The following is a 72,089-nucleotide window of genomic DNA, read 5'->3' on the forward strand; positions in this document are numbered from 1 at the left end:
AATAACGAGAGTTTAACTTCTTTCTTTCCAATTCAAATCCCCTTGATCCCCTTATGTTGTCGTATTGCTATTGCTAGAACTTCAAGCACTATATTGAAGAGGTATGGGGAGAGTGGAAAGCCTTGTCGTGTTCCTGATTTCAATGGAATGACTTTGAGTTTCTCTCTGTTCAGTTTGATGTTAGCTGTCGGCTTGCTGTAAATAGCTTTTAATATATTTAGGTATGATCCTTGTATCCCCAATCTCTTCAACACCTTTATCATAAAGGGATGTTGGATTTTGACAAATGCTTTTTCAGCATCTAATGAAATGATCATATGGTTTTTTTCTTTCAGTTTATTTATATGATGGATTACATTGATAGATTTGCGTATGTTGAACCAGGCCTGCATCTCTGGAATGAAGCCTACTTGATCATAACGGATAGTTTTTCTAATGTGTTCTTGGATTCGGTTTGCCAGGATTTTGTTGAGAATTTTTGCGTCGATGTTCATGAGTGAGATTGGCCTGTAATCCTCTTTCTTGGTTGTGTCTTTATGTGGTTTTGGTGTCAGGGTAACTGTAGCTTCATAAAAAGAGTTTGGCAAAGACTCTTCTTTTTCTATATTGTGAAATACCTTAAGGAATATAGGTATCAGCTCTTCTTAGAAGTTCTGGTAGAATTCTGCATTGAAACCATCTGACCCTGGGTTTTTTTTGGTCGGGAGGTTTTTGATAACAGCTTGTACTTCTTCGCGACTAACTGGTCTATTTAGATTGTTCACCTGGTCTTGATTTAACTTTGGTAAATGGTATTTCTCTAAAAACCAAACCATTTCTTGTACATTTTCCAACTTTGTGGCATATAAACTTTCGTAGGAAGATCTAATGATTCTCTGAATTTCCTCTGTGTCTGTTGTTATGCCCCCCTTTTCATTTCTGATCTTATTAATTTGCATGTTCTCTCTCTGTCGTTTGATTATTTTGGCTAGGGGTTTGTCAATCTTGTTGATTTTCTCCAAGAACCGACTTTTTGTTTCGTTGATTCTTTGGATTGTTTTCTGTGTTTCTATTTTGTTGATTTCAGCCCTCAGTTTGATTATTTCCAGACTTCTACTCCTCCTGGGTGAGTTTGCTTCTTTTTTTTTTCAGAGCTTTCAGGTGTGCTGTTAAGTCTCCAATGTGTGTTTTCTCTGTTTTCTTTAATTGGGCACTTAGTGCTATGAACTTTCTTCTTAGCACTGCTTTCATTGTGTCCCATAGGTTTTAGAATGTTGTGCCTCTATTTTCATTAAATTCAAGGAAGACTTTAATTTCTTTCTTTATTTCTTCCTTGACCCAGGGATGATTCAGTAGTTGACTGTTCAACTTCCACGCGTTTGTAGGCTATCTGGTGTTTGAATTGTTTTTGAATTCTAAATTTATCCCATGGTGATCCGACAAGACACAGGTAGTTACTAATATTTTTTTGTATCTGTGGAAGTTTGCTTTGTTACCAAGTATGTGGTCAATTTTCGAGAAGGTTCCATGAGCTGCAGAGAAGAAGGTATATTCTTTCCTATTTGGGTGGAATGTTCTATAGATATCTGTTAAGTCCATTTGATTCATTACCTCTAGTAATTCTCTTATTTCTCTGTTGAGTTTCTTTGTGATTGACCTGTCCATTGGTGAGAGAGGTATGTTGAAGTCTCCTACTATTAGTGTGTGTGGTTTGATGACTGCCTTGAGTTCTAAAAGTTTTTCTTTTACATAAGTGGGTGCTTTTTTATTAGGGGCAAAGATATTCAGGATTGAGACTTCCTCCTGATGAATTGTTCCTGTTATGAGTATGAAATGTCCATCTCTATCTATTCTGATTGATTTTAGTTTGAAGTCAATTATGTTAGATATTAGAATGGCCACACCCACTTGTTTCTTTGGTCCGTTTGCTTGGAAAACCTTCTCCCAACCCTTTACTCTGAGTAGATGTCTATCTTTGTGGTTGAGGTGTGTTTCTTGTAAACAGCAGAATGTTGGATCCTGTTTTCATATCCAATCTCTTAGTCTGTGCCTTTTTATAGGTGAGTTGAGTTCATTAATATTAAGTGATATTAATGACCAGTGGTTGTTGATTCCGGTTATTATTTTTTGTGTGTGTGTGTGTGTAGTAGAGTTTGTGTGTTTCTCTTCTTTGAGTTGTGGTTGTGAAGGGTCGCTAGATGTCTGGGTTATTGTAGGCAGTGATGGCAATGTTGGATTCCTTGGGTTGCGATTTTCCTTCTATTACTTTCTGTAAGGCTGGATTTGTGGCTATGAATTGTTTAAATTTATTTTTATCCTGGAATATTTTGTTTTCTCCATTGATAGTGAATGATATCTTGGCTGGGTATAGTATTCTGGGTTTGCATCCATGGTCTCTTAGTTTCTGCATTACCTTTATCCAGGACTTTCTGGTTTTCATGGTTTCCATAGAGAAGTCTGGTGTAAGTCTGATAGGTTTGCCTTTATAAGTTACTTGACCTTTTTCCTTTGCAGCTCTTAATATTCCTTCTTTAATCTGTATGATTTGTGCTTTGATTATTATATGGCAAGGGAATGTTTTTTTTTGATCCAGTCTATTCAGTGTTCTGTATGCTTCTTGAACCTTCATAGGAATATCATTCTTTAGGTTGGGAAAGTTTTCTTCTATAATTTTGTTGAATATATTTTCTGGGCCTTTGAACTGCAATTCTTCTCCTTCTCCAATCCCTATTATTCTTAGATTTGGTTTTTTTATTGTGTCCCAGATATCTTGAATGTTTTGTGAAGAGAATTTGTTGGATTTGCCGTTTTCTTTGATCAGAGCGTTTATTTTCTCTATGGTATCTTCAGAATCTAAGATTCGTTCTTCTATCTCTTGTTTTCTGTTGGTTATGCTTGATTCTGTAGTCTCCGTTCATTTACCTAGGTTTTCCATATCCAGCTGGTTCTCGATTTGTGTTATCTTCATTGCCTCCATTTCAGTTTTCAATTCTTGAACTGTTTCCTTTACCTGTTTGAGTGTTTTTTCTTGGTTTGTCGGGGTATCATTCACGGATTTACTTATTTCTTCAAATTTTTTGTTATACTTCTCATTCATTTCTTTACTCATTTCTTCAAACTTTTTGTTATACTTCTCCTCCAATTCTTTACGGGAGTTATTCATATCCTGTTTAAGGGACTCTATTGATTTCATAATGGCACTTTTTTCTACTTCTTCTGGATTAAGGTGTTCAAGTCCTTCTATTGTAGGGTCGTTGGGATCTGGTGTTTTCATGTTGTTTTTCAGATTGTTGGCCGAGGTCTTGCCTTGTCATCTGCCCATCTCTTCCTTCAAATGCTCTCTATTGGATCTTCTGGTACTGGGTCAGGTTCCCTTGTTGGGCAGGGACTTCACTGACAGAAGGCCTACCTTTCCTCAGGCAGGCTATTGAAACACAGGCACTCTCTCCTTCTGGGTTGCACCTATAGCCCAGGCCCAGTATGCAAGGCAGCTGAGCTGGGGAAAATTTATGGCCCCATGGGAAGGATAAATATAGGAAGGTGTACCTGAATGGATGCTGGGAGGTTAGTACTTTTTTAATCTAATAAGTAAAAAGAAAGAATAAAGAAAAACCAGCAGTTTTCACAGACTGTTGGGCTGCAGCTACACAGGTGAAAACAGAGTGGAGTTCCAAGGAAGGAAAAAATCACATTATCTCCGTAGAGAAAGACTTTCTCCTGCCACTTCTTTACTATGGCTTTAGCTGGATCAAACTTACTAAAAGGTGGTCTCTTGGCCAAATGAGTGCAGGCCCAGCAGGATACTCTCTTATGACAGGGCAAAATGGTTGTCATGTTTAACTAGGACAAGAAGCAGATTCTGTTCATGTGAGAAGATGAAATAGAACTAATTATTTAAATTATTGGCTTGCCATGAGAAATTCATACAGTGAATATTATTTCTGCTAGGAAGATCTAGGATTCCATTTTTAAAGCTGCTCAGCAGACACGCTAGTGTCAGTTACAGCCTTATTGACAGCTTCCGGACAGGGAGCTCACTTTGAAAAAAGGAAACAGAGATTTAGTCATTTCTGATCTCTGTACTGGAGAGAATCAAAGACATTTCCTGTTTCAAAGAGAACTACTGGAACTGCTCACCATTGGGACCTCTGCTTCTAAATCTGTTTGGTCCATTTCTGTCTCCTCTCCTGAGCTAATCAGCTAATCATTCAATCTTTTATCAGTTTCCTATGTGTAAACTGAGATTCTGTTATCTTGGAGTTTTGAAAATATGAACAGAATGTGATGGTTAGAGTCACCTGGGGTTTTTTTTGAAAGTAATTTTATTAAATTATAAAAGTTTCCATTTTCGCCCCTCTTCCCAACCCCCTCCCACTCCCCCCACTCCCTCTCCTCCTCCCTCTTCATCCCTTAGGGCAGTCAGGGTTTCCTGCCCTGTGGGAAGTTCAAGTTCCTCCCCCCTCCCTCCAGGTCCAGGAAGGTGAGTATCCAAACAGACTGGATCCCCAAAATCCAGTATATGCAGAGGAAACAAGTCCCAGTGTCATAGTCAATGGCTTTTCAGAAAGACTTCGGGCCAGCCACATTCAGAGAATCCGGCCAAATTCAGAGAATCTGGTTAGATCATGTCCTCATTCAATCCCAGTCCAGCTGGCCTTGGTAAGCTCTCATTAGATCCGTCCCCTTGTATCAGTGGGTGATAGCATCCTTCGCAGTCCTTATTTCCTTTTTCATTTTCTTCGTCCTTCTGCTCCTCATTTGAACCTTGGGGGGCTCAGTCCGGTGCTCCAATGTGGGTCTCCTTCTGTATCGCCATCCTTTGCCAGATGAAGGATCTATGGTGATAAGATAAAATATTCATCAGTATGGTTATGGGCCAAGGCCAGTTCAGGCACCCTCTCCTCTGTCCAGAGAACAATCTGGGGATCTCTCCTTGGACCTGGGATCCCATATATAATCAAGTCTCCTGTAAACCCTAAAATGACTCCTTTAGCTGAAATATATTCTTCCCTGATACCATATTCATCCTTCCTCCCTCCCCCCCATCCCGGTCCACCGAGCTTTCCCCATTCCTCCCCTTCTCTCTAACCCTCTCCCCTTCCAACAATCCTCCCCCCCCACATGCACCCGAGGTTACCTGGGACTCTTGTCTCTTTCCTACCTCCTGGCGGATAGCTAAATAATCTTCATCAGGTTCATCTTCTTATTTAGCTTCTCTAGGATCACGAATAATAGGCTCAAAGACCTTTAATTATGGTTAGAATCCATTTATGAGTGAATACATACCGTGTTCCTCTTTTTGGGTATGGCTTACCTCACTCAGTAAAGCGTTTTCTATACAAAGAACTCAAGAAACTAGACACTAAAACTCTAATTAACCCAATTAAAAAATGGGGTACTGATCTGAACAGAGAATTCTCAACAGATGAACTTCGAATGGCCAGAAGACACTTAAGGTCATGCTCAACCTCCTTAGCGATCAGAGAAATGCAAATCAAAACCACTTTGAGATACCATCTTACACCTGTCAGAATAGCTAAAGTCAAAAACACCAATGATAGCCTATGCTGGAGAGGAAATGGAATGAGGGGAACACTCATCCATTGTTGGTGGGAATGCAAACTTGTGCAGCCACTGTGGAAATCAGTGTGGCGGTTTCTCAGGAAACTGGGAGTCAACCTCCCTCAGGACCCAGTAATTCCTCTCTTGGGAATATACCCTAGAGATTCCCGAACATACTACAAAAGCATTTGTTCAACTATGTTCATAGCAGCACTATTTGTAATAGCCAGAACCTGGAAACAGCCTAGGTGCCCCTCAATAAAAGAATGGTTAAAAAAGGTGTGGAACATATACACATTAGAGTTTTACTCAGCGGTAAAAAACAATGACATCTTGAATTTTGCATGCAAATGGATGGAAATAGAAAACGCTTTACTGAGTGAGGTACACCTGGGGGTTTTTGTTTGTTTGTTTCTTTATTTCTTCTTTGTTTTGTTCTGTTTCTCTGTTTAGTCCTGGACAACCTGGAACTCTCTTTATAAAGCATGCTGGCCTTGAACTCACAGAGATGCACCTGTCTCCCCAGTGCTGAATAACATAGGAAAAATTCTGTTTCCTTTTCTCCAAGTCTTCTGTAGGCAAGGACATCATTTATAAACCACAACCTTCTGTGAAGGACATTTGCAGTAGAAGAATACAAGTCAAATCTAAAGAGATGGTTCTAGGTGAATTTACCATTTCCCAAAAAGGTTCTTGAGATTGATGTTCTCATATTTATATTTTCAGATGAAGAGCTCCAAGAAAAATGTGTCAGAAATGCCTCCACCATGACTCTTGTTAAGTTTTGCTGCTGTGTGGTGATCATGGTTCTCACTGGAATTGCACTTTCTGTTGCTCTGACAGGTACGTGACTTACATTGTAGCACTCTGTCCACAGTCACATTGTCAGTTATACTTATTAGCTTATATTGTGAGGAAGGACTCACTCTAGCAAGGCATCCAGAGAAAACACACCAGAAATTCCTGTTCTCTGGGAACTTAGAGTCTAGCAGGAAGATGCACAGCACAGGCTGTGATGTGAACATGAGGCCAGGCTCAGCATTCCTGGGAAGATGATGTTCAGCAATTCTAAAACAGTGGTTTTAAATATTTCTAACATTGCAAACTATTGACTGATGTTTCTGTCCCACTTGGTCCCACAACGATCAGTCCCAAAGAAACACTCAGCAATCTACATTAATTATAAACTAGTTGACCTATTAAATCAGGCTTTTCTTATGACCTCTTATAACATATATTAGCCTATAATTCTTTTCTGTGTTTGCCATGTGGCTTGGTACCTTTTTCAGGGAGGCATTCACATCTTGCTTCCTCTCTGACTGGGTGATGACTGCAGACTATGCTTTCTTCTCCCAGAATTCTCCTATTCTTGTTGCCCCACCTCTACTTCCTGCCTGGTTTCCCCAGTTATACTTCTGCATGGCTACTGACCAATCAGCATTTTATTAACAAGTACAAGAAACAAATCCTTACAAGATAAAACTACTGCAAACCTTTAATATGAATATTCATGATTTGGTGATATCCAATCATAAAATTATTTTCATTACTACTTCATAACTGTAATTTTGCTACTGTAATGAATGATAGTGTAAATTTCAATACTTCCAATGGTTTCAACACATGTTCACATGCGATGCGGGAGAATTGTCTGTATTCTGTCAATCATATTTTAATAAAATGCTGATTGGCCAGGCAGGCAATATAGGCGGGAAAACCAGACAGGAAGTAGAGGTGATGCAATGAGAACAGGAGAATTCTGGGAAGCAGAAGCTCCTCAGCCACTCCTACGTAGACTACTGAAGAGGCAGCATGTAACTTGCCCGGCTGAGAAAGGTAGGGAGCCATTATGGCTAACATAGATGAGAATAATGGGTTAATATAAGTTATTAGAGTTAACAAGAAGCCTGACCTAATGGGCCAATTAGTTTATAACCTAATGTAGACTCTGTGTTATTTTCTTTGTTGCTTGCTGGCTGTTGGGGTACTGGGAGGGACAGAAACCCCAACAAGCTGACCCCCTCATGTTACATATGGTGCCCAGACGTGGATAACTAAATCCACAGAAAGCTTGAGAAAGCTTGGGAAAGAATAAAGCATGTTTTCTTGGTAGCAGCAATTTCTCGGGTCTGCTCTGCTTGCTAGAGGCAAGCAAATGCTCTTAGATGCTTCCTGACTCAGCTTTAGCTGCAAAACCTTGCAGCTCTTTTAAGAGGTCCTGCCGTGAAATACTTAAACTGTGTTGATGAAAAGCTGAATGCATGCTTTTCGGTTTTCAGCCGTAGCAGGAAAAAAGCTGCGCTGTTTTAAAATGCTGGCTTTCTGGGCTGTCCTGCCAGGGCAAACTCTGACTTTTTCAGGCAGGCAGTCCAACTGAGTGTGGTCTGTGAGTGGAATGCTGCTGCTTGCTTGTTGGCAGGGACCTTGAAACGCCAAAGAGTTGTGGCAATAAAACTGGCTGCAGCCGGTACCTCAGCCATGAGGCTGGAAAGCTAAGGAATGGACTAATTCCAGCCGTAAAAGCCACAGTTTTAGTCCTCTCCTTAAAGACTAATGCAGTCAAAAAAGAGAGAGAGATACTGTAAAGAGAGGTTCAAAGATGAAGAAAACTTCTAAAGAGTTTACACAGTGTGTTAAAAATATATGCAGGCTAAAGGTTAAAGTCATTAAAAATAAAAAAGAAAGAAAGGGAGAAATAGGGTGTGGTGGTACACACCTTTAATCCCAATGCCTGGGAGGCAGAGGCATATTGACCTCTGTGACTTCAAGGGGTAGAGGCAGATTGACCTCTGTGACCTCAAGGTGTGGTAGTACACGCCTTTAATCCCAATGCCTGGGAGTCAGAGACAGATCTCTGTGAGTTCAAGGTGTGGTAGCACATGCCATTAATCCCAGTCCTGGGGAGGCAGAGACAGAGGGATCTTTGTGAGTTCAAGGACAGCCTGGTCTACAGAGTTATTCCAGGACAAAGATATAAAGAGAACCTGTCTCAAAAAGTAAAAGTAAAAATATAAGAAATAGAGGTTAAAGTAAAGCCACATAAAGATGGAAAATACACAGAGAATCTTGATTCTGTATACTATTATGTTCTCTTTGAATTGTTTGAATGCTGAGGAAGGAGCAACAGCTGCTAAAAGATATTTGCTTATAAATGCTGCAGAATTAATCCAAGGTAGGTATTTTGAAAATACCTTGGCTTCAAAACTGAAGTCAAAAGGTATGTTACCTTGGAGAAGAGATTTTGCTTTTGTTTCCACAGAAAATGAGAGGCTGTGGATTCATTCTGAGTTAAGAAAAATCAGGTTTGATAAAGGAAGACCACCCGAGAAATCCCCGGTAGGAACAAATGGCCCAGATGTCTGAATTCTACATCCAGAACAGATTCAAGACTACTGCCTGAGATGATCAAGACTCACAGGATACTCCAGTCAGGACTTGATTATAACTCTAAATTTTCTTTAGGTCCCCATAAGATTATCAGCGCCCCCAACCAGCAGGAAGTAGCCTGAAATACTACGCCCACATTCCCAACAAATGGACTATGGGTATTTTCCTTTGTTTAAAAAAAAAAGAGGGAAATGATGCGGGAGAATTGTCTGTATTCTGTCAATCATATTTTAATAAAATGCTGATTGGCCAGGCAGGCAGGAAAACCAGACAGGAAGTAGAGGTGATGCAATGAGAACAGGAGAATTCTGGGAAGCAGAAGCTCCTCAGCCACTCCTGCGCAGACCACTGAAGAGGCAGCATGTATCTTGCCCAGCTGAGAAAGGTACAGAGCCATTATGGGGGATAACATGGGGGATCTATTCAAGGAAGAGAAGAAGGAGAGGAAAAGTGGAAGAGAAATTCACAAAAAGGTTGCTACAGCTAAAAGAAAGTGAGAACTGTGAAGAGTAATATCATTGGAGAAGATACAGGAAACCCCTCATCCATGACTCATGGTTTCAGTTAATGCCTTCAACCACAGTGTGAAGATATTAAATAGAAAGTCCCAAAATATGTGATTCTTAAGATTTTTAGCTGTAAATTGTTCTGAATAAGGTCATAAAATCTTGAACAATTTTGTTACCATAGCAAGAGAAATTTTTCATGATATTGTTCTATAAAATCATTTTGACCACATGAATGAAAAATACACTCATGTCTAGACAGGACAAACATTTGCCAACAAGTGTTGGTCAGTATAAAGCTAAGCTATTACATAGCTCAAAATATAGTCAAAAAAAATGAAGTGACGCCACTTTCACTGCCTGTTGCATTTGTTGTTTTCACTGAAGCCTTTTGGTACTGGATATCAGAACTGACAACAGCTACAAAAATTTACCATTCACTAATGTGTGGGTTGTCATTTCTGGTATTTAATATGTTCAATCAGTTCTCATGTTTCCTAGAGCTCATTAGACCTTTGAAAGAGCAGTGCATTTATTCATATATATTAAGGTAAAGAAAAGGCAAAGTTATAAAAGAAGAATATCTAATATTCTTCTAAGCTGCCTTCTGAACCTATGCAGCATTCACACCTTCTTACACATGCACTCAGACACACACACACACACACACACAGATTCATCCATATATATGTATGTATAATCATTTAATTATAATAGACTGAGATGAAAACATGACACAGTTCTATTAACATTGCCCCTCAAACACATGTCAAGTCCTAAACTCAGGTATCTCACCTATTTCCATGTAGTTAGGATACCACACTGAAGCTGTGGAGCGTCAGTGACAGTTTTAGACGTTATGTGTCAGTTAAATGAACTATGACACAGTTTAAACTACAAAACCGATACTTTAAAAACTTTTCATAACTTGTGTTCTCTTTATCTGCATCCTGTCATTCCTTGTCATCTTATGTCACTCTTTCTTTTTCTACTTTCTACATGTTACACCATCCCCACACTAACAGCAGTTCACACTATAGGCTGTGGTGCAGGACAATTGTATTCTGTCAGTTATGTTTTAAATAAATGCTAATTGGCCAGTAGCCAGGCAAGAAGGGACAACCTGGTGGTACAACCAGACAGGAGGTAAAGGTGGGCAATGAGAACAGGAAAAATCTGGGAAGAAGGAAGCTCCCACTGAAAGTAAAAAACCTTATGATCATTTCATTAGATGCTAATAAAGCATTTGACAAAATTCAACAGCACTTTGTGGTTAAGGTCTTTAAGGTAGGGGTACAAGGATCATATCTAAGTATAATAAAAGCAATATACAGCAAAGCAACAGGTAATATCAAATTAAATGGAGAGAAACTTAAAGCCATTCCACTAAAATCAGGCTGTCCACTCTCCCCATACCTCTTCAACATAGTGCTTGAAATTCTAGCAATAGCAATAAGACAACATAAGGAGATCAAGGGAATTTGAATTGGAAGGGAAGAAGTCAAACTTTCATTATTTGCAGATGATATGATTATGTACAACAGTGACCCCAAAAACTCTACCAAAGAACTCCTACAGCTGATAAACACCTTCAGTAATGTGGCAGGATACAAGATCAACTAAAAAAAATCAATAGCCCTTCTATACACAAAGGATAGAGAAGCAAAGAGGGAAATCAGAGAAACATCACCTTTCATGATAGTCACAAATAGCATAAAGTATCTTGCGGTTACACTAACTAAGGAAGTGAAAGATCTACTTGACAAGAACTTTAAGGTTTTGAAGAAAGAAATTGAAGAGGACACCAGAAAATGAAAGAATCTCCCATGCTCTTGGATGGGTAGGATCAACATAGTAAAAATGGCAGTACTACCAAAGGCAATCTATAAATCAATGCAATCCCTTTCAAAATCCCGATAAAATTCTTCACAAATCTTGAGAGAACAATAATCATCTTTATATGGAAAAACAAAAATCCCAGGATAGCTAAAGCAATGAAAGAACCTCTGGAGGCATTACCATCCCTGACTTCAAACTCTATTACATAGCTACAGTAATGAAAACAGCTTGGTATTGGCATAAAAACAGAGACATTGACCAATGGAATCGAATCAAAGACCTGGATATTAAACACAAACCTATGAACACCTGATTTTTGACAAGGGAGCTAAAAGTATACAATGGTAGATATAAAGCATCTTCATCAAATTGTGCTGGTATAACTGGATGCCAACATGTAGAATGAAAATAGATCCATATCTATCACCATGCACAAAACTCAAGTCCAAATGGATTAAAGAACTCAATATAAATCTGGCCACACTGAACCTGATAGAAGAAAAAGTGAGAAGTAGCCTGCAACACATGAGCACAAAAGACCACTTCCTACATATAACCCCAGTAGCACAGACAACAAGAGCAACAGTGAATAAAAGGAACCTCCTGAAACTGAGAAGCTTCTGTAAAGCAAAGGACACTGTCATTAGGACAAAAAGGCATCCTACTGAATGGGAGAAGATCTTCACTAACCCTGCATCAGACAAAGATCTGATCTCCAAAATATATTAAAAATAAAGAACTCAAGAAACTGAACATGAAAATTCTAAATAACCTAATTAAAAAATGGGGTACTGAACTGAAAAGAGAATTCTCAGCAGATAAAGTTCAAATGGCCAAAAGACACTTAAGGTCATGCTCAACCTCCTTAGCAATCAGGGAAATGCAAATCAAAACTACTTTGAGATTGATAAGGAAGTTCAGCCAATCACATTCTGTTTAGGGTGTGGCCCCCTGAGGCCAAGAAGAAAGGATAAAAGCATCCAGGTGCCTTTGCCCCTTTCTCTGTTTCTTTCCCTGTTCCTGGTGTTTGTGGGATCATTGGTAGTGTGAGTTTTCTCTGTTTTTCCTATTATTAAATATATTATTATTATCTTTGACCTGGTCTAGTTAATTCTAACTGTCAATGAACGACGCCCATCATTTTGGCACCCGGTTATGAGGCTTTTTAGAGCCCTTTAAGGCTCTGGCCAGTGGAGGCCAGGCTGCATTCATTTGGGCACAGACACAGCCCCTAAGCACGGCCAGCCGCTGAAGGCTGGTGACATCTGCCCTTCCTCAGGGCTCCCTGCTGGAGACTGCTGCCTGCCCTACTCGGTGCCCGTGCTTCACTGGCCATTGTCTCCCCTCCAGCTGGCCTGTGTGCCAGCTCCCAGCTCCCAGCTCCCCTCAGTAACAGCCTCGGGCAGAGCTGGGGCAAGGAGCCTCCTGCTGAAGATCAGATTTGCTCTGCACTGCCCGCGCCCCCAGCACCATTCCCAGCACCATGCCCGGCATGCCCAGTGTCGCTGCTTCCTGGCGCCAGCCTGCTCGGCTGTAGTTAAGTAACCCACACGCACACAGTCTGTGAACTTAACCTCTGAATTTGAGTATATATATATTTCAGAATTTTTTTTCCGGTTCTGACTTGCCTGCCACATGGATTCAGGTGCACTCCACCACCTACTGGCAGGCAACGGTCATTACAGGTAAGATTTCTTTCAGTTAAAAAATAAATAAATAAATAAATAAATACAAGTAAGATTTCTTTTGATTTAAAATGTTGGACAATATAATTTTCAAGGCTTTCACAGCCTTTTTAATTACACTATGGCTGAGATTTTCCAAGATGCTTATGATATTCCTCTTGTTTGGCTATTTCTGGGGCTCACTATTTTTTTTTGTTTGTTTGTTTTTGGTAGCCTCTGTATGATGCATTCTTTACAGACTGAATCCAGGATTCTTAGAAAAGACTTTGAAAATTTAAGGAAGGGCATGACCATTTTGGATGATAAGTTTCAGTCATTTGAGGTAATTTCAAAAACAATTCAGACTGACACCAACCCCCTCAAGAAAGATTTTGGAGTTCTCAAGAAGGAGACTAGATCTTTGTCTAATATGACTCGATCAACTGAGCAAAATTTTGAGAAGGTACAGTCTAATATTAATTCATTGAAAGAGAGCTTCGCTGCTCTGGAGGAGGAAACAGCTGATTTGGCTTGTAAAATCCAGTCCATGACTGTAAGCACCGAAACATTAGCTGAGAGGATTAAAACCACTGATTGTATTAATCAGACTTTATCAAAGGGGTATGATAGATTAATTGACAGAATTTCCATACAAGAAGACACAGTACATGCCATGAGGATTATGTCCAAGGATGAGATATTATCTCTAATGGACAGACTTCATATCTTCAATCCTCAATAAAGGCTTTGGAGCATAATACTGTACATGAGATTCAGGCCTTAAAGAAGGAAATGGTAAACAGATTTGAAAAGATTGAGAAAATTATACACTCTGATGAACAGGAGTAAAAGGTAGAAAGGCAAAATTTAACTCTGTCAGTAAGCAAAACTCTCTGGGATACTTTCCCCAGAGTTCTACCTGCCTTTCCAGTAATAACATCAGAAAAGGTAACCGGATCCAAAAACCCTAAGATCATTAAGGAACATACATGGGAGCCTGTACATATGAGTGATCTGAAAGGAATTAAACAAGTGATTGTGAATTACGGACTACATTTGTCGTTTGTTAGAGAGATGCTCAAAACCTGGGCTCTCAGTAACAAGGAAACATCTCACGACTGGACTCAACTAACATAAGCTGTCCTAGAAAGCGTCCCTCAATTGCACTTTAGATACCTTGTCAAAAATGAGGCCAGACTTTTACAACAACAGGAAAGTGTGAAAGGAACTGAGATTTCCCTAGATCAAATTCTAGTGGCTTCCTGGGCCATGCTGCCAGCATAAAATCTGACTTTTTCAGGAAGTCAAAAACTTGAATTAGGTTTGTGGACACCATGCTGCAAGTTACTTGGTGGCAGCATGGGCCAACTGGTTACCAGAGTTGAGGTGATGAGTGTGGCTCCCACCCAGCAGCCTCAGAGGCAATGAATGAACTGCCATGTTGAACTGGGCAGAGACAAAAGGCAAAGTAGCCTTAGTCCTAGTAATGCAGGTTAGCATTTTAAGAAGCACTCCTGTACAGAAAACAATTTCAGATACACAATAAGACAGGTTCATACACAAAAACCTCTAAACGAGACACAGTGTGTATTAAAAAATTTACTTAGGCTTGAGAGAGAGAAGAAAAAGAGAAAGGAGAGAGTAAATGTAATATAAACACTAAAACACCCATAGATTAAAGGAGTAAATATAATAAAATAAATATTAAACTTATAGAAAAAGTAATAGAGTAAGAAAAATAAGCCAAATAAAGATGGAATATACACAGAGAATCTGTATTATATGTATTATTATATTTTCTTTGTACTTTTTGACTGTGAAGGAGTGAAGTACAGGGAGACATTTCATTGTACAGGCTGCTTAGCTAAATGAACACTTATATTTTAAAGGTACCTTGACTTCAGAATTTGGGTCTAAGCATTTGATGCTTTGGAAGACAGGTTCTTCTTTTGTTTCCATAGAAGATGAGAACCTATGGATTTCTTCCAGACTAATGTGGTTTGATGGACCAAGAGTCCCTGGAAGATCACAGTAAACACCCCCCAAAATTACCACATCCAACGAAAAGCAGAAAGCAGTTTGGAGAGAATTATGCTCAAATTCCACAAATATTATAAATACATGTATTATATTTAAAGGGGGATATTATATAGAGATAGATAATTTAACTTGGTATGTATCTTGGGTTAATGATAAAAACTTAAAGGTCAATATTTTATACATATCAAGGTATTATATTTTTGCAGCTCATTTAAAATATAATATATAATTAAGAAATATAGGTTAATAAAGAGTCATCTATAATAGTCAAGCTTGTAGTCATGTTAGTTAGATTTTCTAGATACATAGAGATATATTTCAGTTAGATAGCAATTCTTCTAATCTTTCAGAGACCATCAGAATAAGGCATTTAAAATGTTTTAAGAAATTAGGACTTTTCATGACAATGAGATACATCTGTTCCTGGAAGTACCAATAACTTCAAGAGGAAGATAGGTACCAAAGAGGCTCCTTATATAGTTTGCTAGCCATTTGGGCAAGAAACTGCTCTTTCCTAGAGTGCTTCATGTTATGCTGTATGAACTGGACATGCAGGACCCCAAATAAATGACTGCTAAACTTGCCTAAAGATGATAACATCTTTTGGGGTTCCTGCTTCATGGAAAAGTCTGCTGGATACTATGAGTCTGTAGGCTGAAGATAGATGCTCAAATAAATGTCACAGAAGAACTTTGGGTGACTGTCCAGGCAGCAAGATGTCTCTGTCATTTCTGGGATTTTTGAAGTTTCTTACAAAGAACTTCCTATTAACTTAGGCAAAATTACATCCTTCTGTGGTCTTTGATGGAGTTGAAAAATAGATAGTTATAATTATAGTTTTCTTAATTATGATAAAAGATATTTAATGTAAATATTGCTGCTGTAAGTCTTGCTTGATACCTGTTTTGTTATATGTAATTTTACTATGCTAAAGTTAAAACCTTCCTTTTTTTTAGGCAGGAAAGGGGAAATGGTGTAAGAAGTCCTTCTGTATATGCATTTCTTTTATTGTTTAATGGAAGCTGCTTTGACCTGTGATAAGGCAGAATAAAGCTAGGTGGGAAAACTAAACTGACCACTGGGAGAAAGAAGGCAGACTCAGGGATATGCCTTGTAGCCACCAGAGGGGAAAGATACAAGCTGCCAACCAGAAATTTGCTAGTTAGTCACAGCTAAGTGGCGATACACAGATTAAAAACTTAAAAACAAATGAGTTAATTTAATGTATAAGAGTTAGCTGGAAATACACATAAGTTATTGGCTAAACAGTATTGCAAATATTATGGTTTCTGAGTGATTATTTCTGGTCTGGACAGCCAGTAGCAAGAGAGTGGCCTCCCCCAATGAAGGTGCAATTCATTGGCAGACAGTACACAGAGAGAGAAAAAACAGGTGCGAGAAACAAAGTAAATTCAATCTGATGAAAATTTTCTTCAGATGAAGAGCCTATGAAAGACTAAGAAAAGTGACTAATTTTCCATATGCACAAATCACAGAGAATGAACAATTTATGCTGATACAAAAAAACAGGAAAATATTATACAGCCGCCCCGCAAAGGGAAAAGAATACTAGTTAAACTAAAGAACCACAGATTGATAAAATGCTTATGACATAATTTGATTTTGGGGAGGGTATGTATATAGTATCTGTGTGTGCACACTGTGGTACATGTATGTGAATGTGGAGAGAAAAGTTTGATATCTAAGGCCCTCGTTTATCATGTTTTATTTCACTTACTAGGACAGGATCTTCAGTAAACCCAGAAATCATTGAGTCCATTAGTCTAATGAGTTAGCTTGCTCTAGAATTTGTGTCTCCACATCAAAAGTACTGGGGTTATAGATGGGCTACCATATCTACTTACAATGGTAAGGCACTTACAATGGTGCTAGGGATCTGATGTTTGATCCTACTGCTTACACAGAAGGTGGTTGACCTACTGAACCTTGGCTCCAGTTCCTGGACAAAGGATTTTTAAAACTTGTCATAAAGATGTTAGTGGACACCACAGAGAACAAATGTAGAAAATCAATGCATGAATAAAATATGCCAGTGAGGATGTAGAAACTAAATAAATCAAACAGAAATTCTGGAATAAAAATACAATAACTGATTTGAAAAATAATAAGTTAGTTTCAAGCAAGGAAGGGGGTGAGAGCTTAGGAAAGAGAAAAAGTATAATGTGTGTTAACCAAAAGAAAGAATGTATGAGAAAGCCTTATGGAAACTCAGTAACTTGTAAGCTATTTTGAAACTCTGATTATTAAAGGTGGTTGAACTGAGGAATCCTACAAGGGTGGACAATTCTTGGGTTATTAAATCAATATCTCAGTATCAAATATGAGATATCCTACAAGATACTTGTATGCGAAAGCCCAGTGGTCCACAAAATTACAAAAGCAATATCATTATTTTTTATAGATTGTCCACCATTACCGTATTGCAAGACCATATTAGTGAATATACCATACAGGTTCAGAACACAGAAACAGTCTGGAGTTGACCAGAAAACCTCCAAGCTACTGGTAAGCATTCATAATGCAGGAAGGCACTGTGTGGGCTGCTGAGAGAGAAGCCTTCAATGACCCTGCCCTGAAACACCAACCAATCCCACAAGATGACTGCTGGTGCAATACTGATATGAAGTTTATGGGGATAAAATACTAATTCTAATTAGATTTGAGGCCTCCTTCATCACAGAAGAGAATTCATGCCTGGTGTGCGACATGGGTTTTAACTCATAGCTATGAAGGTCATAGGCCCTAAGGAAGACCCACTCTTCTAGTTTCGGTAAATGTCCATGATATCGGACTACCTTCTACATATCTATGTTTGTAGCCATCTGTTTTCCACCTTGTTCAGAGAAGTCTTTTTTTTTTTTTTTTGGAGTGGGCCCAGGATGACCAGGGGTCTTATAAAGGCAAAACAGACAAATTCAGTATTTTCCTTGGGGTAGCTGAGTTAGCTGTTGGCAAGCATGGCAGGACACTAACTTTAAATGAGTTATGGCACAACTATGTCACCAAGTATTTTTATTTAATAGGAGATCAGAAAGCCTTGTGATTACAGAAGCAGAACAGCACAGATTAGAAAGAGTTCTTGTAAAATACTGACCTCCATTTTACCATAAAGTCAGGCCAGGATACCAGAAGATTTCAGTTGGGTTTGGGATGAAGAAGCCACATCCACTGGGCAAGGGCCATAGCAGCCAGACCCAGGCCCTTGCTGAGGCAGGAGTTGAAAGTGCTTCAGTCTGTCTTTCATGCTGACCACTAGCATTTCCATGTTGTCAGTGCCTGCCTGGACAATCTGAGTGGCAAGCTCCTGTCAGCCTGAAACAAAGGCAGAACCAGTGCAGCTCATGCCCTATAACTCCCTCATTGAATTTTATGCCTGAAGACCCATCCACATTACGGAAATATCATGGAATCATAGCGTGTTGTGCCCTCCATCTGGTCTGTAGAAGGAGCAGCAGGGCTGCGTTCCCGCCTGGCTCCCACATGGCTAGCTTTACACCCAGAAATAACAACTCACAAACTGTATTCACTTAAACACTGCCTGGTCCATTAGTTTCAGTCTTTTATTGGCTAATTTTCAAATCTGGCTTTAACCCATTTTTAGTAATCCATGTAGCACCATGAGATAGTGACTTACAGGGAAAAATCCTAACCTGTGTCTGTCTCGGAGAGGAGAGTCATGGCAACTACCTCATTGCCTTCTTCCAAGCATTCTGTTCTGTCTACTCCACCCACCTATGTTCTGACCTATCAGGACAAGCAGTTTCTTTATTAACCAATGAGAGTAACACATAGACAGATGATCCTCCTCCATCACTGGTCAGAGGCATCTGACGACCCTAACTTGGCTGCTATCTCAGAGATGCTTTTTTGGGTTATCATTTGGAAGCAGTTTGGCTGGGCTGCTAGGTGATATTTTAAATAGCAGGGTACAGATTGGGCTCAAAGCAATGCCTGATAATGCCTTACTTGGAAGTGGTACATTTACCTTCTGGGTCCCCCTCAGAATAGAGTGGTTAGGGGCAGGTCCTGGCTGAGATTCAAGTGAACAGCTTTTTTCTAGCATATCTCAGGTGCACTGCTCACAAACAAGTCAGTCAGGGTCCCTGTACCTGGGCAAGGACCTCCTTTGTAATCTGTATTGTAGGATGAAGTGTTCTCCCCCTATCTTCCACCTCTATTTTGTTTCTTGAGGGAGGAAAAACTGAGTCCCATGAGAATCAGCAGAGTCCCCAGGGACTGGAGGCAGAGAGGGATGACTAGACCCCTACAGACGTTCTCCTCATATTTCTTTATTACGCTCTATCACACTGTGACATGAGTGATGTATCCTTCTGAGAGTCGCTTATCAAGTGAGTCTGAAACCAGCCACAGCTCCACAGTGAGAGACTGCTTTCAAAATAAATATGTGAGCCCTTCCCAGAGCTAAAAACTTTACTTGTTGAGTGATGCAACAGTTTACCATTTTGATAATTTTGTTTGCGATAACTTTATTTCATGTCACAATCTCCTCTCCTAAAATCAACTTCTGTTTCTCCAAGAAGCAACTTTATGTGCTATGTTAGCAGGTGTTCTGCTAGAAGGGAAAGAGGTAATGAGGCACCTGATGAACATGATGGAGATAGCAATGGGCTTGTTTGGAACTGCGCAAGATTGAAAGCAGTAATTCTTCTGCTCTGATTTCAATTTCAGTCTTGCTGTAGCTGAGATTCGGCTCAGAGATGCCTGATGCAGTGGCTCAACGTGCTTCCATGTGTATGCTAGAGACAGAACCCACTAGCACAGATCTCCCACAGGAAGGAGTAATTGGTATGTATTTGATGCAATAAGAATCAAAATTAAAGATGATAGAGGAGCTTCACCAGGGTCTCACAGAGAAATAGAGCCTCCTGTCTGGTAGCCTGTCATGCTGGGTCTCTGGAGAAGTGGAGATGCTTAGAGGCCTCTTGCCTATTAGTTACTTTATCTGAGTATATAATACTCAAGTATTTCTGAGCAAGAGAAATGAACAAGGAATCAGTTTATAAGAGCCTAAATCATACTTTTTGTTCAGTTGGATTTTTAGGTTTTGTTTGGTTGTTTTCTTTGTTTTTGGTTTGTATGCATGTGTGCCTGTGTGTATTCCTGTGTGCATGCCCATATGTGTATACATGTCTGCCTGCCTGCATGCATGCATGCATGCATGTCTGAGTGCCTACCTACCTGTCCAGGTGCCCCTGTGTGCACGTGTGTGTGTGTGAGTGTGTGATTATCTTTAGCTTTCTGGTCCACTCTATCTGGTAATTTGAACTCTGGTGAGTTAAGAAAGTTGCTGTAGACCAGGCTCCTTAGGTCCCAGAGTGAAGAAAACTCTAACAGCACAGCTCTCAATGTGTACAGCTAAGGAAGTTCCCTGTGGGCTGGGGCCTGGGGTTTGCAGATCCAGTGCGATTTAAAGGAAAGCTGGGGGGCACAGCTGAGTTTGAACCCCTACTCAAGTCAATCTTCTGATAGTTCTGGTTCATGGAAAATTGTGGAAATGGAGAATCCTGTGAAATTTCTGTTAAACTGTCTTCTGTATTTGGAAACCAACTGTTTCATACTTTTATTTTTCGTCCTTTGTTCCCTTTTCCTTACATTAAATTTTGTTTGCTTACTTGTTTGTTTTAACGAAAGAATATGGACTTTCTGGAAAACAGTGTTCATAATTACCAAAAAAGAAATACTGAAGGTCATGAGGAATATAGCTGTTTTTCAGCTTAGTCAAATAGTCCCATGTCTGAAACCGTTTTCATTCTCCAAATAGAATCATATTCTTGCCCGTCTTTCTATGAGAAAAGGTAGCTAAGGCAGATAATTTGATGTTGGGAATGGTGGGGTTGGGAGTACATGTGACATTTTCTATAATAAGCATTAAGGATTTAGTTTCAGAAAAGAATAAGAAGTAAAGAAAAGAAACAATAACAGTCACTTATGCAAGTAAATAAATAAATATTTTTCAGAAGTGAAACATCCAAATGGATTTGGGGGGACCATTTTAAGGAAAAGTTGCATATTACCATATTGAAAAAGAAAGCCATTGTAGAGATCCTATTGCACTGAATTCAAGGGATATCCTTGTTTAATGTACAACTGGAAAGAAAAAAGGTTGAAGCATTTCTATGGAGGCAAAATCCAAAGGACATTGTATAAGCTGTCCCAGAGTCTTTGGAGAGACCAGCATTTAGCAAGGAGTTCTTTAGAAAAAGAGAGAAAAGGTCGCAGCTTTGGTGGACGTAAAGGTAGTAAATCAGAACACAGAGAAGCTCAGATCTGATTTAGAACTCAGAAATCCAGCGAGCTTCACGGACTGCTTGGTGCAATTTCACAGGTGACCATGCAGAGTGGAGTGCCAGTGAAGAAAAAACACATTATCTCAGTAAAGAAATACTTTTTCTGCCACCTCTTTTATATGGCTTTTGGTGAATCAGCCTTGCTGAGGGGTGATCTCAGCCATATGATTGACAGGCCTAGCAGGACTAACTAATATGACAGGACACAATGATGTGTCGTGTCTACCCAGGACAAGAAGTAGATTCTGTTCTTCTGAGAGGAGGAAACAGACTTAAGGGAGCACTGATATCTTCAATGGCCTCAAAGGCTACTGTAGCATTCCCTTCTCAAGATACCCCAAAAGTATTTACATTATGGGCTAACCCTGAGGGACTGATACAGTGTGTTTCTGCTAGGAAGATATAGGGGTCCGTTTCTAAAGCTGCTCAGCAGATGAGCTTAGTGTCAGTTACAGCCTCATGCACAGCCTCCTGGCAGGGAGCTCTCTTAGAAGAAAGGAGATAGAGACTCAGTCATTTCTGACCTCTGACTTCAAGATAGCCAAAAACGTTTCCTATTCCAAAGAGAATTGGAACTGCTCACCATATGGACCTCTGCTTCTAAATCCGTTTGGCCCATTTTTGTCTCCTATACTGAGCTAATCATTCAATCCTTTGTCAGTTTCTTAAGTGTACACTGAGACTCTGTTATCTTAGAGTTTTGAAAAAATGAACAAAATATGATGGTTAAAGTCAGCTGGGGGTTTTTGTTTGTTTATTTGTTTTGTATTGTATTGTTTCTCTATGTAGCCCTGGCTGTCATGGAATTCTTTTTGTAGACCATGCTGGCGTCACACTCACAGAGATCCAGATGTCTCTGACTCTCCAGTGCTGGGATCACATACGAAAAATTCTGTTTCCCCTTCATCCAAGTCTTCTGTAGACGAGGACATCATTTAGGAACCAAGACCTTCTGTGAAGTGCTATAGAAAATCCTACAGCCAATGACCCTTAAGTTACCCACCCAAGAGGCATGGCTTCTTTTACTATTTATGCCAATGTAAAGCATGCATCTGCTCTCTTTTTGGCTGCAGGATTGCGTTTCTGTTCTCTGTTCTAGAAGAGGATTCTGATTTGTGAGTCTACCCCTAAATAAATAACTGTCTATTATTCTCAATTCTGAGCTAGTGTGGGATTTTCTTTTAAGCTTCCTTCATCAGTGAAGGGCATTTGCAGTAGAGTCCAATCTATAGATAATTCTGAGGTAAATTTACCATTTTCCCTAAAATATTCTTGAGATTGATGGTCTCATATTTATATTTCGAGATAAAGAGCTCCAAGGAAAACGTCTCAGAATGGTCTCCTCCGTGACACCTGTAAAGCTATACGGCTGCTATGTAATGAACATGGGTCTCACTGCAGCTGTAATTACGCTTGTAGCTTTGTCAGGTAAGTCACTTATTCTGAAGCACTCTGTTCACATTTACATTGTCAGTTATAATTATAAGCTGATACTGTATTATGCTAATGACTCCACAGAAAGCATGCTAGAAATTCCTGTTCTTTGGGAACTTAGGGTCTAGCAGGAAGATGCCCAGCACAGGCTGTGGTGTGCACAGGAGGCCAAGCTCCGCATCCCTGGGATGTGGACATTCTGTAATTCTAGAGCAGTGGTTTTAAACCTTCCTATCACTGCAAACCTTTAATATAAATAGTCATTTTATGGTGACCCCATATTACAATATTATTTTCATTGTTACTTTATAACTGTAACTTTGCTACCACTGTAAACTTTAATGTAAACATCCAATATTTCCAAAGGTTTAGACACATGCCATGTGGGGTATCTATTCAAGGCAGAGAAGAAGGAGAGGAAAACTAAGCAGAGATTCACAAGGAAGCTGCTGCGGCTAAAAAGAAGTGAGAACAGTGAAGAGTACTATTGTTGGGGAAGGTTCAGGAAACCCCACCCCCATGACTCCTGGTTTCAGTTAATATCTTCCACCACAATCTGAAGATATTAAAAAGAAAATTCAAGAACATGTGATTCCTAAGCTTTTAGCTGTAGATTGTTCTGAATAATGTGATAAAAATCTTGAATAACTTTGCTGCCATAGCTAGAGAATCATTTTGACCACATCAATGAATAATACACACAAGTCTAGACAGGACAAACATTTGCCATCAAGTCTTGGTCAGTGTAGCGTAAACTATTACATAGCTCAGAAAATAGTCAAATAAAAAGAAGGGACAGTCATTCTCACTGCCTGTTGCATTGATCCTTTTCACTGAAGCCTTGTGGAACTTAAAACAGCTACAAAAATTCCCCATCACTAATGTGTGGGCAGTCATTTCTGGTATTTAATACGTCCTATCAGGTCACATATTTCCTGGAACTCACTAGACTTTTGAAAGAGGAATACATTCATTCTTACCTGTTAAAGTAAGGAAAAGGCAAAGTTATAAAAGAAGAATACCTATTATTCTTCTAAAATGCCCTCTGAATCCTTGCAGCATTCAGACCTTCTTATACATGCACACAGATACACAGACACACTCACATAGAGAGGGGGGAGGGAGCGAGAGTGGGAGAGAGGGAGAGAGAGATGACACATTTACATCCATGTATGTGTATGTATATAATAATTTTATTATAATAGACTCAGATTAAAACATCACACAGCTCCATCAACACAGGCCCTCAAATGCATGTCAAGTTTCAAACTCAGGTATCTCACCTAACTTCTACACAGTTAGGATAGTCACACTGGAGCTGTGGAGTTTCAGTTCTGGTTTTAGTCTTTATATGTCAGTTAAATGAAGAACAACAGAGTTTAAACTAGAAGACCAATTCTTTTCTGACATTGTTTCATAACTTGCTTGCTCTTTGCTGCATCCTTTCCTTGCTTGTCATGTTACATCACTCTTCTATGTTCTTTCTAAGTATTACACCGTGCCAACACTCACAGCTGTTCACACTGTGCATCTCAGACTGAGATTGCATAGGACAGAGAATATGGGTCTCGTTCTTTCTAAGTTTATGTGATTTCACTTAATATCATACTTTCCCACACACTTTCCTACAAATTTCATTTTTCTTTAAGACTGAAATATTATTCAATTTTGGATGTGTTCCACATTTTTATGTACTCATCAATAGATGGGCATCCAGGTCAGGTCCATTTTCTTCAGTTGTAAATAGAGCAGCAATAAACATGGAAGGCAAGACTCTCTGTGGAAGGATGTGTTTTCTCCATATATGACAAGGAGTGACATTGATAAGTCACATAGCAGGTCTATTTTCATTTTCAATGAGGAACCTCCAAATAGAATGTATCAGTTTGTATTCCCACCAGCAATGAATAAGTGTTCCCATTTCTGCTCATGGTTCTAACATCTGTTGTCACGTTTCTTCATGATGGTCATTCTGAGCTCCTCTAAGAAGAGCAACCAATGTGTGTGTGGAGGGGGGGAAGGGGAGTAGAGTTATATGAAGTGCTTGAACAAAGTTTTAGTATCAAAGACCTATTTTGACCAAATTTTTCAGGCTGGTGTTTTTAAATAGTAAATCCAGGCAAGTGAGAAGTTCTTTTTGTATTATCAAGAAAAAAAGGAGCAAGTGAAGAAGGGTTAAGGAAAAGAAAGATGTAGGATTCCAGGAATCAGGAACATCCTTAATTGACTGGTGGCATAGAAATTATTTCCTTTCATGATTTGGTGACTTTAATCCCAGCACTCAGTAGGCACAACAAGGAGGGTTAACTATATATTCTAGACAAGTGTAGTCTACAGAGGGATATCCAATTCTGGAAAGGGGTCATTGTGTGATTCTATATCAAAACGCAAAATATGAAAAAAATATCATTTCCCCAGAGCCCACTGGAAGTTTCTAAATTGGGGACCTTCCTTTTAGGAGGAGTCCCTCAGTGATCAGTTAGGAAAGCTACTGCCCAGCACACATCACACAACTTGTATAGCTAACTGATAGGGGAGTTCAGCCAATCACATTTTGTTTGTGGGGCAAGTTGCCCTTAGGCTAAAGCTTGCCTATAAACCTGGCAAGTGCATTTCCACTAGCTCTCTCTCTCTCTCGCCTGGCTCCTGCGTCCAGAAGGATCGTTTGGATTCTGGTTTAAGCTGGTGTAAGTCTTACTTCTGTTTATTAAAGCTGTATATTTTGTATTAAGATAGTCTGGGGACTTTTAATTACCGATTGCCCTGCGGCTTCAGCTAACCAAGACAGAAGACTTTGAAATGTTTATTATATTTCCTGAAATGTCTACATTTCAGTGAGAAAAGAAAAACTGGTCACTGAGTGCCCTGGACTTTGCTCTCCTACCTGCCCGAGAAACTGGATTGGATTTGGAAGTCAATGTTTTCATTTTTCTGAACACACAAATAACTGGACATCCAGCCAGAACTCCTGCATGGCACTAGCAGCTCATCTAGCTTTATTTGACAGCCTGGAGGAGTTGGTAAGAAAGGACCAGGAGTTGGTTTGTTGTTTGCTATGTTGAGTGTGTAATTCCTTGAAAGAGTGAGCTTAGTCTGAAACATGAGAAAAGATGCTACCCTAGACACTGAAGGACATAGGAACACATTGATGTGTGCCATTTGCTGATGTTATTGCTTCTGACTGAAACCCTGAGACATTCCAGAGATTTTTGATCACGTGGTGATCATCATCAACCTGTAATGTCAAACATACAAAGTACTGAGATACTTGGTGATCATAAAATCTTCATCGAAACTGTTAAGTATTGCACACTGAAGTTGACCACTGCTAATAATTGCCAGGAGAGGGTTAACAAGGGACTTTCCCAGCCACAGTGTGACAGGTATTCATTCATATACTTTGGATTAGAGATGAAAAGGCATCCACTACGAACTGAGGTCTATTATGGCTCCAAGGTTGGTGACCCTCTGTTACACCCTGTTCCCTTCCCAGAAGGAGACTGTAGGACAAAGACTCAAGGGTCATCTGAAACAGAGACACACATTTTTGTTTTGTTTTCTGTGTTTTGTGACAGAATTTCCTGAAGAGATACAATGGTGATTCTGACCACTGGATCGGCCTGCACAGAGATTCACAAGAGCACCCTTGGATGTGGACAAACAACACTGAATATAACAACTTGTATGTTTGTAAACCACTTTTCCTTCTCCTGTGACCATGTGTTGTGATTGTGTGAACTGTGACTTTAAGAGAGGAAACCCTGAGTCATGTGGAGCCAACTGTACAGAAACGTTAGAAAAATAAACCCTTAGGTTGAAGGAGTTTCACAGAGGTAGGGTGTGTGCTTATATGCAATAGATAATTCACAGGAAATTCCACATCCCACAAATTTAATTTTTTCTGTCTCTTCTGTTTAATAGCCATCATTTTGAAAGCATTTTCTTAGTGTGATGTCCGCTGAAATCCGTGGCTTGAGGATGGTACCTGGGGTAGATGCTGTCTGTTCTATCACCGACTGAAAACTTGATGATAAACACTCTTATTGGCTGTTTGCAGAACTACAGATGGGGACTCAGGACTCTGAAACCCCAGAAAACCACTGCAGAACTGCTGGGTAGGACATGTCTGATAGCTGTGTGCACAGCTACTCCTGTTCACAGAAACAGAGACTCCAGGGACATTGGGAGCCTCCTCTAAAGTCTCATCATCAAAGAGCACTAGGAAAATTCCTGGATGTAGACACAGCCATTTCAAATGGAGTCATTTAACTGAAAAAGGAAGACATAGACTTACTGACATATATCATTAAGACATGTCAGAAATTTACTAAGAATTGAATTTTCCTCATTTAATACATGTGTAAAATACTTCAAGACAGAATTGAAAAATCGCCCTTTTGAGTACAAACAAGGCAGCAGTTCATTTTAAAATGACATAAAGCACCAGTCAAATGCCTTCTACATACATTATAGGATCAATTTTTGAGGAATGATAAAGATGTAGTGTTCAAACTGAATGCCAAGAATATAAAGGATGCTAGGTCTAACTGGTAATGGTGGTTCTTCATGAATTCTGCCTTTCTTTGATTTTTATTACAGTTTAGCAGTGAAGATGGATGAGATTTTGTTTTTGGATTGAATCACTGTCAGTCTGTGCAGAAATTATGAATGTTTGTTTTTTTAGGTATCCTGTCCGTGGAGAAGAAGAATATGCCTACCTGAGTGACAGAGGAATCAGCAGTGGCAGGGGCTACATACATAGGAAATGGGTTTGTAGCAAGCCTAAAGCTACTCTTTACAGGAACCAATTATTTTAAATTCAGGGTAGGGAATATGCTGAAACATGCCTGATAAAGAAGTGCTCTGTGACCTCTTATCTACAGTTGCTACCCCACTCCTGATCTACTAAAATTATCAAAATCCCATGATAATATGCCTTGACAGAAAATATGAAATTTCACTGAGAGGATTATACATAAGGGTTCTTGGTAAATCATAGATGGTTATAAATTAAATAGGTATTTGAGTAAAACCTAAAGCACAGTAATATGTATATTAGTGAGCTCCAATTTTATGACCAGATATGAAACTTTTTCCTTTGGTCCTTGTTTTGAACACAGGGGACCTAAAAATGTGTGGAGACTAAATGCATAGAAGTGATTCAATATTTATAAGAATTGTGGTGCTTGGTCTGTGGACTCTAAGTATTTTTGTACACATGGTCAATATTATTTTATAAAATTCATTAACCAATATGATGTGATATCTACAAAGTATTAAAACCAATACTGTATACCTTGTTATTAACTCATCATGGACTTAGTCAAAATGTTTTAGACTTTACTCTTCTGTGTTCCTATTTAGTTACAGTGAACTAAGAACTTGATCCAAACAAATGCCCTTTAACGTTCTTAATTCAAATTTTTTGAGACTTTCCTACATGACTATGCTATTTAAAATTCATTCTTTATTAGTTTCAGTCTAAAACGAACCTAATAAAGCATAAGAAAATTAATTACTGAATATTTTAAAATGCATTTGGTGCCTATTTTGCAATCATTTACACACAGTTGAGTTTTAAGAACAAAATAACTTATTTTTTATAGTTATACTGTACTGATGAGTCCTTAAACAGACTAAATAGTAGATAAAAAGCTTGCTGTCAGTCAATTCCACCTTCTTACTTTATTCCTATATGGACTAAGCCTGGTGACCTGAGTTCGACCTGGACCCACATGGTAGAAGGAGAAAACCAACCCCAGCAAGATGTCCTGTGATGTCCACAGCTATGCTGTACCCATACACATATATACACACACAAAAATATTTTTTTAAGTTCAACTTTTATAGCAACTGTGCCTTTTACATTTGTTTCACTGCTGTTGTTATTGCTGTTGTTGTTGCTGCTGGTGCTATTATTTGCTTTTTGTTTTTGTTTTTTTGAAACAGGATCTTGCTATGTAGATCTGGCTATCCTGGCATGTACTATGTAGAACGGGCAGCCTCGAATTTACAGAGGTCTCCCTGCTTCTGCATCCCATATCTGGTAATGGTTATGCCTGTGTTTAGTCTGTATTTTTATCATTAAATAAATACAATCATATCCTATTTAGGAAAATACTTTTCTCAGTGTTCTTGTCCTAGTTCATTAGTTCTTTTTGCTTTGAGGTCCATTTTCTTTCAAATAAACTAATAGGAAACTTCAATGTGACTCAATTTTGTATACTCAGAGACCGGCACACTATGTCAAACACAGAAGTGTTCCAATTATGTGCATACGGAAGATAGGGTCTCAGGACTGTGGCTGTGAGATTCCTCTGTTGGATTATATTCAACTCAGTTCTTCTTGAAGAAACGTACTTTTCTACAAAAATAGATCAGAAAAACAAATGACCTTTTATCGTTAAACTGTATGTGGTTGTTGTGTGACAGACTGTCCTGGGGAGATGAAGAAACACATGCACTCATCTAAGACAGGCTAAAGTAGAGATATCATCAAACTCCAACTATGTGAACTTAGAGCTTTATAAGAATTATTTACAGGAATATGGGTGAGGGCTTTCATACAAGATCAGAATTTGCACAGAGATGCTGCATCACCAAAGTCCACTCCAACATGAGTGACCACTCACAAAACCTGGAAACCTGGAACATAAAGAACAAGTTTATGGCAGCCTAATGGCTAAGAGAGTGTCTGTCTTAGTTCCTTTTATTTTGCTGTGAAGAGACACCATGAACAAGGCAACTTATAGAAGTGAGTGTATTGCAAGCTTGACTAAAATTTCAGATGGTGGGGAGCAGGGCAGCAGGAAGGAAAGCTGAGAGCTCATGACTTGAGACAACAACCAAGAGGGTGATGGTGTAGCTTTTGGAAGACCAACCTCAGTGACCCAACTACTGAAATAAGTCTACACAACCTCCAACAAAGTCACTTCTCCAATAAGGCCTTATCTTTTAATCCACCCCAAACAGTTTCACCAATGGTAGACCAAGCATCCAAACACATGAGTCTATGGGAGCCATCCTAATTCACATTCCAAAAGTGTCCTTTCTAGGGGCTCAGTTGGTCTGTGCTTCTTCTAGACCATCCTGCTGGTCTCTAATTCTTCCAGGCCGTTGGACATGTCTGACAGTGACTCTCAGCAGTCACTTACTGCACATGTGCTCTTGGGGAGGTGGGGACCTAGAAAATCTGGATGGTTTTAGAAATGCTCTGAAGCTATTTTGAGTGGTTTAACTTTTTGTTTTCCTAACTTCCTATCAAGGTTGCAATGGTCTCAGAGGAAACTGCAACATTACAAAATTAACTCACAAAAGGAACTTGATTGACATTGTTACACTGACTTCTAAATCACATACCAATAAAATTATATTCTATTTATAATCCAGCATCTTGAGAAATTTTGTTGCCCCTAGTGCAGGGTTTTTGTCATAGAATAAAATGGGTCAAAGGAGGCAGCATTACAAGCTTATCCCTGAATTGTCTCACCAGACTCAGTAAATTTGTAAGGCCTAGGTCATTGCATGTCCTATTATGGAGCTGAAAATGAGAAGAGCACCAACAGTCTCCACTAGACTGTAGCCTCTGCGGGATGCTGCTTTTCCCCTACAGGTCACAGCTGTTCAAGCCATCTTCTCACAATCAGGGGAATTCACCACTAGACGAATGAAAAGATATTTTCCTGGCTGCTGATTAACAGTTTGTATGCTTCTGTCATGCAGGCAACAACAGTGAGCTACAGAACCCATACAGTCACATGTTCACAGTGTTCCCTGGGTCTAACATTGTTTAGATGCAGTTACTGAACACATTTCAGGAGATAGAAAATTTATATGTTTAGAAGTGCTATGAGCAGCAGGATTATGCAGCAATTCTTCATCCATCACTTCATAAGGTAAACCCAGCAGAATCGAGGATTCAGCTGGAGGATGTAAACTAGGGTGAGGTGGGTTATTGCCTTTGGATTGCACTGGCTGTAGATTTCTCCTGTAGCTTATTCCCAAGTGTTACAAATTTGGGATATATTAAGGTTCTCCTCCTCCCCCGCCACCATGTTTTCCTAGGGGCCACCATTAAACCTGGACATCTTTTAATTTGGTCTGATTAGGATTATTCTTCAGCAGAAAAGTTTGTCAGTCAGAAAATACTTAACATTTGGAGGTTCCCACGGGGCGGTGGCTGCTTTTCCAGCTGGCCCAGGGCTATGCGTTGGAAAATGCCCTTCTTGCTCTCCTCCAGGCCAAGATGGACTTCATCTTGGTGAGTTTCCCTTTTTTCAAGTACATGCCTGTAGAGTTCAGGGCCTGTTTACATTTATTTTTGTCATTTGATGATGCATCTGTAAAAGCCAGGGTACATGCCAGATGCCTGACTTCACAAGCAGCAAAGCAGTTCTCGCTGAGGTGGCGATGAGTGGATAGAGATATCTGCCCACTCATATCTCATGCCCCCTCTGTTTTTGACTCAAGGATTCTGATATTTGGCATAAACTTGTAAAATGGGATCTTGCAATTCAAAGCCAAATCCTCTATCACCCATGGGCTGCCTTCTACAAAATCTTTATAAATTGGGACTGTCTGATACAATCTGTCCCAATCAGCTATTTTCACTATGCAATAAGATCTGGCCTCAATGTGACCTTAACAAAAGAAACTCCTGAATTATCCATCTTCCCTGATCTTGAAAATTTTTGTTGTTGTGGGGTAAGTAGACAAAATTCTCATTTGCCCATGGTTTCTGAGCACTTTGCGTCCATCTCTCCCTCAGTCGCCAGTGTCTTACACCACCATTTTGGTCACCAGGGTGATAGCACCTCCAGATTCCCAACTATGTGGGAATTAGGACCCTGAAAGTTCCACCATGACCATGCTGACAGAGACAGTGGCCCCTCCTCCACCCCTCAAACCCTAACTACCCAACCCCCTCCTATGGAGCAATATTCTCCACATTCTTCACCCTACCTACTTTCTCCTCAGCTCAAAGAAATGTTGAAGGACAACTTCCTCCTCCTTACCCACCTTCCTCCACTTCTTCCTACTGCCTCTCCCTACCTTTCCCTGCCACAACCCACTTCTTGGACTCCTTCTACACACTGGACTAACCCCTTCCAATCCTCCCCTGTCTCCTGAGAGACAAGGCTGCAGCAGGAGGCAACACTCGAAGCCCAAGACCTAGCAGCCACCCTGAGGCCACCGAGACCCCCAGAAGGGGGACAAGGGAAGTCTACCAGAAAGCTCCATCCCTCAGGGGCTCAGCCTAAGTCAACCTTGCCAGGAGCCTGCTACAAATGTGGCCACAAGGCCATTTGGCACAATATTGCCCTGGGCTTCCACTGCCTATATGGCCATGCCCTATCTGCCAGCAGCCTGGACACTGGAAATTACAATACCCCTGTGCGGGCTCATCCTCTGTGCCATGTTACAGAGATCCAGCCTCACCAACATTAGCAAGTGAGACTGTGCCAGTGAGACTGTGCCAGCCTTAGAACTACTTGGTCTGGCAGAGGATTGATGTGGCCCAGACTTGGTGACATCATCATCCTCTCCAAGCCTAGGGTAACACTGCAGGTAGTGGGTAAGTCCATTTCTTATCTTTTGGACAGAAGAGCTGCCTACCCTGTTTTAACATCTCACTCAGATCTTACATTTCCCTCACCAAATTCAGTCATGGGGGTGGATGTCCATCCTGCCACCTCCTGCTTTACTACTCTGAACCTAAAAGATGCCTTTTTACTGTCCCTTTACACCCTGACTCATACTTCCTCTTTGCATTCACCTGGGAGACCCCTGACTCCTGGTCCTCCAGACAGCTTTCATGGACTATTCTCCCTCAGGGCTTTCAAGATAGGTCCCATTTCTTTGGTCAAGCTCTGGCTCAGGATCTCTCAAACTATGACCCTGATCCTAACAGGCTTCTCCTGTAGGTTGATGACCTCCTTCTCTACAGTCTTAATTTGCCTTTGTTCCAACAGGCCACCTCTGTGCTCCTGAACTTCTTTGGATCCATGGGCTATTGAGTCTCACCAGCTAAGGCTTGGCTGTGCTCTCCCACGTTGGTATATTTAGGTGTTCAACTCAGTCTGGGATCTAAGACACCTCTGACAAGGTCCAGGCCCTGAGGGATTTACAGCCCCCAACCACAGGGTTTCAGATTCTCTCATTTTTGGGCCTGCTAGGGTTCTTTCATCATTGGATCACTAACTGTGCCATTACATCCAAACCTCTGTACCAGTCCACCAGAGAGACCCCCATGGGGTTTCTCATCCACCCAGCCATCGTCTGCCACAACTTCTCTCTACTGCAAGATGCCCTTCTAACAGCCCCTGCTCTTGCTCTTCCAGACCCCACAAGACGTTACCACCTTTATACAAATGATAGATCAGGATTGGCCATGGGAGTTCTAACCCAACAGGTTGGGCCTTGAATTCAGGCTGTCACCTTTTTATCCTACTAACTAGACCTCACTAACTATAGATGGCAGCTATGCTTAAGAGCTCTGGCAGTAGTATCTGAACTCACTTGGGAGGCTCTCAAGATCACCCTGTCCAGGCCAACCACAGTATATTCTACCCACTTCCTCTTGGATCTTCTGAATCATTACTCTCTCTCTCTCTCCCTCTCTCTCTCTCTCTCTGTCTGTCTCTCTCTCTCTCTCTCTCTCTCTCTCTCTCTCCCTCCCTCCCTCTTTTTCTCCCTCTCTCTCTCCCTCTCCCTCCCTTCCTCCCTCCTTTCTTGGGCCTTTAGGAGTCCAGGTTTTTCACTTACTATTTCTAGAAAACCCCCAAATTACTTTGGCCTCCACTCTTGCCCTAATCCCCGTAACTCTTTTTCCTATTCCCTTTCCCTTTGGTACCTCCTCTCACTTTTACCCAGAGGCTGTAGAGGCCTTAAGCTCACCTCAGCCAGGTCTTCTAGATCAGCCACTTACAAATTCCCAACTTACCCTGTTTGTTCATGGAAGTTCCCTTACACACAAATCAGGAAACTGTCAAGAAGCATATGCAGTGGTCACTTCCAATAACACAGTGGAAGAGATCACCTACCTATGGGAACGTCCTCACAAAAGGCCAAATTAATTGCCTTAACTAGAGCAGTCCAGATAGCCAAGGGCCAACGGACTAATATTTATACTGACTCTAAATATGCCTTCATAATAGCCCATACCCATTTTGTACTCTAGAGAAAAAGGGCTTCCTTACTACCAAGGGCACTCCCATAGTTAACAGACCCCTTAGTGGCCAACCTTTCGGAGGCCCTCCTGCTCCCTGCAGAAGTAGTTATAATTCACTGTCAGGGACACCAATCCTTCAAGGACCCAGTGGCTGTAGGCAATACCAAGGCTGACTCAGTGACCTGAGGGCTGGCATTCAGCTCCTTTGATTACAAAGAACATATTTTGTTCTTGACTCTCTTCTATCAGCCCTGTTACTAACCAGAAGAGAGGGACAAGTTCATAAAAAAAATGGTGGGCACAAAAACAAAGGATGGATGGTTCTAATTAAATAACCATCTCATCCACAAGACTAGACATTGTCAATCATTTCGACCTGACAGCTTTGTTCGAGACCCCAAAGCTTTGTTCCATTTCTTAGAGGCCCTCTTTGACCCCACCCATCTCCAAGATCATATTTCACAGATTCACTCCTCCTGCCAGACTGGTGCCCAGGGCAATGCACAGGGGACTCTCCATATACAAGAGCCTCTGCATAGGCTGCATGGACATCGACCTGGTGAAGATTGGCAGGTTGATTTCACACATAAGGCTACTCATAAAAAACGTCGTTGTCTCCTAACATTTGTGGACACCTTTACACGGTGGATAGAAGTGTTTCTGGCATCCAGGGAAACAGAAGATATGGTGGTGACTCAGGGACTCCTGAACCACACCATTCCTCAGTTTGGCATCCCACTGACTATCCAACCAGGCAATGGGCCATCCTTCACTTCCAGGGTCATGGAGCTTATATCAGAAGGTCTCAACATCTCCTGGAAATTCCACAATCCCTACCACCCACAATCCTTTGGAAAGGTGAAGAAGGCCAATGGACTCATCAAACAACATCTAACCAAGCTCTTCATTGAACTCAGGTTCAATTGTCCTTACCCATCTCAGGGCTACTCCATGTTCCCCTGAGGGTCTGAGCCCTTCCCAGCTCCTTTATGGCAGACACTTTACCCTTAATCATCACCTTCGAGCAAAATTCCTCCACTGGTGGAGTAATTTACCCTACCTCTCTCTTCTGAGGCCTTTTTTCTATTCACATGCTGACAGCCTTCTCCTTGCCACTACACCAGTGGATTCAAATGCCCCTGAACCTGTCCCACTCTCCCCAGGGGACAGAGTACTCCTCAAATGGCTAGTTCCTAGGTCTCTTGAACCTCAATGAACAGGACCTCACATGGTAATCCTCACTACCCCCTTGGCTGCCAAGCTTCTGGGACAACCATGCTGGTACCATCTCTCCAGGCTAAAGAGGGCACCTACTCAGGATACTTGGTCTGTCCAGCAGTTAAGATCTTCCACCCTCCAGTTTTCCAAGATACCACAATGAAGGGTCTATCTGCTCCTCGTCCTGGCACACGAATCTTTGTCAGTACAAACAAGACGAGTAATAACAATATTTCCATTCCTAGCCTCCTGCCTTCTCATCTCCCTCAAGGAACAGATGCCTGACATCTCCAGGATGGCAGTAAACTGGATGCCTCTCCAGCCACATCCCTCATAGAGCATGGGCCCACCAACTCTCAGCTCTCCTCTCTCCCATGTTGCCTCATACCCTCAAGAAATAGCCAGATTTTAGCTGGTGCCCGTTTATCCAAAGAGAGTCTGGAATGTTTGGTTGGAAGCATCACCTCAGCTTCCTGGCACCCCTTTATACTAAGTGTCTGGTATATTTAGTTGGGGGCTTTACCCCAGCCCCTTGACATCCATTTTAATATGTTGGATGGAAAACTCCATTCCAAAGCTCCCTCCCCTGGGAGTTGCCTCAGTCTAAACACCATATACAAGAAAGCCCGCTAAATGGTGACCCCTCCCCAGGCAGAGTCAAGACTACTCCTACAGGCTATTTAAACTGCCCCCACCCCGAGAATACACATGTGGTCTTTCCTTTACTCTCTCTGGTTGTCATGCCTGTTCTCCTGTCCCAACCCCCACAACGTGTTTGACCAGGAGCCACCCAGGAATTCTGACATGCATTAAACCTAGACATCTTTTAATTTGATCTGATTTCTTCTGACTGGGATTATTGCTTTGGTGGAGAGGTTTGTCACTCAGAAAATAGGTAATAGTAACAACTAATGCCGTTCTCTCAGGCTTCATCCTGCAGAAGATCTGGGTAGAAACCTCCCAGATTATTGAAAGACAAACCTATCTGAGACATTCTCAGAGTCCCTGATGAAATGAAAAGGGGATCCTAGTTCTTTGCCCCGAATGTGAATGTGGAAAAGACCGTCTGGGGATGGGGACTGGCCTCAAAGGATTTTAAGTTTCATGTTCTGAGAACTGGAACTTTTCTCATAAACTGTAATTATCATACCCAAGGCCACTGTGTTCTTGTCACGTTCTTTAGATTCTCCATGTTCCCTTTGCGCATCACTGCTTGGTTAGCTTCCTGATGACTTCATCCCACTGTGTGGTAGATTTCTAATGACTCTGCCCATTTCTCCCCCGGAAACAGAGCATAAGATGATATACTTCTTAGTAAGCTCACTTGGCATGAGATGGTGCCTCTGCAAGTCTTCCCAAGCTCACCTATTTTCTCTTCTTTATCCCTGATCCAATGAACCTTACCTCTCCGGACTTTGTCACAGTAAAATGATCTGCTAGTCAGGATCATCACAGAGAGGCTCAATCTTTTCAATAAAACAAAACAATGGGAATTGAATGGAATGTTTAGTTTGTGTGGGGACACCTGAGAACTGTTTCTGTCTTGCCATACTTGGAATGTGGATGGGCATGTCTCCAGTTTGGTGTCCCCAGATAATAGAGGAAAGCAGCATGTCTGAGGTGCAGTTCATGGGCAGACAGTATAGAGAGAATGAGGAAAAGGATTTTAGAAACACAGTAAGTTCAATCTGATGAAAAAATCCTCCAATGAAGAGCCATAGAAGACTAAGACAAGTGACAAGATTTTAGGTTCCAAAATCACAAAGAAATGCTCAACTTATGCTGATACAAAGAAATAGCAAAAGTTTGCACCACCAAAGAAAGGAAAGAAATACTTTTTAAACTAAAGCATCATAGATTTTGATGCTGTTTGGGACATAATTTAATTTATTTCTGGATATGTATATGGTATGTATATATGTATATGTGTGTTCACATGTGTGTATGTGCACACTGCAGAGCATGTGTGTGCATGTGGAGATAAAAGTTTGTTATCAGGTGTCTTTGATCAAGCTTCACTTTATTTACTGAGGTAGGTCTGTTAATGAACCCACAACTTATTGAGTCCATGAGTCTAGTTAGCCAGATTGCTCTAGGGTCCCCTGTCTCCACCTTAGAAGCACTGAAGTTTTAGATGGGCTACCATATCTACCAGGTATTTATACAAGTACTGGGGACCTGAGTCAGATCTTACTGCTTACATGGAATGTGATTGACCTACTGAACTTTCTCTCCAGTTCCAGGACAAAGGAATTTAAAAACTTGTCATGAAGTTGGTCATGGACACCAGAAAGAAACAACTCTAAGAAATCAATACTTGGATAAATTACACCAGTGAAGATGTAGAAGATGTAAATAGAACCAAAAAGAAATTCTGGATTGAAAAATATAAAAACTGAACTGAAAAATATGTTAGTTTCCAATAAGGATGGGGGTGAGGAGTTAGGAGAGAGAAAAGAAAAAGAGTGAGTTAAGCAAAACTAAGAATGTATGAGAAAGCCTCCTGTAAACTTAATAACTTTTAAGCTAATTTAAAATGCATGTATTTAAAGCAGTTTAAACTTAGGAATCCTACATGAGTAGACAATGCTGCTCCCAGAAAATATGGGTTATAAAACCAATATCTCAGGTCCAGGTATGGCATATCCTACAAGATACTTGTATTGGAAAACCCGGAGGTTCCCCAAACTTCACAAGCTATTGTCATTGTTTTTTATTGATTGACCACCATTACTATGGGGCAAGAGCCTATTACTGAAGAAACCACATGGTTTCAGGATATTAAGAAAAAAATCTGTAATTGACCAGGAAACCTCCAAGCTCCTGACAAGCTTTCATAATACAGGAAGGCACTGTGCAGGCTGCTGAGGGAGAAGCCATCAATGGTCCTGTCCTACAATACCAATCAGTCCCATAATTGACCGCTGGTGCGATACAGGAATGGAGGTTATGAGAATAAATAACTGGTTTTCAATTGAATTGAGGCCTCTTATTCCACAGAAGAATTCATGCCTGGTGTTGGAAATGTGTTTTTACCCATGGCTATGGAGTTCATGGTAAATGACCATGCTGTCAGACCACCATCTCAATATCAATGTTTATACCCTTAGATCAATGCCGCTCTCCGCCTTGGTCAGAGAAGCTTCTTTTCTGCAGTGAACACACTGAAAAGCCCACAAATTCAGTACTATCTTGCTGTAGCTGCAGTGGCTGTTGACACACATGGTAGAATAATAACTTATTAGTATTTGGCACAGTTATATCATCATAATGTTTCTGTTTGATCTGAAGAAAGATCTTTTGATTAAAGAAGCAGAACAACACAGGTTAGCAAAAGTTCCTGTTAAATGTTGGCCTCAGTTTTAACCTACAGCTACGTCAAGATAGAGCAAAAGTTTTTCTTGCTTCAGTGTGATATAAGAGCTGAGAAGATGAAGAAGCCAAGGCCCCCGAGCAAGGGCCATAACAGTCAGTCTCAGGCCCTTGTTGTCAACGTCTAGTGCATTGGAGTCCCTGGGTAAGGATCTCGCGCAAATCAGGACACAGGGGAGGCAGAGTGTGAACAACTGCACAATAGGCTTTATTTTGTATGGCCTTTTATACAGACTAAAAAGCATTACCTCAACTCAGAACCCCCCTTTACTCATGTACATGATCATGAGAAACTCTTGTCTCTCCTTGCAAGAAACAATACCTCAATTAATAACAGTAATAAAAATGAAAAGAAGTACATAGAAAAAAGGCAAAAAGTATACAGAAACAAAGCACTCCTTTGTAACTGGTAGAGCGTGAAGAACTGAGTTCAAAGGCCACTTCCTTATCCAGGGTACAGATTCTGACAGAACGTTTGAGAAATGGGCAGAGAAAATTTGCTTTCATCTATGCTTGGTTTGCCAAGCAACCATTTCCCAACTTCATCTCATCTGTCCCAGGAGAAGCACTCTAAGCCAGTTCTGTGTCTCCACAGTTTCCTCCTTTTTTATTTTTATTTGAAGCCAAAAGGAGTTTTAACCATAAAGTATGTAAATTTTCCGTATTTGGTCGAATACAAAACTGATACATAATCAAGAATAAAAAAAGCATCAGAATGATTACAATAAGCATACCACCAGAGGTATGAAGAATACTTTGTAAGAATCCCTTAGGATCTAATACTATCAATTTTTCAGCAAAAATTTGTGCAACGGTAAAGGCATTCAAATCAGGAAATGATTTAGCAAAAGTCTTATATCATCATGTAAGTGATCAATGAGAGATCGAGCAGAGACATTGCCCAAAAGATAAGCTTGAATAATCTTCCATTCATGTAAGGAATCATTATAAGCCAAATCAGTAATGTAAAATGTGGTTGAATTCCAATCACAATGTAAGGTAATTTGTTCTTGCAAAGATAAATATTTTTTCCCAACCATCCCATAGTTTGTTTAAGTTCACCAATCTCTGTCTGAAGTCGAACATCTATTTGAGCTTGCCGAATCCAGAGTTCATGAGAATATTTATGTCATTGCTCTACAAAATGTTTTGTCTGCAAGGATGTATGTAAAGCAATACCAGCCACAGAAGCAGTAGCAACAACAGCAATAAGGTTGAGAATTATAGCTATTACTATGCCTAACATATGCTTTGTTCTTTTCAATATTTTATTGAAGAATTTTACAACACTATGATCTAGAGGATTTTGAGTCCAAGGATGACCTAAGTTTACAGGCAGCCAAATATGTGTACGCTGCTGAAATATCATAAGTGATTGATTATGAGGATTAAACTTAACAGAGGAATTAATACATGTATACAATTGACAATCATAAAAACTAATTCCAGTAGTGAAATTGATTCTTCCAACTAAAAGTACATATGGTAGTGGCACACAAGCAGTAACATTAGTACTTTTAAACAGGGTAAATTTATAAGTAGAAGCGGATACTGCTGTTCCAACAAACAATTCATTAAAAAGCTGACCAGGTTTTAAGGCAGCTACAATCTTCCAAATATGCATCTGTATTGCAGTAGGGGCTATGAGTAAGGCAATGCGATTATCACTGATTCTTCCATCTCCCCATGCCAGAAGACAGCTTCCAGTTATCATTTCATTCTCGGCACAATTCACCCTGGTAACATTAAGCAAATCACAAGTGGTAATATTTTTTTCATAGCAAGTGTTAAAAAATTGACCATATGGGCCCCAATTGATACATTTATTTTACCAAATTTGCCCAAACAAGTTTTCCAAATAAATAGCTGATATTTTAAACTATAATATGTAAAATCTGGGCATACAGGATATGCTAATTTATAATTTTTAATAATATTGTCCCGGGTCTAATTAATAGACCATGTTGAGTGTCTTTGAAGACAAGTATGAGATCTGCTGATTTTAATGCCAGGTTGTAACCAATGCTGAAATCCCATTGAAAAACAAGGACCATTTCCAAAGCATATCGGCTCCCTTTTATCCACATAAGTAAAATTATACGGAGTCCCATCAAAATTATTCAGATAAGTCAAATTATTCCGAGGAAGAGAGAGGATACTGAGAGTAGTATACACTAACACACCAGTATCTCCCCAAAAGACAGGCTCAGACATAGGTGGGTTAGGGACATAAACCCAGTAACTTACAGCTGATCCCGGAACAGAAGAGACCGACAGCAGAGCACACGTGGCCAGAAAAAGAAGTTCAGCTGTAACCGGTCTTCCGGACTGCTGAACAACAATCTGACCCTGGGCTGCAAGAGATTTCACATGACCCCATGTTGGTAAGAGTGAAGACTGATGTCGACGAGGTCGCTTCCATAGAGATAACTGTGCCGTGGCTAATACTGGAATGTCTTCTTTGACCAGAGGGCCATCATGACGACGTCTCACTCCTGTCTTCAGCTTTGGCTCCTTTTCGAGCCCTGTTCCAGCTGTCAGGGAGCCATAATTGTCACCCATCCTGCAGAGAGACAAAATCATATCCTCTCCCTTTCACCATTAGCAATGCAGGCTGCCATTCAGCATCTATGGCAATTTTGGCTCAAATTTTTTTCTGCCAGTTTAGCATTTGGGGTATTTACAAAATGTTTCTCTGCTCTACTTAAAATATCCCCTTGGACAGATTTAAGAAATTTAATATGAATAATGCTTGATGTAAAATGGCTCTCACATTATTCTGAAAATCCCACATTAATTCCATACCACAATTTTCCTTTTCCCTCCATTTTAATTTTTTTAATTTGTTGTTTTAAAGTATGATGGGCAATTCAACAATAGCTTGTTCTTGTGGATTATATTTAATACCTGTAACAAGAGCAATGTTATACCATTTACAGAACTTAGCAAATTTTTGGAAGTATAAGCAGTCCATTATCTGTTTTAATAAGAGAGGGAATACCCATGATGGAAAAGACCTTTAATAAATGTTGTATAACAGAATTTGTGCATTCTCCAACCAAAGGGGTACCCCATAAAAATGATGAAAAAGTATCTATGGTCACATGGAGGAAAGATAAACATTCAAATTCTGCAATGTGAGTAACATCCATTTGTCAAATTTCATTTGATTGAGATCCTTGAGGATTAACCCCCTGAGGAATAGAAAGTATATGTAATGGATGACAAATTAGACAATTTAAAATAATTTGTTTATCTTGTGGAAAGGGAATTTTATATTGGACATGTAGATAACTAGCATTAGTATGTAAATATTTTTGTTCTTTTTGAGCAGAGGAAAAAGCTATTAAGTTATCCACTCAAGCATTTCCACATGTAATATATCCAGGCAAATTTGTATGTGATCATACATGGGTAATAAAAATGTAAGAATTTTTACTGTGAATAAGAGTTTGTAATAATTTAAACAAAGTTATCAAAGAATTCTTAGTGGAATGAAGTACAACATTAAAAATATTTTGTACAACTCTTACAGCATAAGCTAAATCAGCTAAAATATTTAACTCTTGAGGAAAATCTTGAAGGGCTTTAATAACAGCATACAATTCATTTAGTTGTACAGAAGAATAATCTGTAAATTCTACTCAGTACTTAGATTCTGTCCAAATAAGCACTTTTAGTTTTGGAACCATCAGTAAAAATTGTTCACGCATCAGGTAAAGGATTGACAGCTACGACATCATTAATTACAAATTCTTGCTTTTGTAAATAGTCCCACAATTTGCTTTTGGGGAAATGATATTCAAAGTTTCCAGTAAAAGAAACTAAAGAAATTTGCAAAGCTTCTGAAAGCTGAAATATGTATTCAATTTTTTCTTTTGTTAATGGAAAAATTATAGCAGAACAATCTAGACCTGTCAAAGTAAGACATCGTTGTCTCCCTTGTTGAATTATATAAGCTAATATTTCTTCATAAGTTGTTATTGTTTTTAAAAATGTATGTTTTGTGTAAACCCATTCAAGAGGAAAAATATCTTGAGCTAAAATACCTGTATAATATTGAAAAGTATCCAATAATAGTAATTTAATAGGAATGTTAGGTTGCACTCTACTCAAAAAAGCATTTTTAATACACTCTTCAACTAATTTTAATTCTACCTGAGCTTCTTTAGAAAGAGATCGGGGGCTATGTAACTCCAGATCCCCTTGACAAAGAAGCCAAATCTAATAGATTTTTATATTTTTTAGACACGGTCATAACTGTTATAGCTAGCACTACTTTCTGTTTCGACTCAGCAGCCAGTTTTTTCATTTGCTTTTCTAGCCCATTAAGTTTCTCTAAAACGTACTGCAAATACAAACTAGTTTTCTTGATTAAGCTTTTTTGGTCCCCCACAATTTGCTCTTTAATTTTTTGATCCACATCCAATATTTTTACGGAGAGAGTAACCTCCTTTCCCAGATCTGTCATTAAACGCTCTTCCGTCATAGCTTTGAAAACAGTAAAAGTCATAGACCATATAGACCAGAAACGAACAGGTATTTTCTCACTCTGTCTCACAGCTTTTTCAACATTATTTTTAATTCTTTGCCAAGTATCTATATCTAAGGTGACTTCTTCTGGAAACCAAGGATTATATTCTCTAATTCCTTTGACACACATTTCTAAATCAGAAAAAGAGACAAAAACACTATGAGTTTTTAGTTAATGTTTTAGCATAGCAAGATACAGAGAAGATTTAGGTTGTCCCATTACCCTGTAATAAAGATTACTTATCTGGTTAATGTTTCCAGACCCTTCCTAACTTTTCCTCTTCAGGGTCCCTGTTCAGGCGCCACTTGTCAATGTCTAGTGCGTTGTGGTCCCTGGATAAGGGTCTCGCGCAAATCAGGACACAGGGGATGCAGAGTGTGAACAACTGCACAATAAGCTTTATTTTGTGTGGATTTTTATACAGACTAAAAAGCATTACCTCAACTCAGAACCCCCCCTTTACTCATGTACCTGATCATGAGAAATTCTTGCCTCTCCGTGCACGAAACAATACCTCAATTAATAACAGTAATAAAAATGAAAAGAAGTACATAGAAACAAGGCAAAAAGTATACAGAAACAAAGCACTCCTTGAAGATGTAAGAACTGAGAAACTTGTGAAGAAACTGAGCTCAAAGACCACTTCCTTATCCAGGGTACAGATTCTGACAGAACGTTTGAGAAATGGGCAGAGAAAATTTGCTTTCATCTATGCTTGGTTTGCCAAGCAACCATTTCCCAACTTCATCTCATCTGTCCCAGTAGGAGCCTGCACTCTAAGCCAGTTCTGTGTTTCCACACCTTGTGAGACAGGAACTGAAAAAATCCAGTCTGACCATTAGCATTTCTGCATTGCCAGTGCCTGCCTGGACAAGAGGAGCTGCAAGATCCTCCCAACATGAGAGAGGTGGAGCCAGAGCCGCTCATGGAATACACACACACACACACACACACACACACACACACACATATACATATGTGTATATGTATATATACATATATGATATATATATATCACCACACAGGATTTGATGCCTTGAGACTCTGTCCACATCACTGAAATATCATGGAAACATAATGTTCTGTGCCATCCATCTGGTCAGTGATGTCTGAAGACCCTAATTTGACTATTATCTTGAAGAGGCTCTTTTGGGTAATTTTCTGGCTGCAGGCTGACTGGGTTGGTGGATAAAGTTTAAATAGTAGAATACAGGCTGGACATAGAGAAATTTCTGATACTGCATTATTTGAGTGTTGTACATCCACCTCCCTAGGTCCTCCCTCAGAGTACAAAGTGTTTAGGTGTAGTAGCCCACATGTGACTCAGTTTCCATCTGGAGTCATTGCTGACTTAAGCAAGTCATTGGAGTTCAAGCTTCTTGCTCTGTCCACATCCTGGAGGGCTGTGAGAAAGTTCTGAATAAGGCCATAAGAAAGAGAATTTTTTCCCAGATAAAAGAAAACATTATCTATTAAGATTTGCCAGTGGGAGGCAGTCTTTGTTAGATATCAGAAGGTACTTAGCTGAGTGAGATAATGCACCTGCTTGAGTTTCCTCCCAAGGATAGTGCTGGGGGGTGGGTGGAGGAGTTAGTTGAATATACTGCTCTTTGTTCTGCCTTTTTCCTGTAATTAGTATATGTGCTGGCAGAGAAATAAACTCACAGCTGTTTGGTATTCACCTCCAGTCCTCCCAGTCTATCCTAGGTTTCTGTCTTGCATTCTCTTAATCTGTCAATTGCTATAACCTCGTGCCCCCTCCCAGGTACCCCCTGCTGATTCCTGTCAGGCATAAGCTCATACAGTTAGGGACAGATCCTGGCCCAGAGTCAGCTGTTTAGATTTTTTTAAGCATGTCTGCAGCTGCACTACCAACAAACAAGACAGTCAGGGTCCCAGTGCCTGTGCAAGGACTTCCTTTGTAATGTGTTCCATGGGATGGGGAGTCCTCCACCATCTTCTGCTTTGTTTTTTGAGGAAGAAAGAGTGAGTCCCATAAGGATCATCTGAATCCCCAGGGATTGGAGACAGAGAGGGATGACTTGACCCCCCACAGACAGTCTCCTCATATTTCTTTGATATGCTCTATCACGATGTTACACGAGTGCTGTATCCTTCTGAGAGTCACTTACCAAGTGAGTCTGAGACAAGTCACAGCTACACAGTGAGAGCCTGTTTCCAACATATATAAAATAGCCCTTCTAGGGACTAAAACTAATTTGCCTCATTGAATGATGCAACATTTTGCTGTTCTCCTTATTTTGTTTACAGTACACTTTTCTCCATGTTTCAATCTCCCCTCCTATCTGTTTTTCCAAGAATCAACTTCATGTGCTGTGTTAGCAGGTGTTCTAGGAGAAGGGAAAGAGGGGAAAGAGGTAACAAACCACCTGATGCATAGGAGGAGTTATCAATGGGCTTGTTGGGAAATGCCCAAGACTGAAAGCAGTAATTTTTCTTCTCAGATTTCAGTTTCAGTTCTGCTGTAAATGAGAATCATCTCAGAGATGTCTGCTGCAATGATTCCAAATGCTTCCATGTGCATGCTAGAGACAAAACCCTGACCTCCAGACAAAGCACTGACCTCCATCAGGAGGGAGAAACTGGTATGTATTTGATGTAATAAGAATCAAACTAAAATGGGAGAGAGGAATTCACCAGGTCTCACAGAGGAGTAGAAGCTCCTGTCTGGTAGCCTGTCATGGTGGGTCCCAGTATATTCCAAGTCTGAGCAGCTTGTTTGTTCATTCCCGCCACCCGGCTAGCTTACACGATAAATAACCACACAGAAATTGTTTTAATTAGATCACTGCCTGGCCCATTATCTCTAGCCTCTTATTGTCTAACTCTCACATCTTGATTTAACCCATTCCTATTAATCTGTATATTGCCACATATCGACTCTGCTTTCTTCCTCCCCAAATTCAGTTCTGTCTTCTCCGCATACCGAAGTTCTGGCCTATCAGGCCAAGGCAGTTTCTTTATTCTTTAGCCAATAAGAGCAACGCGTAGAAAGACGGACCTCCTACACCACCTGTAGAAGTGGAGACGCTTGGAAGTCTCTGGTATATTAGTTACTCTAACAGAGAATACAACACTCAAGTATTTCAGAGCAAGAGAAATGAACAATGAATCAATTATAAGACTCTAAAGCTTACTTTTTATTCAGTTGAATTGTTAGGTTTTGTTTTATTTCTTTGTTTGTTTTTGGTGTGTGTGTATGTCTACCTGCATGTATCTATCAATGCAAGACTGTGTGTGTGTACATGCACACCTACATGCATGAATGCATGCATATCTGAGTGCCTACTTGGGCATCGCCTCATATACTATAGATGCTGATGTAAAACATGCATTTTCTCTCTCTTCTGGCTGCTGGATTCAGTTCTTGTTTCCCCATTCATGCAGAGGACTGTGATCTGTGAGTTTACCCCTAAATAAATAACCCTTTATTATACTCAATTCTAAGGTAGTGTGGGATTTCTTTTTAGCATCCTACTTCATGTGTGATATTTTCTACAATAAACATTTAAGGTTTAGTTTCAGAAAGCAAGAAGAAAAAGTAAGAAAAGGAAATACTAAAAGTCACATATGCAAGCAAACAAATAAACAACTTTCAGAAGTACAACACCCAAATGGGTTTTAGAGGGGGACTATTTAAATGAAAAGTTGCATATTACCTTAATGAAAAAGAAAGTGGAAATCTTGATGCACTGAATTCAAAGGACATATTTGTTTAATATAGAACTGGAAAGAGAAAGGGTTGAAAAGTTTCTATGGAGCCAAAATCCAAAGGACATTGTATATACTGTCCATCAAACTTTGGAAAGTCCCACATTTAGCAAGCAGCTCTTCAGAAAAAGAGTGAAAAAGTCCAGCTTTGGCGCATCTTCTAAGGTTAGTGAATAAAAACATGGAAAAGCTCAGATCTGAATTGGAGCTCAGAAAAGCCAATGAGCTTCACAGACTGCTTGGCTGCAGCTCCACAGGTGACCACAGAGTGGAGTTCCAGGAAAGGAAAACCACATTATCTCAGTAGAGAAGGACTTTCTCCTGCCACCTTTTTAGCATGTCTTTAGATGGATCAGCCTTGCTGAGGGGTGTTCTCTTGTCCAGATGAGTGACAGGCCCAGCAGGACGAACTCCCATGACAGGACACAATGGTGTGTGTCCTGTCTACCAGAACAAGAAGCAGATTCTGTTCATTTGAAGGGATGAAATAGACTTAATGGAGCACTCTTTCCAATGGCCTCAAAGGCTTCTGTTACATTCCTTGCTCAAGATACCCCAAAATTATTTATCTTATGCACTAATCCTGAGAAAATATTATGGTGTATTTCTAATAGGATGATCTAGGCATCCATTTCTAAAGCTGCACTGCAGACATGCTTAGTGTCAATTGCACCCTCAGACACAGCATTCAGGCTGGGAGCTCTCTTAGAAGAAAGGAAACAGAGACTCAGTCATTTCTGACCTCTGACCCAGAGAGAATCAAAGACCTTTCCTGTTTCAAGGAGAATTGGAACTGCTCACCAGTGGAACCTCTGCTTCTAAATCTGCTTGGCCCATTTCTATCTACTATCCTCATAAGTTTAAGCATTCAGTCCTCTGTCAGATTTTTCCTTAATGTAAACTAAGACTCCATATTTTCTTGGAGTTTTGGAAAAATGAACAAAATGTGATGATTAAACTCATCTGAAGATTTGTTTATTTGTTTTGTTTCTCTGTGTAGCTCTGGCTCTCCTGGAACTCACTTTGTAGGACAGGCTGGTCCAGGACTCACAGAGATCCACATGCCTCTGACTCTCCAGTGTGGAATCACATAGGAAAAATTCTATTTCCTTTTGTAGTGGGGAGGGCCCATTTGTTTTTCCTGGCCTCCCAGCTAGCTTAGCCCTGAAATAACCACACAGAAACTGTGTTCATTAAATCACTGCTTGGCCTATTAGCTCTAACATCTTATTGGATAACTCTCACATCTTGACTTAACCCATTTCTATTAATCTGTATATTGTCATGTGGCAGTGGCTTACCGGGAAACATTCTAACCAGCATTCATCTCAGACAGAGGATCCATGGCATCTCTCTGACTCTGCTTTCTCCCTCCCAGAATTCAGTTCTATCTTCTCTGTCTGCCTAAGTTCTACCCTATCTGGCCAAAGCAGTTTCTTTATTCATTAACCAACACAAGCAACACACAGACAGAAGGACCTCCTACACTAATTTCCCTTTCCTCAAAGTCTTCTGTAGGAGAGGACATCATTTATGAATCAAGACCTTCTGTGAAGGTCATTTGCAGTAGAGGAGTACAAATCAAATCTATGAAGATTCTGAAGTAAATTTACCATTCTCCCTGAAAGGTTTTTGAGATTGATGTTCTCATACTTATATTTTCAGATGAAGAAATCCAAGGACAATGTCTCAGAACTGGCTCCACTGTGTCTCCTGCTAGGCTTTCCTGCTGCTATGCAGTGATCATCGTCCTCACTGGAGCTGTGATTGTAGTTTCTGTTGCTTTGTCAGGTATGTGACTTACACTGCAGCATTCTGCCCACAATCACATTGTCAGTTATACTTATAAAGTTATACTGCGAGGAAGGATTCTCTCTAGGAAGGAATCCAGAGAAAACACACCAGAAATTCCTGTTCTCAGGGACCTTAGGATCTAGCAGGAAGATGCACAGCACAGGCGGTGGTGTGCACAGGAAGCCAGGCTCAGCATCTCTGGGAAGATGATATTCAGCAATTCTAGAGCAGTGGTTTTCAGCCTTCCTAACACTGCAAACCTTTAATATAAATACTTATGATTTCGTGATCCCTCAATCGTAAAATTATTTTCATTGCTACTTCATAACTGTAATTTTGCTACTGTTATGAATTGTAGTGTAAAATTCCAATACTTCAAATGGTTTGACACATGTCCATGTGGGGATCTATACAATGCAGAGAAGAAGAGAGGAAACTGGAAGAGAGATTCACAAGGAGGCTGCTGCAGCTAAAAGGAAGTGAGAACAGTGATGAGTAATATCGTTGGGGAAGATACAAGAAATCCCACCCCCATGTCTCATGGTTTCAGTTAACGTCTTCAATTACAATCTGAAAATATTAAGTAGAAAGTCCCAGAATATGTGATTCCTAAGTTTATTGCTGTAGATTGTTCCATATAAGGTGATAAAACCCTGAACAATTTGCTGCCAAAATTGAGAAATATTTCATGATATCATTCTATAAAATCATTTTGAGCACATCAATGAATAATACACACATGTCTAGAGAGGAAAAACATTTGCTAACAAGTCTTGGTCAGTATAAACCTAAGCATCGCTCAAAAAAGAGTAAACACTCTTAGACCTGGAGAGGGAGGAGGAGAGGAAGTGGGGGGAATGGGAAGGTTTGGGGAGAAGGGGAGGATGAGGAAATTTTTATAAATAAATCAATAGGTAGAATTTTAAAAAAGAGTCAAAGCAAAGTGACAATCACTTTCACTGCCTATTGCATTTGTCGTTTTCACTGCAGCCTTGTGGTACTAAATATAAGAACTGAGAACAGCTACAAAAATTTCTCTTCACTTAAAGAGAGATGCTAAAAAGAAACCCCACCAGTGGTGCAACCCATGGCACCACATACTGCTTTGGCTTACCACCTTGATGCCAGTTAAATACTGAGAAATATGCTTCGCTTGACAAATTAAAAGCAATTAAATAAATTTCATACACAGAGCAAGAGGCCCAGAACTCAGGAGCAGGGAGCACAAACTGGAAGCTGTACAAGTAACTGTGTGGCAGGGAATGAGGCAGGGGGTGGGGAAATGTATGCAAGCTTGGGAAATTTCCAAGTCACAGCATGCACTTAGCTCTGCTGTCATGGCAGTTTTACACAAAACTGCGTAGTAGGTGAAAGCAAGCCAAGTGGGCAGGGGTGGGAGATCTTCTGGGCTGTAGATGGTTTGGGCATTTCAAACTGGTCCACCAGGTAAGTGTGTAGTTCATATCTACATGGGCACCAGATGAAGACAGAAGCTAAAAAAAACTCCCACACTAGCTCAGAATTTAGTATTAAAAGGTTATTTATTTAGGGGTAACTCACAGATCACAGTCCTCTGCTCAAAAGGAAAACAGCAACCGAATTCAAAACTGGAAAAGAGAGGGAAAACATGCTTTACATAGGCATTTATAATATAAGAGGCCATGCCCAAGTGGGTGGGTAACTTAAAGCCTACTGGCTGTAGGATTTCCTACAGCATTCACTAATGTGTGGACTATCATTTCTGATATTTAAACATGTCCGATCAAGTCACATGTTTCCTGGTACTCACTAGACCTTTGAAAGATCAGCAAATATATTCTTACCTGTTAAGGTAAAGAAAAGGCAAAGTTATAAAAGTAGAATACCTATTATTCTTTTAAGCTGCCCTCTGAATCCTTGCAGCATTTATACCTTCTTATACACAAACAGAGAGAGACCACAATATACATCCCTATGTATGTATGTATGTATGTATGTATGTGTGTGTATAGTCATTTTATGATAATAGACTGAGATGAAAACATGACACAGTTCTATGAACATAGCCCCTCAAACACATAACAAGTTCCAAACTCAGGTATCTTACCTAACTTCTACACAGTTAGGATAGCCACACTGAAGCTGTGGACCTTCAGTTATGGTTTTAGTCTTTATATGACAGTTAAATGAAGTATTGCAGAGTGTAAACTAGAAAACCAATTCTTTTGTAACCTTTTCTTCATAAATTGTGTGCCCTTTGCCTGAATCCTGTCCTTCCTGGTCACCTTATATAACCCTTCCTTGTTCCTTCTATGTGTTACACCATGGTCACACTCACAGCTGTCCACACTCTGCATCCCAGGCTGGGATTGCTTGTGGCAGACAACATGGGTCTCTTTCATTCTGAGTTTATGTGACATCACTTAATATCATTCTTTCCTGGTCCACACACTTTCCTACAAATTTCATTTTTTAAGGGTGAAATATTATTCGATTTTGGATGTGTTCCACATTATTAATAATTCATCAATAGATGGCCATCCAGATCAGATCCATTTATTTCCATTGTAAATAGGGCAACAATAAACATGGATGGCAAGACTCTCTGTGGAAGGATGTGTTCTCTCCATATAAGTCAAGGAATAACATTGATAAGACACAAGTAGGTCTATTTTTAATTTCTTTGAAGAACCTTCATATTGACTGTATCACTTTGTACTCCCACCAGCAGTAAATAATTGTTCCAATTTCTAGACATGGTTCTAACATCTGTTGCCATGTTTCTTCATGAGATCCATTCTGAGTTTCTCTATCAAGAGCCTACACACACACACACACACACACACACACACACACACACACACACATATCTTTAAATCTTTAATGTGTGTGGTAGAATTATAGGAAGGCCTTAAAGAAAGTTTAGTATTGAAGACCTATTTTGACCATGTCATGCTTTGCAGGCTGGCATTTTTCTACAGTAAATCCAGGCAAGTAAGGAGTTCTCTTAATTTTGTCAAGAGAAAAGGAGCGAGTGAAAGAGGGTTATGGAATAAAGCTAGAATTCAACAACAATTCTAACCCCAGAAAGCCTACAAACTGATGGAAAATGAGCAGGTAACTACTGAAATATCCCTGTGTCATGGAAGAAATAAAGAAAGGAATGAAAGTCTTCCTTGAATTTAACGAAAATAAAGACACAACCTACCCAAACCTATGGGACACTATGAAAGCAGTGCTAAGAGGAAAGTTCATAGCACTAAGTGCCCACAGAAAATAAATGGAGAAAGCACACATTAGAGACTTAACAGCACACCTGAAAGCTCTAGAAAAAAAGAAGCAGACTCACTCAGGAGGAGTAAAAGACTGGAAATAATCAAACTGACGGCTGAAATCAACAAAATAGAAATACAGAAAACAATCCAAAGAATCAATGAAACAAAAAGCTGGTTCTTGGAGAAAATCAACAAGATTGACAAACCCCTATCCAAACTAATCAAAGGCCAGAGAGAGAACACGCAAATTAACAAGATCAGAAATAAAAAGGGGACATAACCACAGACACAGAGGAAATTCAGAGAATCATTAGATCTTACTTTAAAAGGCCTGTATACCATAAAATTGGAAAATGTGAAAGAAATGGACACTTTTTTTAGATAAATACCATATACCAAAATTAAGCCAAGACCAGGTAGGCAGTTTAAATAAACCTGTAAGTCGCGAGGAATTAGAAGCTGTCATCAGAAACCTCCCTACCAAAAAAAGCCCTGGATTAGTTGATTTCAATGCAGAATTCTACCAGAACCTTTCAAGAAGAGTTAATACCTATATTCCTTAATGTGTTTCACAAAATAGAAACAGAAGAGTTATTGCCTAACTCCTTTTATGAAGCTACAGTTACCCTGATACCAAAACCACACAAAAACTTAACCAAGTAAGAGAATTACAGATCAATCTCACTCATGAACATCGATGCAAAAATACTCAATAAAATACTGGCAAACTGAATCTAAGAACACATCCAAAAAATTATACGTTATGATCAAGTAGGCATCATCCCAGAGAGGCAGAGCTGGTTCAACACATGAAAATCTATCAATGTTCCATCATATAAATAAACTGAAATAAAAAAAAATATGATCATGTCATTAGATGCCGAAAAAGCATTTGACAAAATTCAATACCCCTTTATGATAAAGGTCATGGAGATACTAGGGATTCAAGGTTATTTCCTAAATATTATGAAAACAATATACTGCAAACTGACAGCTATCATTAAATTAAATGGAGAGAAACTCAAGCCATCCCACTAAAATGAGGAACAAGAAAAGGCTGGCTACTCTCTCCCTACCTCTTCAATATAGTGCTTTAAGTTCTAGCAATAGCAATAAGACAACATAAGGAGATCATGGGGATTCAAATTGGAAAGGAAGAAGTCAAACTTTCATTATTGCAGATGATATGATACTGTACATAAGCAACCCCGAAAACTCTACCAAAGAACTCCTACAGCTGATAAACACCTTTAGTATTGTGACAAGATACAAGATAAACTCCAAAAAATCAGTTGCCCTCCTATACACAAAGAACAAAGAAGCAGAGAAGAAAATTAGAGAATCATCGCCTTTCATGATAGGCACAAATAGCATAAAGTATATTGGGATAAATATAACCAAGGAAGTGAAAGATCTATTTGACAAGAACTGTAAGGCTTTGAGAAAAGAAATTGAAGAGGATACCAGAAAATGGAAGATCTTCCATCTCTTGGATTGGGAAGATTAACATAGTAAAAAGGGGAGTTCTACCAAGAGCAGTCTATAGATTCAATGCAATCCCCATCAAAATCCCAACAAACTTCTTCACAGACCTTGAGAGAACAATAATCAACTGTATATGGAAAAACAAAAAACCCAGGATAGCCAAAACAATCCTATACAATAAAAGTACTTCCAGAAGCATCATCATCTCTGACTTCAAACTCTATTACAGAGCTGCAGTAATGAAAATATCTTGGTATTGGCATAAAAACAGAGATGTTGACCAATGGAATTGAATCAAAGACCCAGATATTAATTCACAAACCAATGAACACCTGATTTTCAACCAAGGAGCTAAAATTATACAATTGAAGAAAGAAAGCATCTTTAACAAATGGTGCCAGCATAACTGGATGTCAACCTGTAGAAGAATGAAAAAAGATAAATATATATCATCATGCACAAAACTCAAGTCGAAATGGATTAAAGACCTCCGTATTAATCTGACCACACTGAATCTGATAGAAGAGAAAGTGGGAAGTAGTCTGCAACATATGGGCACAGGATACCACTTCCTATGTAGAACCCCAGCAGAACAGACAATTAGAGCAACAATGAATAAATGGAACCTCCTGAAACTGAGAAGTTTCTGTAAAGCAAAGGACACTGTCATTAAGACAAAAAGGCAGCCTACTGATTGGGAGAAGATCTTCACCAACCCCGCATCAGACAAAGGACTGATCTCCAAAATACATAAAGAACTCAAGAAACTAGACATTAAAAATCTAATTAACCCAATTAAAAAATGGGGTACTGATCTGAACAAAGAATTCTCAACAGAAGAAAATCAAATGGCCAAAAGACACTTAAGGTCATGCTCAACCTCCTTAGCGATCAGGGAAATGCAAATCAAAACAACTTTGAGATACCATATTACACCTGTCAAAATAGCTAAAATCAAAAACACCAATGATAGCCTATGCTGGAGAGGATGTGGAGTAAGGGGAACACCCATCCATTGTTGGTGGGAATGCAAACTTGTGCAACCACTTTGGAAATGAGTGTGGTAGTTTCTCAGAAAGCTGGGAGTCAACTTACCTCAGGACCCAGCAATTGCACTCTTGGGAATATACCCAAGAGATGCCCAATCATACTACAAAAGCATTTGTTCAACTATGTTCATAGCAGCACTATTTGTAATATCCAAAACCTGGAAAAAACCTAGGTGTCCCTCAATAGAAGAATGGTTAAAGAAGGTGTGGAACATATACACATTAGAGTTTTACTCAGTGGTAAAAACAATGACATTTTGAATTTTGCATTCAAATGGATGGAAATAGAAAATACTTTACTGAGTGAGATAATCCAGACCAAAAAAGATGAATATGATATGTACCCACTCATAAGTGGATTCTAGCCATAAATAAAGGACATTGAACTTATAATTCGTGATCCTAGAGAAGCTAAATAAGAAGGTGAACCCAGAGAAAATCATATAGTTATCCTCCTGGATATTGGGAGTACACAAGATTGCCAGACAAAAGTTGGGTGCACAGGGGTGGTGGTGGGGTGGGTGTAAGGGGAGATGAGGAGGGAGAAGGGAAAAGGGGAGGATTGGGGAAAGCTTGGGGGAATGGGATGGTTAGGATGAAGGAAGGGTGGATATGGGAACAGGGAAGCAGATATTTGAATTAAGGGATCCATTTTAGGGTTGGCAAGAGCCTTGACTGTAGAGGGGTTCCCAGATCCAAGGAGATATCCCCAGCTTGTTCCTTGGGCAGCAGAGGAGAGGGTGTCTGAACTGGCCTTGTCCCATAGTCACACTGATGAATATCTTGTATATCACCATAAAACCTTCATCTGGCGATGGATGAAGATAGAGACAGAGACCTACATTGAAGCACTAGACTTAGCCCCCAATGTCCAAATGAGAAGCAGAAGGAGAGAGAACATGAGCAAGGGAGTCAGGACCACGAGGGGTGCGTCCACCCACTGAGATGGTGGGACTGATCTAATGCAAGCTCACCAAGGCAAGCTGGACTGGGACTGATGGAGCATGTGATCAAACCAGACTCTCTGAACGTGGCGGACAATGAGGGCTGACTAAGAAGCCAAGAACAATGGTGCTGGGTTTTGATTCTACTGCATGGACTGGCTTTGTGGGAGCCTGGTTTGTTTGGATGCTAGCCTTCCTAGACCTGGATGAAGGACGGAGGACCTTGGACTTCCCACAGGGGCAGGGAACCCTGACTGCTCTTAGGACTGGAGAGGGAGGGGAAGGGGCAGTGGGGGGAGTGGGAGGGAAATGGGAGGTGGAAATTTTTAGTAAATAAATAAAAAAACACAAAATACAAAGAAGGAAAATGCCATTTCATGAAAGCCTATTGAAAGGCTCTGGAATGGGGACATTCCTGCTAGAAGGAGTCCCTTAGTGGTAAATTAGGAAAGCTACTGCCCAGGCACACAGCAAACAACTGAGATTTGGATAACTAACTGAATGAAGAAGATATTGAAAGGTTTATTATATTTCCTGAATTGTGTACATTTCAGTGAGAAAAGATAAACTGGTCACTGAGTGCCCCGGACCTTGCTTTCCTACCTGCCTCACAGACTGGATTGGATTTGGAAATAAATGTTTTCATTTTTCTGAACACACTAATAACTAGACATCCAGCCAGAAATCCTGCATGGCACTAGCGGCCCATCTTGCTCTATTTGACAGCCTGGAGGAGCTGGTAAGAAAGGACCAGGAATTGGTTTGTTGTTTGTTTTGCCTAGTGTGTGATTCCTTGAAAGAGTGAGCTTAAGCCTAAAGCATGAGGAAGGATCCTACACTAGGCACTGGAGACATAGTAGCACATTAATATGTGACATTTGCTGATGTTACTGCTTCTGACTGGAACCCTGAGACATTTCAAAGACTTTTGGTCATGTGGTGTTTATTGTCAACCTGTAACATCAAACATTAAAAACTACTGAGAAATTTGGTGGTCAGGTAAATCTTCATCAAAGCTGGCAGGTGCTGCATCCTGAGGGTGACCACTGTTAATAACTGCAAGGATAGGACTAACAAGGGATTTCCCAGTCACAGTATGGCAGGTAGTCATCCATATATTTTGTATTATAGATGGAAATGCATCCACTGAGAACTGAGGGCTATTACGGCTTCAAGGTTGGTGATCCACTGTTACACCCTGTTGACTTTCCAAGAGGAGACTTTAGGGCAAATCTCAAGGGTCATTGGAAGCAGAGATACACATTTTCTTTGGCTTTCTGTGTTTTATGACAGAATTTCCTGAAGAGATACACTAGTGATTCTGACCACTGGATCGGCCTGCACAGAGAGTCACCAGAGCACCCTTGGATGTGGACAAACAACACTGAATACAACAACTTGTATGTTTGCAAACAGCTTTTCCTACTATTGCATTCATGAGTTGTGATTGTGTGAGCTGTGACTATAAAAGAGGAAAGCCTGAGTCATGTGGAGCCAATTGTATTGGAAAGGTAGAAAAATAAACCCTTAGGTTGAAGGAGTACCTTGAAGGTAGGGTGTGTTTTCATAAGCAACAGATAATCCCTCCAAACATAATTTTTTCTGTGTGTCCTATTTAATGGCCATCATTTTCAAGTCATTTTCTTAATGTGATTTCCCCTGAAATCCTTAGCATGATGATGGTGTCTGGGGCTGATGTTGTCTGTTCCATCACCGACTGAAAATTTTCCTTGTTGATAAACATCCTTATTGACTGTTTTCAGAACTACAGGTAGAGCAGTGGGGGCTCTGAAACTCAGGAAGCCACTGCAGAACTATTGGGGTAGGACTTGTCAGATAGCTGTGTGCACAGCTACACCTATTCACCGAAGCAGAGACTCCAGGGACATTGGGAACCTCCTCTAAAGTCTCATCATCAAAGAGCACTAAGACAATTTCTAGATGTAGACATAGCCATTTCAAATGGAGTCATTTTACTGAAACAGTAAGACACAGACTCACTCACATACATCATTAAAGACATTTCAGAAATTTACTAAGAATTTGATTTTTCTCACTTGTATGCATGTGTAAAATACTTCAAGACAGAATTGAAAAATAGCCCCTTTGAGGCCACACAAGGCAGAAGTTATTTGAACATGGCATCAAGCACCAGTCAAATGCCTTCTACACACTTTATAGGATCAATTTGAAGGAATGACAAAGAAGTGGTGTTCAAACTGAACATCAAGAATATTAAGGATGCTAGGTCTAACTGGTAAAGGTGGTTCTTCATAGATTCTACCTTTCTTTGATTCTTATTACGAATTAGCAATAGAGATGGATGAGATTTTGCTGCTAGATTGAATCACTGTCAGGCTCTGCAGAAACTGTGTGTTGTTTGTTGTTTTAGGGATCCTATCCGAGGAGGAGGAGAGTGTGCCTACCTGAGGGACAGAGGAATCAGCAGTGGCAGGGGCTACACACATAGGAAATGGGTTTGTAGCAAGCCTAAAGTTACTCTGTACAAGGGGCAATAATTTTAAATCCAGGGTAGGGAATGTGCCAAAGCATGCCTGAGAAAGAGGTGCTCTGTGACCTCTTATCTATAGGTGCTGCCCCACTCCTGATCTACCTAAAATATCATCAAAATCCCATGATAATTTGTGTTGACAGCCAAGATAAAACTTCACTGACAAGATTATACATAAGGGTGGAAGTCCTTTTGTATATGAGTTGCTTTTATTATTTAATGAATAAAGAAGCCTCCTTGACCTGTGATAGGGCAAAGTAGAACTAGGTGGGGAAAACTATACTGAATGCTGGGAGAAAGAAGGCAGAGAGTCACAAAACGCCATGTAGCTGCCCTCAGGAGATGCTGGTAAATCACGGCCACATAATGATAAACAGATTAATAGACATGGGTTCATTTAAGATGTAAGAACTAGCCAGAAAGAAGCTAAAACTAATAAGCCAAGCAGTGATTTAATTAACACAGTTTCTGTGTGATTATTTTGGGTCTAATCAACCAAGAATGAATGAGATGTCTCCACCAACATAAGAGTTCTTAGGAAAGCATGGATGGTTCTAAATTAAATAGGTATTTGAGTAAAACCTAAAGAATGGTTAGATGTGTATTAGTGAGCTCCAATTTTATGGCCAGATATGAAATTTGTTTCTTTGGACCTTGCTTTGAATACAGGGGCCTTAAAAATGTGGGGAAACTGAAAGCATGGATATGATTCAATAGTCACAAGAAACATGGTACTTGATCTGTGAACTCTAAGTATTTTTGTACACATTGTCAATATTCTTTTACAAAATTCAATAACCAACATGAAGCAATATCTAGACAGTACTAAAACCAATACTGTAAACATTCTGATTAATACATCATGAACATTGTCAAAATGTCTTTACATGTTCAGTGTTCCTATTTGATTACAATGGACTAAGAGCATGATCCAAACAAATGCCCTTTAACTTTCTTAATTCAACTCTTTTGAGACTTTCAAACATGAGTAGGCCTCCCAAACTTCATTCTTTATTAGGTTCAGTCCAAAACAAACCTAATAAAGAATAAGACAGTTAATTACTGAACATCTTTAAAAAAAATTAGTGCATAATTTTGCAATCATTTACACAAAGTTGAGTTTTAAGAACAAAATAATTTAATTTTTTTATCATAGGCTATACTGTACTGATGAATCCTAAGAAGGATGAAATAACAGATAAAAAGTCTGACTTCAGTCAATTCCATCTTCTTACTTTATTGATATATGAACTAAGCTTGGTGACCTGAGTTCGATCTGAACTCACGTGATAGAAGGAAAAAAGCAACCCCAGGAAGTTGTCCTGTGATGTGCACAGTTATTCTGTAACCATACACACATATACAGAAATTAAAAAAATGTAATAAAATATTTTTAAGTTCAACTTTTATAGAGACCTGCCTATTATGGTTTTTGTTACTATTTTATTGTTTTTGTGCTGCTATTGTTATTGCTTTTTGTTTGGGTTGTTTTTGGCACAGGATTTTGCTATGTAGCTCTGGCTGTCCTGGTACCCATAATATAGACCAAGATGACTTTAAACTCACAGAGGTCTGCCTTCCTCTGCATCCCAAGTGCTAGGATTAAAGGCATAGGCCACCATATCTGGCAATGATTATGCTTTTTTCGAGTCTGTATTTTTATTATTAAATAAATGCAAGGATATCTCATTCAAGAAACTACTCTTCTCAGTGTTCTGGTTCTAATTCATTTACCCTTTTTGCTTTGCAGTCCATTTGGTTTCAAATTAAGTACTATGTGTAACTCACTTTTGTGTTCACAGAGACCGGCACACTATGTCAAACACAGGAGTGTTCCAATAATGTGCATAAGGAAGGTAAAGTCTCAGGACTGTGGCTGTGAGATTCCTCTATTGGGTTGTATTCAACTCAGTTCTCATGAAGAAATGTACTTTTCTAAAAAAAAAATCAGAAAAAATGACTTTATATCATTAAACTCTATGTGGTTGTTGTGTGACAGACTGTCCTGGGGAGATGAAGAAACACATGCACTCATCTAAGACAGGCTAAAGTACAGATATTATCAAACTCCAACTATGTGAACTTAGAGATTTATAAGAATTATTTACAGGAATATGGGTGAGAGCTTTCATACAAGATCAGAATTGGCACAGAGATGTTGCATCACCAAAATCCACTCCAACATGAGTGACTACTCACAAAAACTAGAAGCCTGGATCATAAAGAACAGGATGCTGGCAGCTCATTGGCTAAGAGAGGGTCTGTCTTAGTTACTTTTCTTTTTCTGTGAAGAAATACCAGAAACAATGCAACTTATAGAAGAGAGTTTTTTGCAAGCTTGACTAAAATTTCAGAGGGTGGGGAGCAGGGCAACAGGAAGGCAGGCAGACATGCTGTTGGAGCAGAGGCTGAGAGCTCACAACTTGAGACAACAACCAAGAGGCAAAAAGAGAACACTACTGGGTGATGGTGTAGCTTTTGGAACACCAACTTCAGTGACCCAACTACTGAAATAAGTCTATACAACCTCCAACAAAGTCACATCTTCTCCAATAAGGCCTTATCTTCTAATCCTCACGAAACTGTTTCACCAGTGGTAGACCAAGCATCAAATACGTGAGCCTATGGGAGTCATCCTAATTCAAATAACCATACAGTCCTTTCCAGGGGCTCAGTTGGTCTGTGCCTCTTCTAGGCCACCCTGCTGGTCTCTGCTTCTTCCAAGCAGCTGAGTATGCCTGACAGTGACTCTCTGCAGTCACTTTGCACATGCGCTCTTTGGGGAGGTGGGGACCTAGAAAATCTGGATGGTTTAGGGACGTCCTAAAGCTATTTTGAGTGATTTAACTTTTTGTTTTCCTAACTTCCCTTCAATGTTGCAATGGTCTCAGAGGAAACTGCAACACAACAAGATTAACTCTCAAAAGGAATTTGATTGACATTGTTAAACTGGCTTTTAAATCACATACCAACAAAATTATATTCTCCTATTTATAGCCCAGCAACTTGAGAAATTTTGTAGCCCCTAGTGCAGGGTTTCTTCGTAGCAAAAAATGGGCCAAAGGCGGCAGCATTACAAGCTTATCCCTGAATTATCTCACCAGACTCAGGAAATCTGTAAGGACTAGATCATTGCGTGTCCTATTATGGAGCTGAAAATGAGAAGAGCAGCAACAGTCTCCACTAGACTGTAGCCTCTGTGGGACGTTGCTGCCCCCTACAGGTCACAGCTGTTCAAGCCATCTTCTCACAGTCACGGGAATTCACCACTAGTCAAATGAAATGATATTTGAGTTTTGTTGTTTTCCTGGCTGCTGATTAACAGTTTATATGCTTCTATCATGTAGGCAACAACAGTGAGCTACAGAACCCAGACAGTCACATGTTCACAGTGTTCCCTGGGTCTAGCCTCGTTTAGATGCAGTTATTGGATACATTTAGGGAGAAAAAAAGATCAATGATATAATGTTTTTAGGTACTATGGGACACAGTATGATGCAGTAATGATTTATCTATCATTTAATAAGGTCATCCTATCAGAATCAAGGATTCTGTTGGAGGATTTAAACCAAGATTTACAGTTGTTGGGGTTGCCTTTTGATTGGACTAGCTGTCGTTTTCTCCTGTAGCTTATTCCCATGTGTTTCAAATTTAGGATATATCTCCCACCAGTCCAGCAGTATTTGCTCATTTATTGGGCACAATTTCCCCTATCATTTGGGTATACTGATGACATCTGCTAGCTTTGTGTGAAAACAGTCACACAGTCCAAAACCCTGTTTCCCACTACCAGGTCTGTGTTCCTTTCTCCAATGTAAACATAGAGCTCTGCCTTTCTGCAGTTATCTTTACTGGCAGGCATTTAGTCAGCACTAAGTCTCCAGGGGAAAGTATTTCATTTAAGACATTCTCAGTTATCCAAGGAAATAGAATTGCTACATGCCTAAAACTGTTGTTGATTCATAGCTGCTCAGATAGGATAAACAAACAAACAAACAAACAAACAAATAAATAAATAAATAAATAAGCATGCCCTGGTTTTACCTCACTTGCAGATAAGAGAAGTGATGATCACTTACTTTCACCTCGGTTTACTGATGGTTTTAGTTTAGGAGATTTAGAGCTTGTGTTTAACTCTAAGTGATAGCAGTAAAAATAATTAACCATCTGCCCACAGCCTCGAGAAAGAATTTTTCCACCTGAACCTCCAGACTTATGCCGCCAATAGTCAGAGCTGCTGAGAGAGGACAGTCCCAGATCTGATAATTAAAGGGCTTGGGTCTTCTCTTTGTTTCAACCTCTTGGACAAAAAAGTGTAATCTTTAGATCCCGTAGAGTTTGTTAACATTGGCAAAAGTGCTAAGGTCACCAACTTCCCCTTTGTTTACCTAGGTTGCCTGGTAACGCGATACTCCTTATGCCTGCTGGGAAAAAAGCAGCGCACTGAGTGAAAGATGGTCCTTAAGCAGCTTGAAATTTTACTGATTATAAACTTCTTACCTCTTTATCTGATCACCTAAGAATATAGCATAGCACACGAGTTTCCGCTCTTAGATTTCCCCAATGAGTTAATCTCTCCCTTAATGAACCTCCTTCTCCCTTAAGAGCTCAAAGACGGATTATCTCACTAACCACTCCCTCTTTAAGAATAAACTGGGGCTGGAGAGATGGCTCAGAGGTTAAGAGCACTGACTACCCTTCCAGAGGTCCTGAGTTCAATTCCCAGCAACCATATGGTGGCTCACAACCATTTGTAACAAGATCTGGTACCCTCTTCTGACCTGCAGGCATACATGGGGGCTGAACACTGTGTACATAATAAATAAATAAATCTTTAAAAAAAAAGAGTAAACTGTCAGTTACAGCTTTGTGTGTCTTTTATGACCTGGAAAGAATTCAGCCCTGGATTCCACTAGGGCTGAAGCGTTGCTGGTTGCAAGGGTATATAAACTGGAAGCATTTTCAGCACAAGAAATCAAGAGAAAACAATAAAGAGACATGTTGAGGGGAAGTCACCTGGGAGCTGATTCTGTTACACTCAGATATTTCCCTCACCGACTATAACATCTTATCTGGACCCTGAAGGAGTCTGAGGGTCTGGAACCACAAAGACCCCATTTTTTAGGCTGGCTGTAGCCTTTAATTTCGGCACCTGAAAGGCAGAAGCACAAAGATTTCTAAGTTGAGGTCAGCCTGGTCTATATAGTGAATTCCAGGACAGCCAGGGCTACATAGGAGACCCTGTCTCCAGAAGAAATACCACAGCAAACAAACAAGCCCATTTTTATCTTAGTACTCTAACTTAAAAGCAAAATCCAACTGAGGGACTGGAGAGATGTCTCAGCAGCTAAGAGCACTGGCTGGTCTTGCAGAAGAATCAAGCCTGATTCCTAACACTCCATGGTGGTGCATACACAACCCTTACTCAAATGTCAGGGGATCCAGTGCCCTCTTCCAACCTCTATCAGAGGTCTGAAGGACAGAAGCTCAGAAGAGATCTTGTTCAACTACAATTTACAGTATGACCTTGTTTCTTTTGGCGGTTAAAAGACAAACACTTTCTCGGCCTAAACGTCTCGATAGATTACCCGCTTCCTATCCTCCATCTTCAGAGGCAATAGTGTAGTATTTTTAACTTTTTCTCTGATGCCCTGTCTTCTCTACTGAGAAATCCCATTATTAGGGTAGATCACATACTTGATTCAGGAAAACCTTTCCATCTCAAGGTCTTTACTTAAATATATCTGAAAAGTCAGATTACTATTAAGGTGTTCTATGTATAGGACAGGAGTTTAGGACAACTGTGTTCTGGGGACCATGGCTCTTGTAACTACACATGTGTGAATTCAAACAACCATCAGGCTTCAATGGCCATATTCAAAGTGTCTGCTTTTGCCCCCAAAACTGTGATCTTTTCCCTCATGAAACACAGTCTTTTACACTCCTCATCCATCTGATCTCTCTACCATGTCAGGTTGACTGAGTAGAGGACTCAAGGGCAGTGAAGCAGAGGGAACAGGCTGATAATTTTCATAACATTTTGCTATTTTATATCTTTTCTAGACAGCTTTGTGAGTCATCACCCTCAGTTGTGTCCAGGACTTTTCTGTACTCCATGCACCCTAGAGTCAACAGTGTCCCTTGGGAGCCACAGTAAACTCCCTGGTTCTCTAAGATGAACTGGAATGCACCTGTTCCTTTAGTTCACAGCTGCCCACTCTACCTGGGAAGAATAGACTCCTGGGGAAGGTGTTGCCTCACTGCTGAGGGTAAAATTCACGGGAAAATACATTTTAAATGTCTACATCAAAAGAAATACAGAAGAAAATTCTTCAAGCAGAAGAAAACAGTTCCACATAAAAATACAGCAATGAAAAAGGAAGAGAAGGCAGAGGTAGAGCAGAGAATGAGCCAGGGAAAAATTATGAATTATAATTTACTGTAGAAAATAACGATGAAGAATTGTGTTCAGCAGAAGGATGGAGATAGAAAAGAAGGCAGCCATGATTGAAGGAAACAATTTTCTTTATTCATATTTAAAGAAGAGGAAGAGTTAGAAAAGGTAAGACACACACACACACAGAGAGAGAGAGAGAGAGAGAGAGAGAGAGAGAGAGAGAGAATATGAAGAATGATTGAATGATTTCCCCTATTGCAGGCAGTTGTAAATTGCCAATACCTCCTCGGTAAAGTGTGGGACGTGGAGAGGTACTTCACTCAGTAAGCCAGAATTTTATCTAGATGTGTCCTGTGCACTTGTGAAGATAAAACACAGCTGATGTGAGTCCTTAGTGATATATTCATGCCAAGCTCTGTGGGAAACCAGATCGACCCAAGACTTTCTCAGAGGTCATGATTACAATACAAACAGAACGTGAATACTGTGTCTTCCTCCAGGAATGTACTGAAAAGGTCTGTCTGACACTGGAGCCAATACCTTGTAGAAGTCAAGGTCGCTACTTCTAGGGACCTGACTTCCCCCTCCCCCCCCCCCCCCGCTCGTAATTAACAGTCCTTAGGCAGCTATGCCTGAGGTATCCCATGTTTTCTTTGTCAACATTGCCTGACTTAGCTCTCTGCTGACCTTGGTCATTTCCCCACTGAAAATAGTATATAAGATATTATACTTTTTAATAAATTTGCTTTCCATAAGTCCATAGCTTATAAAAGACCTCCTGATCCCAAATATTTCTCTTGTCTACTTCATATCTCATCCCTGGTCCTCTCACTCATCACCTTCCTACTTGAAACCTTTATTCCTGCATATTCAAATCAAAGTTTCTATTTCACAGTCCTTATCCCAATCAGCTGGTTTTTTCTGACTCTTCTCTCATATCCTTTGGGCCTTGGGAGTGCCAACTGATAAAGATGTCTCATTTAGGGTTGAGTCCTCAGAGCCTTATGCTCAGTAATTTGGTCATTTATGAATCTCATCTCTGACTACTGCCTACCAAACTCCTCTGAACAAGACTGGGTGGAGGCCAGTTTTGTAAGTACAGACAGAAATGTGTAGAAGAAAATTTGACTAGATGACCACTTAGTAAAATAACAGTAGCAGGTTCTACCCTAGAGACTACCACCTCCTCAGTCACAGGCTTCTGGCCAGGGTTATAGTACCAGGTATGAAGTTTCCTCCTGTGCAGCAGCCTCAGATACAATCTGAGTGTAGTCTGTTACCGGTCAACAATTGTGCCACTAGTGCATCAGTGGACACGATTGCCTACTAAGTCAGTGTTGTAGCCTGTAGGTCCACCACTGGGAGAGATAAGTTCTTTTTCTCCCCAGCTGCTTGAGTAGCACCTGCTGGCTATATGAAAGTTGGTCAACTGGGATGAAATTTCTTGATGAGTTTGACACTTTTTCTCTATGTCCTGTACCCAAAGCATGTGGGGTCTTCAGCAACAGTGTCTGATCATATAATTCTGGGAAATAACCAAGGACAATGGCAATAGCCTATGTTGTTTTGGAAACCTCTATGGTCTCCCTGCACGATCATTCAGACGAAGGTATCCTATCCCTTGCACTTCAATTTCACTGGTTGACCCTTTTGTTTTGGGAAAGACATTGTCCAACTGTGCAAATATTTCCTGTTACAATTCTTTTTTAAAGTGATACTTTTAAGTTAGCATATCAAGCACTGGGTTTTCATAGGTACTTGCATGTATCCTTAGTTTTGGTTAACTTATACACTTCTTTCAATCTTTCTACCCTCACTTAATCCTTAGCATGTGGTATATTCCAATTTTCATTCACTCACCCCCTCCTTTCAAACTTCCCCAGCCCCACATAGCTTTAGCTTCCTGAATTCCCCCTTTGCCTTTCACATCACTTTTTCTACGCTGCCTTCAGAAATATGTTTTAAGTGGGTTGTAAGACTGTAGGCTTCATATGACTTTCCATACATCCCTGCTTTGGATTAGTCCCCACTCCTTCCTCATACAGCAGCTGATTTCTTTCATTGTCCCCAGCCCTTTTATGCTTAAGCTTTTTTACCACCAATAGTCCAACTCTCTATTATCATGTTATCTATAATTTACTATCCACCTTCTCTTAGCATAAAGATCCCTTTCTAGTTTCCTGGCTCCCACTTGTGCTCAAAGTTAAACACACAAAACAAGAGATCTCAGCTAGGATCTGCATGAGAGAATGTGCAGTATTTGCCTCTCTGGACCTAGGTTGCCACTCTAACTACAATTTTTTCTACTTCACGTCATTTACTTGAAAATTTCAGGACTTCATTTTTCTTTATAGATGAATAATGTTCCATTGTGTTTTTGTACCATGTTTTTCATATTTATTCACTTCTTAACCCCAGTATTGATTTCACTCTTGACGATTGTGAATGAAACAGCTGTTAAAATGAGCATACAAGTTTCTCTGTAGTAAAATATAAAATCTGTTGATTATGCACCAGGAGTGGTATAGCGAGGTTGTATGGTAGTCTTGCCTCCAGTAGTTTGTGAAGCCTTCAGTCTAAATTCAAAAGTAGCTGCACTAGTTTACACTCCCAGCACTACCTGTATAGGAGTGAACTTTTTGTTTAAAATGCTGCTATAGGCTTTTAGTCCCAGCACTCAGAGGCAGAGGCAGGCTTATTTCTGTGAATTGAGACCAGCTTGTTCTATGTAGTGAGTCCCAGAACAGACAGGGTTATATAGACAAACCCCATGTCAAAAGTCAATATAAGTAAATATATAAATATATGTTATTACTTAGAAAATTTATTTTGATAATCAAAAAATGTTAAGTAATTTAACAAAAACCACAACTATGGCTTGCTGCAAATTTATATCTTATGTGTGTTTATTCTGGCACCTCTGTTTTCTTCATTACTCAGAAAGGCCCCTTCTTCAGTCCCTCTGATGGCATGCCTAAAATCCAACAAGAAATAGTTAATATTCATAATGCAGATAACAACATTCTTTACCCACCATTCTCACTAACAGGCCTACTGTACTTTTCCATGTGGATAAGCAAAAATCAAAAGTTCATCATCAGAGCTATCTTGCTTCAACATTGAACATCTTTATATCCGGGAGACCTTTGCTTGAATACCATACATGTATCACTCATGCAAATGTAAGCACACACTACCAGACTCAGGCATGTGTCAGTAAGGTTTACAATCCATGATTTCTGCAACGTTCATGAAACTTTTGCCACTTGGGGCTTTGCTGTAGCCATTTTCAGTTTTCCAAACTTATTCATAAATGTGTGAAACTTTAAATAAAAACTTTTTATAAGTGCCTACAAAGAATTCCTTTGATTGACAGAAGTGATTGGGCCCCTACACTTTCCAGGGAAATAGTGGAACTATTAAAATATCCCACTGAACAGAAACTGTGGAACATGTCTTTAATTCCAGCATTCAGAAGGCAAAGACAGGTGGATCTCTGAGATCAAGGCAAGCATACTCTACAGAGCAACTTTCAGAACAACCATGGCTACAAAGAAAAAACCTTGTGTCAGGAAAAAAATTATATATCTTAGCCTTGTTTTTAACTAGCTCTTATAACTTAAAATATTCATTTATGTTCATCAACATGTTGCCATGTGGCTTATGACTTTTACTTCTCCTCATGCAGTTCTTGCTTCCTCTACATTTGATTAGCAACTTCACCTTTCTTCTTTCCCATGCTCTTTCTCTCCAGAAGTCCTGCGCAACCTTTCCCTCACTAGCTATTGGCCATTCAGTTCTTTACTAAACCAATCAGAAGGTGCCTTGGCAAAGACATATCTTCACAAGTGTACAAAAAGATTATTCCACAACAACACTGTATAACCGTATATAAGTTATGGAATATTTCTAATGAGGACTGGGCCATTTTATGCAATAGATAGAGGCTACAGCCACATACTAACCAAAGAGGGTTTTTCACCTTTTATCTCTAAGTGCTAAAAATTTAAGGATGAATTAATCCCTCAACCCTGTTAGTAACCCCAATGAGAAACTCATAGGTTCACCAAAATGGACCTTGGTATAATCATAATAGTGTTCTGATAAAGGTTCCCTTTCTGAGGTTAGTAGAAATTGTGTGTGTGTGTGTGTGTGTGTGTGTGTGTGTGTGTTGTATGTCTGTGTGTTGTTATGGTTAACATCACATTTAAGGTTTATACTCACTAAACTTGAGAGACCAAAAAGCAAAAGTGCTTTTCACTTGTAAACCCTAGATTCTACAGGTTGTTCCCTACTATAATATATTGTGTATGTATGTGGATTCAACTCTTATTTTTAAAAAATGGATGTTTTTAATAACAGCCATATGACTTTATCACCATCTTGATTAAGACAAGCACATGATATATGCTAACTAAGGAGGCAAAAAGAAGTGTCCAAAATATTTTGGATAAAAATAAATTTTTATGAGATAATTCTTGCCCTAAAAATAAAAATAACTGATAAGTACAAAATCATAAAAACAAAATTTATAAGAGTTAAGATTTTAAAGCACTATATATTTAATGAATAAGGTATTAAAGCTGCACCCACATACATTTGTTATGCAAAAATTAAAAGGCTTTATATACAGGAAAATATAGGCAATTCTCTTTTACCTTTATGATATTCTTTGATAAAATGCCTAAGCAAGCAAAACAAATTTGGGAAACAACACTAAAGGGCTAAAATAATTAAAGACACAAATAAAAGACTAACAATTTTTTTCTTCAGCACAAATAAAAGACTTTAACAATTTTTATTCTTCAATTAAGGTAATATAAATGAGGTTTTGCCTATTATAATCAGAAATTTGTTACTCTGTTGAAAAAAAAGAAGAAATTGTATAACAGGTCATCTGGATATCAACTGTATTTCAAATGTTATAGATCAAACAAAATTTTATCCTTAAATGTCCCCAAATTTATTGAGTCTGCATTTAAGAAACCAGACATGCTTTCATTCGATGTACGCAAAAATTCTTCTAGTAATTTTGCCAATTCTAGTTTTTACTCCAAATAGAGTACTAGGCCTGAAAATTCCATTTTAAGTTAAAAGAAATCAGTCCAGGACACCTCCTGGCTTAAGAATTCTTGCCTCCTTTCAGATTTTGGTGTCAACCTGACAGTCACTAGCAGAGACCAGCATCCCTAGTTGGAGTTTGTGATTTAGAATGTAACTTAAACCGGGTGGTGGTGTCCCACACCTTTAACCCCATCACTCAGGAGGCAGAGGAAAGAGGATCTCTGCGAGTCTGAGGCCAGCTTAGTCTACAAGAGAGAGTTCTAGGACAGGTTCCAAAGCTACAGAGAACACTGTCTTGGGAAAAAAAAATGCAACTTAAAAAAAAAAAAAGCAATAGATGTTTAATATCATGAGAGAGAATCTGGCCATGGTTTTGGACAAACTAAGATAACAAATATCTATATTGTTCTAAATAAAAAATAGTATTAATAATGGATAAAAATAGATGAATGACCTAGGGCAAAAATTAAACATATTTATATTTACATACATAGAGAGAAAGGAGGAGGAATATGTTGGGGAAGTCTTTCTCTAACTTCCGTCAGTGGGACAGTGAGTCCACTTTCTGTTGCCTTCTGATAAGTATAGCCAACACCATGTCTGCCTGCAGCTGCCAAGCTCCCTACCATAATGATAGTGGACTGAACCTCTGAACTATAAGCTATCCATGATAATTTAATGTTTTCTTTGTCAGAGTTGTCATGGCATGATGTCTCTTCACAGCAATAGAAACCTAAGACACCTGGCATGGGCTTTTAAGACCTTGAAGTCTACCCCCCAGTAGCACACTGCCTCCAACAACCCCATACTAACTCCATCAAGGCCATACCTCCTAATCCTTCTAATTCTTTTAATAGTGCCTCTGACTGGTAACTAAGCATTCAAATACAAAACCCTATGGGGTCCATTCTTATTCAAACCACCATAATCAAAGGCAATCAGGGCAGGAACTCAAACAAGGCAGGAACCCTGAGGTGGGAACAAATGTGGAAGCCATAGAAGAGTGCAGTTTACTGGCTTGCTCTTTGTGACTTCTTCATACCTTCAAAACCATTGTCACCTGGGTGGCTATTATACATTACCAGATTCGACTGCCAACACAGTATAGATCTCCACTGTACTATAGATTCTGTGTGCTGACCCTGAGGAAGAATGTCCCAGAATATTTTATTTAAATTATGCTGGTCTCTTTTACAGTCCCAACTGACCAATAATTACAACAAAACAAAGCTTTTATTTTTAATAGATTTGGTCTCTTGTTAATCACAAGTGATTCTTAAGAGACAGCAGATCAGAACCACAGATTATGAATTAAATATTTAACAGTGACAACTTGTAATGGTGTGTGTTATGATTTTAGCCACAATATGGCTGATACTTCTGGGTTCTAGGGGCCATGCATGTGCAGACAAGCCCTCAGGCAGAAGTGCCTAATGACCCCAGGGATGTTAAAGGGCCCTGCTTGACCCATGTGTGGCATGGATTGTGTCCTCTATATATGACTCTGCTAAGCCCTTGTGCCCATGCCTGAACTCCGTCCATCATCCACGTATGTCGCAGCCATGTCATCCCCCTGTGCACATGCACTAGGCAGCTTTTAAAAGCTGGATGTTCTCTCTCTCTCTCTCTCTCTCTCTCTCTCTCTCTCTCTCTCTCTCTCTCCCTCCCTCCCTCTGCACACTGGCTTCCCAGGCCTGTACATGTCCCCTCTAATAAACACCTAATCAGGTTTGTTGTGTGTTCCATGTTTCCTTCTCACTCATGCCAGGTAATTTCATTCTCAAAGTGACCTTCTAGGTCTGCCTAGAAGTGGACGAGTGAGGCTTCCCAGGCTCCTTTGACCCGAACACAACTGCCATCTGTAACAGGGAGCCACGGGTAAATGTTATGATATCAGCACGACCCATCTCTTTTGTCTTGTACACCAGAGCCACATAGTTGGTACTGAGGGAATGCTAGGGGCCTACCTCTCCTTCTAGTTTCCCTATTGTCAGGGTAGGGAGACAGCACTATCTACCTCAGCAAACCCCACCACTTAACTGTGGTTTTAGGGGTATTTATCTCACTCATTCATTTTTAGTCATGTCAATCTACCCGGTACTGCATATGGGAAGAGATATTTTAACAAAGTAGGAGTTTCCATTTCATTTGCTCCCTCCATTCACCTTACTCCAGACTCACCAACAGCTCCCCTCCTCCTCCTTCTAGCCTCCCAACCTCCCAGCTCCAATGTGTCTTTTCCTCTAGCAGCCTCTCAGGTCGATCCCCAAGTCTGGGACACCCAAAATCCCTCTGTTGCTAAACACCATTCCCCCATTTCTATCCAGTTATAAGACCCTACAAAGTACATTAACCAAGCTCAGTAACCCCCCCCCCAGAGCCTTAAGGAACTTATGCCTATTATCTCTGACTTTCTAAGAATAAAACAGCCTTGCCCCACCTCTTAACCCTTTAATACCCCTATATTTGCTTTAAAAATCCTAACAGAACCTATCACCTGATTCAAGACCTCCAGCTCATTAACTCTGCAGTGGTCCCTCTTCATCCTGCAGTGCAGAACCCTTACACACTTCTTTCCACTCTCCCTCCAGGAACCTCCCACTTCTCAGTTCTAGATCTCAAGGATGATTTTTTTCTCTATTCCTCTCAACTCTCAATCTCAAAATATCTCTGCCTTTGCCTGGACTGACCCTGGCACTCACCTCTCACACAGCTCACCTGGACCATCCTTCCCCAGGGATGCTGGGACAGCCCACACCAATTTGGTCAGACTTTAGCTTCTGATCTACTCTCACGATCTCTCCCTAAGTCTAAACTCATGCAT

The 72,089-nt window shown here is 39.9% G+C and overlaps 2 pseudogenes; both read left to right on the forward strand.

Annotated features, from left to right (window-relative positions):
- Window positions 1–19,746: 19,746 nt before the first annotated feature.
- LOC125404254 (C-type lectin domain family 2 member E-like) lies at window positions 19,747–27,568 on the forward strand (annotated as a pseudogene).
- Window positions 27,569–46,947: 19,379 nt separating this feature from the next.
- Window positions 46,948–57,828, forward strand: LOC148122581 (C-type lectin domain family 2 member E-like; annotated as a pseudogene).
- The last annotated feature ends 14,261 nt before the right edge of the window (window positions 57,829–72,089 follow it).

Source organism: Myodes glareolus, chromosome 3 (assembly GCF_982192425.1).
Source record: "Myodes glareolus chromosome 3, mMyoGla1.1, whole genome shotgun sequence".
NCBI lineage: Eukaryota > Metazoa > Chordata > Mammalia > Rodentia > Cricetidae > Myodes > Myodes glareolus.